General features: G+C 31.3%; 5 protein-coding genes and 1 pseudogene across 6 annotated transcripts; 4 read left to right on the top strand and 2 right to left on the bottom strand.

Annotated features, from left to right (window-relative positions):
• Positions 1 to 4,246: 4,246 nt before the first annotated feature.
• Positions 4,247 to 6,243, bottom strand: LOC118029184 (uncharacterized; annotated as a pseudogene).
• Positions 6,244 to 7,975: 1,732 nt separating this feature from the next.
• LOC118029365 (cold shock protein 1) lies at positions 7,976 to 10,069 on the top strand. Its single transcript, XM_035033246.2, has one exon. The coding sequence runs from the start codon at positions 8,202 to 8,204 to the stop codon at positions 8,760 to 8,762; it is 561 nt and encodes a 186-aa protein (XP_034889137.1). The 5' UTR covers positions 7,976 to 8,201; the 3' UTR covers positions 8,763 to 10,069.
• Positions 10,070 to 30,016: 19,947 nt separating this feature from the next.
• Positions 30,017 to 32,739, bottom strand: LOC118029364 (auxin transporter-like protein 3). Its single transcript, XM_035033245.2, has 8 exons — positions 32,495 to 32,739; positions 32,202 to 32,387; positions 31,927 to 32,039; positions 31,622 to 31,805; positions 31,406 to 31,503; positions 30,947 to 31,154; positions 30,566 to 30,823; positions 30,017 to 30,458 (listed from the first exon to the last, which is right to left on the bottom strand). Exons 1-8 carry the CDS (start codon positions 32,648 to 32,650, stop codon positions 30,264 to 30,266), a joined length of 1,398 nt encoding a protein of 465 aa, XP_034889136.1. The 5' UTR covers positions 32,651 to 32,739; the 3' UTR covers positions 30,017 to 30,263.
• A 9,600-nt stretch (positions 32,740 to 42,339) lies between these two features.
• Positions 42,340 to 44,460, top strand: LOC118029363 (pathogenesis-related thaumatin-like protein 3.5). Its single transcript, XM_035033244.2, has 3 exons — positions 42,340 to 42,470; positions 43,356 to 44,019; positions 44,180 to 44,460. The coding sequence occupies exons 1-3, from the start codon at positions 42,413 to 42,415 to the stop codon at positions 44,301 to 44,303; spliced, it is 846 nt and encodes a 281-aa protein (XP_034889135.1). The 5' UTR covers positions 42,340 to 42,412; the 3' UTR covers positions 44,304 to 44,460.
• A 2,026-nt stretch (positions 44,461 to 46,486) lies between these two features.
• LOC118029362 (ubiquitin-fold modifier 1) lies at positions 46,487 to 50,094 on the top strand. Its single transcript, XM_035033243.2, has 4 exons — positions 46,487 to 46,675; positions 46,790 to 46,887; positions 49,278 to 49,310; positions 49,870 to 50,094. The coding sequence occupies exons 1-4, from the start codon at positions 46,587 to 46,589 to the stop codon at positions 49,965 to 49,967; spliced, it is 318 nt and encodes a 105-aa protein (XP_034889134.1). The 5' UTR covers positions 46,487 to 46,586; the 3' UTR covers positions 49,968 to 50,094.
• Positions 50,095 to 65,025: 14,931 nt separating this feature from the next.
• LOC118029361 (O-fucosyltransferase 10) lies at positions 65,026 to 71,130 on the top strand. Of its 2 annotated transcripts, XM_035033242.2 has the most exons (11): positions 65,026 to 65,536; positions 65,880 to 65,970; positions 66,132 to 66,199; positions 66,354 to 66,442; positions 67,193 to 67,390; positions 67,601 to 67,805; positions 67,930 to 68,097; positions 68,574 to 68,741; positions 69,561 to 69,751; positions 70,247 to 70,478; positions 70,575 to 71,130. In XM_035033242.2, the coding sequence occupies exons 1-10, from the start codon at positions 65,153 to 65,155 to the stop codon at positions 70,443 to 70,445; spliced, it is 1,761 nt and encodes a 586-aa protein (XP_034889133.1). In that variant the 5' UTR covers positions 65,026 to 65,152; the 3' UTR covers positions 70,446 to 70,478; positions 70,575 to 71,130. The 2 variants fall into 2 exon arrangements, with proteins under 2 accessions (XP_034889133.1, XP_034889131.1); XM_035033240.2 differs by having other exon boundaries at positions 70,247 to 71,130.
• Positions 71,131 to 72,089: the final 959 nt, after the last annotated feature.

The raw sequence follows: 72,089 nt of genomic DNA, 5'->3' as shown, positions 1-72,089 counted from the left end.
ATGTTATAACTCTTATTTTCTATAAATAAAAAAAGAATGTGAGAAAAGTACAGTGTGTAAATACCTAAAACATAAAAGAAAAAAAAAAACTAGCTCTTTAAGGCATAAAACTCTCTCTCTTTTAAAAGGGTTTAAGAGATTTTTTACTAGTGGTTCGTGTGAATTACCGTTAAAGATCGAACACTTGGACGACTTATGATTTACGACAACCCAGCCTTGAAGCAAATACTCAAAACCAAAAAAAATATTTGATCTGCAGATAATCTTTACATGAACCCCAAATAACTCTAGATCTATCTAATGAAATCCTTGAGACTCTTGAAAAATTTTAAAATAATTGTTTCCATTGCATATATGTATTTTGGGAAACCCAACAAAAATAACTTAGTGATATAAAATCTAAGGATTACTTATAAAATGTCACATTAGTCTTTCTATAGACATAGATTATTTCTTCATATAGAAATCTTATGGGAGTCAATTCAGTGTAAATGTCATCTAACAAGCATTTATATATATACCTTAGCTTAAAAATCTCATAATTATAATAATTTTATAATTTTTTTTGCAAAATATTTTTGTTCCTAAAACTTCATCTTTATTGTAGACTCATTAATAAAATATTTGATAAATATTAAAGATAAATAAATATTTTATAAATAATTAAATATATTTATATAAACAAAATTTATGCCACATATAACTATTGATTAACCATCTATATGTAAAACCCCAGGCGAGATTTTACAGTGTTATTGTACATTTTTGGCTAGAATTTTTCCAAGTTAATAAAAGAAGAAGTTAATTAATTAATAAGCCAAATAAGTGAAATTAGATGGGAGAAAAGAAATTGAATTAAAAAGGAGAAAAATAGTGTGGAATCAATTGAAGAAAGAAAGGAAATGGGGGGATTAAAATTGAAACAAAAGACATGAAGGACCAAAGTGCAATTTGTCAACAAAATTAGAAAATAAATACCCCATTCTCTCTACAGTGGCTGGTGGGTGATGAGAAAAAGAGGGAGGGGGGGAGGCTAGGTCTTTCATCCTTCTTCAATTCTTGGTGAAAATCCATGAAAATAAAAGGGTTAGTGTGGATAACTTATTTATACAGTGATTGGGAGGAAGATTTTAAGTGTTGAAGCAAAGTAAAACAATAAACTCTTGATTTTTCATTCGTGGAAGGTAAGAAACTTTGTTTTAAGTGATTAGTTTTGTTGGGCTGCAGTGATTGGAAAAGATTGAGATTGTTAGTGAGATGGTGAACTTAGATTTCTATGTTAGGTTGTTGAAATGCGTGTTATCATGATTGAATGATGTTTGTACATATGGAAAAAATGTATGGGTAAGGTTTCAATTTGAATAAATTGACAATAAAACTTATTCCTCCATTTTATTTTATTTTATTTAAAATTTGGTTAATTGTGGGGTTAGGATAATTGTAAAACTTATTCCTCCGACTACATGATTCTTTTTGTAAAACAAGAAAAATGTGATTTTGAGATGTCGTGTGAATGATGTAATTATCTTTTTAACTAGTAGTGAATTGGATAAGCTGGTTAAGTGCTATACTTATAAATTTTTGGAATTTATGGTAAACTAAATGTTTGAATATTATTATTATAGTTTTAATTAATTAATTGCCTTAAAAAAAAAATCCCTAGGTTCTATGAAATGATATGTGTCTTTTTTTTCCTGGAAAATTAGAGACATTACAATATATATATATATAACAAATATATTAAAATGTATAAAAGAATCATTGTGGGTATAATCACTTCACTATTCACTACAATAGTGGATTGATGTCTATGACCTTGGCAAAAAAAAAATAAAAATTGCTCATCTTTAATTAATGGATATTTTAGTATTTTTACATGGGTCATTCATTATTATTGATTTGTGTGAGAGTATTTTTGTTTATACAATATTTTTATGAACAATAAAATAATAAAAATACCCCCAAAAGTAAAAAAAAGTAACAGTAATAGTAATAATAAAGATGAGGAGGATGATAATAGTAACAGTAATAGTAATATAATAATAATAATAATAATAATAATAATAATAATAATAATAATGATGGTAATGAAAATAAAAAAAAAAGTAATGAAAATAATAATATTATTTATGATGATGATTATAATACAAAAAAAATTTAATGATGATGATGATAAAAATAATAATAGTAGTAATGTTAGTTATAATAATAATAGTAGTAATGATGATAATAATAATAATAATAATAATAATAATAATAATAGTGGTAGTGGTGGTGGTGGATTTTACTATGTAAGACTCCATTGTTCATTCTCTCATACATTACTGTGGATTGACTATATAAAATTTTATGTTTTTTTCAATTTGGTTCTTAAATATTTATTTTGCGATTTAGTCCTAATTGAAGACCACTTGATTTTGATTTTTTATGAAAAGATGAGATTGAAATAAGAGAGACCAAAATGAAAAAGATACTAAACATAGGTGGCATGCCGTAAGTTTTGAAAAAAAATACACTCTGGTCCTTGAACTTTAAAAAGCATGCAGATTATATAATTTCAGTTCCTCAATATTTTTTCAATTCAATTTTGGTATAAAAATTTATTTTTGTTATTTTTTAGTCACGGATTGAGAGAGAGGAGAGAAAGAGAGAGAGAGAGAAAGATCACTAAATTTCAATGGTAGAGAGAAAAATATTGCTGACATCAATTTAGACCACAAAAACGAAAGATATTTGTGTCAAATTGTTCCATTGATGATGGATTTCATATTAAGTGTTTTTTTTACATTTAAAGTTTGTGAAAAAAAAAATTTGAATTCGGAATGATTTTTGGATCTAGGTTGATTTTAGTTTTTGAGGCGGTTTTTTGAGGTCATAGATAAGTTTATCATGGTTTGTATGATGTTTTATAGGAGTTTTTTGGGTCAAAATGGATTAAAAAAAGGATTTTTAGGTAAAAAATACTTAAGTCGTGACTTTCCAACAACCACAATGGCCGATATCTAGGCAAATCAGACGACGTGTTGTCTGATTTTTTTTTTTTCAAAAAACTTTATGGTAAACAATAAAAATAAATAAATAAATAAATAAGGGTCCAATTGTATGGGCCCCGACAAAATAGGTCATATAGGCTAACTTGACTTACCAGACCCAACAACACCTGGCTTATGCCTTTTTTTAAAAAAAAAAATAATAATGATTTTTTTATGGTTTTTTTCTCTAAATTTGTTTAATTTAAATTTAAATTAGTACTCATTCTTCTTTTTATTTTGTTTGGAGAGTCTCTTTTAAAATATGATTGTTTTTTTTTTGTTATGCATTTAAATTTGAAGAATTTTTTTTGATTCATCTATAATTTTTTTTATCTTTTATATAAATATTTTTTTTATTTTCAAATAATATTTATAATATGTACAACCTTGCATATGATGTTTTTTTATTCTATCAATTTAATTTTTGTCTCTATTTCAGTTAATACTTATTTAAATTAAAAAAATTATTTTAATAAATAAATTTATCGAACATAACCAGATAAATATCCTGTATTTCAAAATAAAATATCTGGATATACATTTATCTTTTAATTTTTCAAGTTTTGTTTTTAAATATTATTAATAAATTTTTTATTTATATTACACATATTTTTAATATATATTTGATTACATGAATACCACATACCTATTATACACTAAAACATAACTACCACCCAAATTTCTCAGGTAATTAGATACAAGGAAAGCTAGAATACCACGGACAAAAATGAAGCAAAAATCTCTTCATACCATTAAGTAAAAATATGTCGATAAATTCATTAAATGGACTATACTCTAAGTCTACGCCACCTACATAATTAATATATCGATAATATTCCAGCTAGTAAAACAAATTAATAGTTTTTTATGGTTTTTTTCTCAAAATTTGTTTAATTTAAATTTAAATTAGTACTTATTCTCCTTTTATTTTATTTGGATAGTCTCTTTGAAGAGATGATTTTTTTTTGTTATGCATTTAAATTTAAAAGAAGAATTTGATTCTTCTATAATTTTTTTTATCTTTTATATAAATGAATTTTATTTTTTGAAATAAAATTTTTATTTTCAAATAATATTTTTAACATGTGCAACCTTACATATGATGGCTTTTTTTATTTTATCAATTCAATTTGTGTCTCTATTTCTATTAATACATATTTATATAAAACAATTATTTTAATAAATAAATTAAAAAAACTAGATAATCACCATAGATAAGAAATTTGGAAACCATTCAATTTTTTCTACTAGTTGGAATATTATCCACAGTTAACTAGAATTTTTGGGAGCTTTACAAAGGCAAAGATTCAACTGGTAAGACATCAAAATTGTCCATTAAACTTAGTTGCATAATTCATAATTTAAATACATAGAGACCAAACTGTCAATGAACTTAAAACATATAAATCTAGACAAATGTCATGCTTTCAATCAATATACATGGCTTTTAACTCTTAAAGCTCATTGTTCTCAATCCTTTAAACTAATGTACAAACCCGAGTGACAAATTGGAGAAACAAACTAACTAGGCTCTACCTTTGGAATGTCATAATGCTTGTTTAGGTTAGCCATATATTGATTGAATTCCTGAATCCGATCACGGTGAGATTTGCTGGCCATCTTAACCATCCTTTAGGTATCGATTTTCTCCCACTACTGGAGATATCGCTTCTCAGCTGGTGTAAGATGATCATCATACTTTGTAGTCTACTCTTATTCATCATCTTTGTCTATCTTGTTCATATCCCCAACATGTTTTGTTGCTAATGCTGTATTTCCATCTGATAACCTTTAAAATGAAGACATTTTGTTAGCAATAACTAATAATTCATGAATCAAGGCAATATTAACTGAAAACAATGAATGATTTAATAAAGAAACTGTAGAAAGCATTATGACATCATAGACAGTCACTGCATAAAACTAAAGTAAAACCCCCCCTCCCATTTTCTCTCTCCGTCTTTGTTTCCCTTTCTCTCAGCTCCCACGCACTAGCAAAGAAAGCAATATAGCTTTTTTTTTCTCCATCCACACTTTATCATCACTGAATTTTTATGAAGGGCAGGCAACAAATCCAATTATGAACTCTGGATGGATCGGCAAGTGGGGCATCAAATGAAAATTATATATCTCATTATCTACTCATACGAAGGTTAAATGAGCCCTAATGAATTAGTCTGTAAATTACATTGGGGATGTAGTCGGGACTGAACCATTTTCCGATCAGCAAAGATTTTTTATAATTATTTCCCAGCAATTACTCAGATAATACTACAACTCCAAACCAGAGGATGCCTCGAAAGGCTATTCTCTCGACTCCTGTCAATTTTAGAGCTGGCTCAGTCCATCTCAAACATGAACTCAACCCTCTGTTTTTACACCCCAAAATCTTATCCATGAGAGTTTAGAAGAGAAATGTAAAATTATCAATGCTCCCATCATGCCACATTACATTCAAATCCTATAGTATTGTTCTGAATACTAATCCCCGCTGCCCAATGAAATCGAGCAATAGCCATCCCACATCACCTTCAACTATTGAATATATCCTCTTGTTTCAACTCGCTATTCTTTGAACTTTTAAAAATCACACCTGCATTTCTTAAGTCAAAAGTTTAGCGAATTCCAATTTAAAACACATGCATTTTTTCAAGCCTTTTACCAATCAGAAATGCCTTCATAACTAGGAGATAACGCAGTTATTCCGACATTACAAATTGCTAGAAAGACCACCTAATTTAACTCATCATTCATCGTGCATAGTTTACATGAGAGTATCCAATAATAAAAAAATCATAGTTACCAATAAATATCAAGGTAAAGAAGAAGAAGACATGAAACAAAAACCTGTTGTAGATTGATCTTGATAATGATGCTTCTTATAACAGAGATTCTTCTTTTTCTTGATAATGCCACCTGCTTTCACGTCCAGTGCTTTACCCTTCAGCTTCAGCTTCCCCCTATCACGTTCTCATACGCAGACATCACTCCATTGATTAGGATTCACCACCAGCTATGATTCTATATTTATTTGTAATTATTTATTTGTCGAAATACAAAATCAAACAACAATGTTAAACAAGACAGGGGGAGAAGAACATGATTCGATTTTTCAGAGAAGGAGATTGAGATTGGATGAGGAATTCACATTGTGTGGGAGAGGGGTATTAGAAAGAGTGGCAGGTTTTGGACAGAAGTCAAAGTCTCTAGAACACCTCTGATGTTGCCAAGTAGGTGCATTAGATTAGAGGGAACCATCTAACGACATGTTGTTTTTAGCTCCATGGGCCAAAACAATGATTTGACGCCTTTCCCGTTGACAAGAAATCTTAGTTTATTCACGGGTAAACTTTCTTTTTTAACCTTGTAGATTCAATTATGTTCCAACTCCATCCTTGTAGTTTGAACTTCTATACTCTCACCTATGTGGTTGGTTTTAAGAGGTTCATTTAAATAGCTAGCAAAACTCTTTTTCTCTCTCTTTTTTTATTTATTTAAAAAAACTCATTTTATCACATCAATTCCTACATTGTGTGGTGACATCTCCGAAGAATAATGAAGAACCTCAAAAGGAATGGCTAAAAAGATGATCTTAGTATTAGAAAACTTTTTGAAAATTAAAAATATTTTAAACCACATGGATAAAAGTGAAATATTGATATATAAATCTAGGGAAAAAACATATTTTTTCCTCTAACCATTATTGAAATATTCACTTGTGGTATATGCTATTTTTATCGCATTAATTTTTGTAACGTGAAAATATGTATTTAAATTTTGGTATTGTTGTAGCTTTTATTGTTGTGGTTTAAATATAAGTTAGTTTAGAAAAGTTACTATTAGTTGTAGATAGTTGGATAGAATATATTTCTGGTTAAAACTACGGTTGGAATTATTATTGAATAAAAATTAATTCAAAGGTATTTGATTAAAACTGTTTTTGAAAGTGATTTTGATAATAAAATGATTACAAATAATATTTAGTAAGTTTATAGTTTTGAATTATATTATTATGCATTGAGTTATTAATACATTATAAAAAGAATAATTCTTTATTAAGTTCATATTTTTATTGTCACTACTTGCAATTTCATTATGTATATAATCCATTTAAGGCCTTTGGTATCCAAGGTTACTTGAGAATGGAGCGACATCGGCTAAAAAGTCATTGAGAATAAAATTAGAATGGCGATCAAATTCTACACAATTAAATACTTCTTCCTGATTTCTTAGTTACTCTTAATGCTGAAAACATTGCAAGTGATATCTTTCACATTTATATGGATTTAAATATCTATATCCATTTAGATATGTAACATCAACCAAATAATATTTCTTTGCAACAATAAAAGCTTTATAGTTTGCTTCGATTTACTTTTCATGAGGCTATCATTATCTCATGATTCAAGTTGCGAGTTTTGCATGCTAGCTGGGGTTGATTTAGATCAATCTAATATATCATTGTCTTAATATTTTTTTTTAAAAAAATATATCATCTAATATGTCACCAACTCAATAACTAAAAAAGGTTTAATTAAAATACACCGGGTTTTGTGTTTATTATTTTTTTGCTTTATTTATAGAAAACATGTCCTTGATGACCTCATATTTTTAGTTTAAATTTTTTAAAAATAATCTAGCTCCTGGCGTAGCATATGCCAAGGATTTATTGTATGCTATTTATCATTAAATCATTTGATTTTATTTGGGTTTATTTTAAGCAAGATTTAAGGTTTGTTTGGGTGAAAAAGGAGAGATAAGTTGCATTCTACCTTTAAAGGTTTATATGACCAAAAAAGAAAATTTTGGGGTTTACAGAAAGCATTTGCATGAAATATTTTAGAATTTGACCGGTGAAATTATGTATAATGTTACTTTCAAATAAATCTCATAGTTTCAAAACAACAAGAAGAGATATGAGTAGTCAAACATAAATGGGACAAACCGCTAAATCCTTAACAACCGTACGATGCCAATCTAATCCACTCCACACCATCCGATCTCTCATCCACTGGGTCCCCCGCCTAACAAACTCAAAACCTCCCCGAACTCTGACACTCATTAACAAAAGGCACACGCCATACTACACTCACGCAAACACTGCGTTAAGCCATTGATAAACTCAAACCAACTCCAGAACCTTCTAGGTTCTCCTAGAAGCTCATTTCAATGGCTGAGACCAAGAGATCCACTGGCAACGTCAAGTGGTTCAGTGCACAAAAAGGTTTTGGCTTCATAGCTCCCGATGACGGCAGCGAGGATCTGTTTGTCCACCAGACCTCGATCCAGTCCGACGGCTTCCGTACCCTCTCCGACGGACAGCCTGTGGAGTTCTCCGTTGATTCAGGTGAAGACGGCCGCACCAAGGCCGTTGATGTCGTAGGCGTGTCCAGATCTCGCCGTCCTCCTCGTGGAGGCCGCGGTGGCGGGAGGGGTTACTACGTCGGAAGAGGACGAGGCGGTTTTGGCAGAGGCGGCCGTTCAAATGGTGGAGGATATGAAGGCGGAGGATATGGCGGCGGCGGTCGTGCTTGTTTTAATTGCGGACGGTACGGTCATTTAGCGAGGGATTGTTATCAGGGTAGCGGTGGTGGTGGGATATATGGTGGAGGTGGAAGCAGAGGATATTCTGGTGGTGGTGGTGGAGGTGGAGGTAGAGGTGGAGGATGCTACAACTGTGGAGAGGAAGGGCATTTTGCGAGAGACTGTCCTAATACTGATAACAAGTGAGAGAATGTGGGTGGTTTCAGTTAATGATGACACGAGCGCGGTGGTTGTTAATAATTCTTTTGTGGATTGTTGCATTTTCAAGGTTTGGTGATTGCTTCTCTCCTTTTATTTTTTTTTAAGGATGCAAACCAGCATAGAAGATGGAGCAGATTCGCTTTCTGTTCTAATCGGTTTTTTTTTTTTTTTGTATAATTTGGTTATGTTGGCGATTGTTTGCATAAGATATAGCTCCTTTTCTTTTTTCATCGGTTATTGTTTAACATGAAACTGATTACATTTTACCTGTTTTATATGAGATTAATTATTTTTTCTACAGTTACTGAAATTGTTATGATATTAGTAAATTTGGTAATGTTGCTCAGGTCTAAGTAAACTTTAATTTCAAAGCTGAATAGATATATTATCAATATTGGGGCATGAATGTGATAGCCACTATTTGAAAGTGATGGCATGCTTTTTTGTATTTTTCGGTTTCATTCAGTTTTATATGTGGATAAGATAGCAATATTTATCTTAATACCAAGAATTTCATACGTATTTGGTGAATGGGTGTGTGTGTGTGTGTGTGTGTGTATTCCCTTTAATCTATGGCTAGAATTCTTGTAATCTTATCCGAAGTTTGTTAGCCTATGAAAGGTTGAAATTGTATTTGTTAAGATTGGAATCCTTTGGGGCTAGACCAGCCACTCTTTGAAGAGTCTTGTGCGTGGTCTTATCCATCTCCTGTTTGGCTCCATGATATATCCACAGTTCTGTTGTCTGTGGTCTTTATCCTTTCACAAAATTGTATGACTGATTATTGAAAACAAAATGAAAGAATGATTTGATGCAATTATTACAAAAGAAATGCATAATGTTGAGGGGTTTATGTATTCTTTCTGAGCTGTAACATCTTGCAACAGTAATAACTCAAACAGAGAAGGATGGCTTGCTATTTAATGTTGCATGCAAGTTCAAAAGTTTACCAGTTCCTTGAAATTCTCTAAGTGGCAGCTGGTTTCTAACAGTCCTGCCAGTTTGTGAAAGCCGTTTCTCTTTTATTTTGGGCGATTATTTAGAAAGCTCTTCTATTGAGCATGATCTTGTTTATCAGATTCATAAGATTTATATTAGTTGAAAAGTTTAACATCTGAGGCATCGCCTGAGTGTCAAATGAGCTTTTGATGCTTCTGAACTGAGGACAAAAGCTTTTCTCTTTGCCATCTATTGATTTCAATTCCTCTTGTGGGTTGAGTTGGGGGTGGATGTTGGGTAGATGTGCCTTGTATTGCCATAATCTGAATGCATGTTTCATTCTGGCTGTATCATTTAGTTTGTCTTCTGTCTTCTGAATTGCAAATTTCACCTCATGATATTATTCATTCAAATCTATATTGAGTGGAAAATACTGTCCTTCCTGTCTCAAATTATTGCTCTTTCAAAATTCGGAGCTTTTTTATTTTTCAGTCCTAGTTTTGATGCATTCTCAAGTAATTCTCTTAGCTCACAAGCACTTGGATTTTTCTTAATTGCTTGTGGTTTGAGGTTTTTTAAAGATGCAATAATCCTCACCATAAGTGTATCTTTGAATATCTGAAAAATTATGCTTTCATTATTAGCATTGCGGGTGTCATAGCCACAGAACAAAAGGCATCCTTTGAATTCTGCTGTATTAATGGGCATAGCTTGTTGATCAATTTTGCTTAGTGCCATATCTCATGACTAAGGTGATCAGACATGTGTTAGATCTATATTATAAGTTATTTAGTCACCTAGTGTCTTATTAATGAAATCTTCTCCAAAAAAAAAATAAAAAAAAATTGTTACTAATCTTATGTTTCTTTGCCTTCTTGTTTGTTTTTGGTGATTTGTTGTGTTATTGATATGCAAATATCAAGTTCTATGATATCTGAGTGTTTGGACTTCGGATGAAATGTGCATTATGCTTTGTATGAAACACAAGGATGATGTTTCTTTAAATGATGATTCATGCAACGAGTGACATATGAGCAGCATGCTCCAAAGTTTTGATGTTGTTTTATAGATCTGTAACGGGTATGGCAGATCCTAATTTCTCTTGTCCTCTCCTCCAACCTCCCATAATTTTTCTTGGGAGGAACCTTGGTTAATGGATGGCAACTTAGCATGCAGGCCTGTCCTGATTGGTTATCTTTGAAGAAATCCCCAAGCTAGTAGCATGCCTAGCATGTCATCTCCACTCCATTAAAGACACTCCTTGGATGATAGGAGTTCTCTTTTGGGCTCACTGGGTATTTTTGTTGATCGTTGGCTATAATTGTATGGTTCTCGCATTTCATTGATTAAGTTACTCTCTGATGAATCTTCTAGCTCTCACGGATATATGCATCTGATCTTCCTGTCCTGAGTTGATTTTTCAGAAATCCTTCTGGTTATGCCACGTCATGTTGCCAGTTCAGTTCTTCTACATGTCTAACCAGGGGCAATTTGATTTCTATTGTCATAGAAAACCTCAGGATCATATCCAGGTATTCAAGATGCTAAGGTTTTACTTGCCTTTCTCTTCACTTGTTTTGCTCTAGTTTGAGTTATCTGAGCTTTGTAGATTCATTCACATGTACTTTTCCAGCATGTAATTTACATGTAAATGCGCGGATACGTCAATGTTAACTTTAGAATGTTTTAGGAGGATCGCGTAGCCATAGGGCATATTGATATGAGAAAAGAAAAGGATTGGTACTTCTTTTTAGCCTCTTCAATCTGTGTTTTGAGATTGGCCAGCTAGCTACCTGCACGCGGAAAAAGTACATGCCTTATTCATTGCGAATGGCTAATTCACGCCAGAATTCCTTGTTCATTGCGATAGAACGAATGGAAAGTCATTTATCAGATAGTAGATATAATCGTTTTGACTATCAGCTTCATATCATCCAAAACAAAATGAAATGCATATGGGAGGCTTGCTAGTTATAAAAACATAAAACCTATGTTACGTATGCCTTGATTTAATAATGAATTTATAATTTTACGTTTAAAAATAACACAAAGAACTATCTTTAAGGATACAATATGTTTTTCACTTGGTTCATTTTTCATTCTAGAATTGTTTGGGGCATCTTGATCTTTTCATGTTTTTACAGTAAAATCACTTTACTTCTCTTGGAAGAAAAAAAACACATTTAACTATGCTATTGGAGCTTTTTGGTATCGCAACTTTTTTTTTTTTTCTTTTTTTTTTTCTGCAGTGTAATGATCCCTTACCCATGATGTCAAAATTTTAAAAGCTTGACTATAAAGGCTTATTTTTCGATTCACAATGGTATTTTTTGTAATATATATTTTTTTTGTACTAGCAGTAATGTTGTATTTTCATATATAAAAAATAAAAAAATTGTTGACGTGTGAGCATATTTACATTTATTTATTTTAATAACTTTTTTTTTTAGTTGTATAAACAAACACATCAAAATAAAACTATACATGTACAAAATTTTTACCAAAATATAACTAAGACTATAAGGACAATCTTAAATATTGGCAATCCTTTTTCGAGTGTATTCATGCTATTCTCTGTTTATATAAAATTTTCTCCTTTTTTATCCTACCATGGTATTCTCTAGTGGAACCCTTAAATCTTATCCCATCGTGTTAATCTTGTTGATACTTGTATCAACATGAACTCTTTTAAATTTAAGATATAATATATCCTTACTATTCTCCATTATAAGAAACTTTTTTTAAAAAAAACTTCTCATATTTATTCATAATATTTATCTTACTTTTCAAAGCATACAATACCATTCATTTATTTCATCCAATGATCACACTTTATACTAAAATTGATCAATATCACTACCCTATCTTTGTATTTTAACTTATTAATGAGTTTGGATTTATTAATCCAAATAGATACTTATGACTTGTGCTTTAGTTATATTTTTGGACTCATTAAACTCATTATTTATTTATCTCATATTTTAGTCATATTCTTGGGTTCATTTGATTTATTTCCATACTCAAAACTCATATTCTACATCATATATATTCATCAATATATTTTGGTACTCATAGTACATGCTTTATGGCAATTATATTTACTTACTCATTTTCATCTTGACATCTCATACTTTATTTTATTTATGCATTCATGATTTCATTTCAATAGTCTCAAATGCTCATTTAATTAATATAAATAATTGTCTCCCTCGAACCCAATTCTATATCCATAACTCATAATTTAAGTAAATCATATTCAACAATCCATTTCAATATTTGGGGCCTTAATTTGTATTAATCAACCTTCATTAATTAACCCCATATTTATAGCTTATATAGCTTATACTATTCATTATTCATGCACTAATCAACTCATCTCGATAATTCATACTTTTTATTTTGCACCATTCATATTCCTCACTTAATTGAAAATACTTATAACTTAAAGTGCAAGGCATAATAACCCTGCCATTATGATCCACTTAAAATTTTGCATATTATATCTGTTGTTGCAACCAATATAAAGTTTTACACAGATATCCCTTTTTCATGATTGATTTAATTTCCATACATTAATCCTATCGTTGCGTTGTTGCGGTCAATTTGAATTTCACTTATTAATTTCCCCGTTACAGTTAATTCAAATCTTACTTATTGAATTCGCCATTGTGGTCTATTCAAATCTCACACATTACTATTCTTGTCATCAAAACATATTCCTTTCATATTATTTTTCCTTCTTGATGGCAAGTTTTCACTTAATATTATTTTCTTGCCCTATATGCGATATTCATATAATGTATTTTCTCGTTATGAATAGTTTATACACAATGCATATAATTTTCTTCACATTCATTACATGAACAATCAGTTAATTAAAAAAAGATAAGAGAGCTACTTTTACAACAATTCTCATATTTCACCTATTATCCCACCCTAAAAGTAATTTATTTTTGAAATTATATTATTCTACCCCAAAAGCAATCCTTTCTGGAAATTCTATTATCCTGCCCTGGAGGCAATCCATTCTTAGAATTCTAATATCCCGTCATAAAGGCATAATTCATTTGATATCATTCCCTATCTCGAAGGCATAATTCATTCTTTTGTTCCAGAAACACAATCCAATCATTCTTATTCCATTTCATGACTATAACACGATATAAAAATCTCAAAATTATAAATGAAGTTGTACTAAATTTAAAAGGACAAGATGTCGAGCACCTACCGAGTCCTCTTGTCAAATGTGCTTCTCATGTCGAAGGTCCAATTCCCAAACCTATATATATATATATATATATATATATATATATATATATATCATGTCTTTAAAATATCATTGTTTATTAACATCTCATAATTACCAATCTTCCTCATTAACATTACCCACCAAATATTTTTTTGCCACTTCATTTTAGTTATTTTTCACAATCCTTACCATGCCATTATCTTGTTGTTATATAAGGTACCACACATTTATTGATTTTTCTTTATACTAGGCCTTTTTCCATTAATTTTTTCCCAAACTTTTATAATTACAAAGAAATAGCAACACTAACTAAATTTTCTTCTCTTTTTTTGTTCATTCAACCTGTTAACAAAGACCAAAGAACAATAACAAAGAAGGGCTACAAAGAATTGTGTATGTATTATTTGAATAACTCTCTTGTACTAAGATACAACAACTATATATATACACGAGAATATGAGTTAGTTTATGAATAAAATATGACAGATATGCTTGCTTGATATGTTTATGAATAAAATATGACAGATATGCTTGCTTGATATGATTGCTAATATTGTGTAAGACAAATCTCCTATAATCAAGCAAATACCAAAAACCATTGGCAAAAGGAAGAGGAGAAGGACCCCAAATATCAAAATGTATTAAGCTAAAAGGACTGTTTGAAATAGAAAGATTATTAAAAAAAAGACAAGGCAAGTTGTTTTACAAGCTGACAAAGTAAACAATTGAATGACTCAAACTAAGTAGATCTTAATAATCCATGAGAAATTAAAGATTGAATTTTGCTAGCTAAGGCATGTACAAGTCAAAGATGCCATTGGTTAATGGTAGAATTTGTGGTTGTAACAGTAGACATAAATTTCTGAGGTAAATGAAGTGATGCAAGCTCAAATAATTGATAAAATAATTGTGGTGTTCCAAGAATTTGTCCTGTTTATGAATCCTGTACCTGAACACTAGAGGAAAAGAAGATAATTGTTAGTTCTTTCTCACACAACTGACCAACTGAGATAAGATTGAGTGTCAAATTAGCAATATGGTATGTTTCAAGAAGACTAAGATTGCGGGTGGTTATATGACCAGTATGAGTAATGGTCATTTTAGTACCATTTACGGTATGGATAGGTAGTAAGGAAGAAACAGGTGTTTTAGAGGACAAAATATTACTATCAGTGGTCATATGGTTACAACACACAGACTAAAAAAACTAAAGAGAGTTACCTGGAGTAGCAGATATGGTAGTAGAGGAATTGGAAGAGATAACCTATTTAACCAGTGCCTCAAGATCACTCATAGTGATGAAAGTAGAACCTTTAGTAGTAATAGCAACAGTGACAGAGGAAGAGCCAGACTTTGATATAATTTTAGATTTAGAGAACCCACCTTTTTGTCTTGGAGGATGCGTGGGACAATGTTCAAGAATGTGGTCAAAAGCATGACAATATCTGCATTCTAAAGTAGGGCAAAGAAGGGCTGTAGAGAATTGTGTATGTATTATTCGAATAACTCTCTTGTACTGAGATACAACAACTACACACACACACACACACACACGAGAATATGAGTTAGTTCAGGAATGAAATATGATAGATACATAATGAAATATGAAATATAAGTTTGCTTGATATGGTTGCTAATATTGTGCAAGGCAAATCTCCTACAATCAAGCAAATCCTATTTGGATGTCCAGTAATCATGCTAACACAACCAACATTCACAATTTATTTTAAATATTATTCCCAATCATGAATGATAATACAACATACAAACTTAATTAGTCAAATCATATACAATAAATAACCTTTTCTCCCTAAATGTGGTCGGCCCTAACCTTAGCAAATTTCCTATTTTCTTCCTTCATTATGTTCCATTTCTTATATCTCATTCATTTTCCCAAAATCAAACCCATATGTCTATTTGGTTTTTAATATAATTACATAGCAAGTTTCTTACTAAACTTCTATAATTATCATCATCTTCCATCATATGTTACAAATACCTAACTCATTTAACTAAAAACTCATTATATCATAATTTTTCATACATATGACATAACTTCACGAGTTTAAACCAATTTATAATCCTCCTCCTCCTCCTCCTCTTACCCTAAATTTGGCCAGCCCTAAATGCTAAGGTTCTTTTTTTTTTTTGTTATTTTATAATTATGTCTAGTTTACATCTCTCCTAAGCTAACTTAACCCATTTACTTAAAAACAACATTTTTTTCCCATCATTTCTCAAGAATCCTAGAATCAACATATTTAAGGGCTCTTCATTTATTCCTTATAAAAACTATTAGAACTATGAAATAAATAGTAGAGGACATCTTACCAAGTAAGTTTGAGTTCAATTTGTGGTTTTATTAGAAAACTCTTATTCTTCTCCTTTTTTTCCTCCACACTTCTAGCTTCTCTCTCTTCCTCCCTACTCTCAAAACCATCCCTCACCATCTCTATATTTCTAGTATAGATAGATTGATGACATAACAAAAAGTAATTGAAATAGCATTTTGTCTTATTACTTTCAATTCCAACTTCAATTTCAAATACTAACACAAACAGTAATAAGAACAAACAATCTAATCAAATACCTTTCAATTTCAAATACCAACACAAACAATAACAAAAACAATCAATCTAATCAAATACTTTTCATTTTAAACCTCTGCCTCTATGTCCAAATTCTTGTATTCAAGCAAGAGTTGAATTCTCACTAACAGATGTCCACACAATGTCTTTAAGGGCTAGTCTCAGCTTTTTCCTACAGAATTGGTTAAACTACAAAGTGTCTATGTTATCTTTCTTCACCTCCAACACAAAAAATGATGGTGTGACAATAAATATATCAGTTGCAATAGCCAACTTCTCTTTCCTACCCTTTCCTTGCCCTTGCAATCTTACTTTAGAATCAATTTTTTGGAAATTGAAATTATCTTCCTTTCCCACCTCCTCAAGTCTTGAAATGAAACTGCTTATTGGCCTTGTTACAACAAATCCCAATTCCTTTTTTTCCACTACTAGAAATTCACCTAAAACTAACAGAATTACCCATGAAATAATTTTATCTGTAAATTGCAGTGATAATTACCAACGGTCATTCTATCTGTAATTTTGTTGGTATATATATCAACTAAATTATAGACAAAATATATAGAATTAAAAAAAAAAACGGTTCGATAACGTGGAAGTTTTTGCGGGTGATTTTACCGATAAACTTACCGAGGGATTTAAAACAGGATCTCTGTACAGTGACATGACCAATTCACCGTTAGAATGACCGATGAAATCTCTGATAGAAGGAGTCTATCGGTGATTCCATCAGAAAAAGTTAATATATCACCACTCTACCAACCCTCTTCTTTTCTATTTCTTCTTCTTCTTCCCCATCCCAACTCTCCCCTCCCAAACTGCAAACAACCACCCCCCTAAAAATATTCCCCTCTTCTCAACACAAGTCATATTTCTTTACATTTTGTGGTCACAACATTCATGTTCTAATTTATTTTGGATTTTATCATTTTTTGTAAGTAAATCTATCTTTTGTTAATTTTAACATTTAAATGTCAATTTTATTATTTATTTTTTTTAGTATATTTATTTTGTAAAGTAAATAGGCAATACAAAATAATCTTTCATGCACAGTGCATAATCACCGACGTCTCTACAGAGGAAAATCGTCCGTCGGTATTTTACCAAGAGTTGAAAAATATTTACTGGACATTTATACCGACGGAGACAATCCATCGGCATTTGATAGTGCAGTTCACAATTACCGACAGACTCTCTGATGGACTATGCGAATTCCAAAAGGTAGGTATTAAAGCATCTTTGACGTGTGTAATTGTCGATGGACTGTGAAAATTCTGGAGGGTCATTTAAAAATTTTAGTGCTAAAATCAAAATTTAACGATGAACTTTTGAAAATTCATCAATGGAATAATTAAAAATAATATTATTTAAATAGTCCATTGATAAAACTGCAATATAAATCCTAGTGACCGCCCCTTCAGTTCATTTTTCCTCTGCTTCATTTGAGAGTTCTCTCGTTTTTGTTTTTCTCTCTCTCTCATTTGCTTCATAACTTTTATTTTCTTGCTTTTAATCTCTTGTTCAATCTTTAGCAAATTAAAAGATATGTATTTCCATTTAATATGCTTAATGATTTTATTTTTTTTTAGTTTTTCTTTGTTTTAGTTATTGTTATTTTTGTTGTGTTTTTTTTTGGTGTATTTTTATAATGTAGATAAAGTCTTGAAATAAACACATTATTAAGGTAAGCATTTGTTATTCCTAAAGTCTATAGTTTTTTTTTTTTTTTTTAATTTGTTCAATATATTTTATTGTTTGTATTGCCATAATAATTGAATACTTTGTTGAATTTTAATTCTTATTGTTGAATTTGCCTTGTAATTAGTAATTGAATACATAGGAATAAATTTAATTATTTTATCTCAATTTTACACTATTATTGCATGATATGTGTTTAATTATTTCCATTGATTTTATTTGTTATCTATATAGATGTTAGGTTATATATAAGATTTTTGAATGGGGTCAATTGGTTGTGGCTATTGTCAATATTTGAAGGTTTGAAAACTTTGGGTAGTCTTTAGTATATGGGAGGTGCTGCCAATTTTTTTTTAATAATCGAATTTAATTATATAATTATTCGTACAAAATTATGTAGATGCGTAGAACGAAATCAACAGTTCATCGCTCACATATGGTCGTAAATAATTCTTCTAGCAGTGAGGATGACATGTTCTTAGATACTGATCAAGAAGAGGCACATGCGCCAACTCGCGATGCTGCCTCTTCCAACGCAGTTTCTCAGCGCAGAGGCGATGTGCCTTCGCAACAAAATCAATTCACTCATACGAGGCACATTGGAAGGATAACCTTTCAATGTAAGTTTGTTTTGATTCGGTTTTAGTTTTTTTTTTTAAAAAAAATTATAACATAATTTATGAACAGTTAATCAATATTTCATTAATTTATTTTATTTTCAGGTTCACAAACATTGAGGCTGCTCGAGTAATATCATCAGCATTCAAATCATCAATGGAGATTTTATTATTTCAATGGAGTCAAGTTTCCAAACATCCTGAATGTAGACCTTATATCGATGCATGGTTTCAAAGATTTCAGATTGGTATTAATTTCTAATTTCCAGCTTATTTTTAATAAATTATTTATACACAACACAAATTCGAGTGGGATAACACGCATGAAAATGTTGCGAGGAAGGTGTGGGAAAATCATGCGACAACAAGGTAACATCGAAAATAATACAATATGTTTTTAAAAAAATTATGTTTTAAAATCTAATTTGTTACTATGGAAGTAGGTTGTGTGATTTTTGATATGAAGCACAAAAAAAGCCAAAAAAACATGTGAGAGATAATGATCTACAAGACTGGAAAGACATGGCGGTTTGGAGGGATTCCAAACACCATACATCCCGGGGGATATATGGCTGCAATATATTGAGCACTTGACGTCTAAGCGGTTCACATGACGCTCATAGTCTGGTGCTGAAAACCGGTACCAGCAAATTCATAGTTCGATGACCACGCACATTGGTGGCTCCATTTTGTTTTTTGCACATGTGAAACGGATGATAAGATTAATTTAAATGCAATATATCGTTATTTAATTTGTTGTTACTTAATTAATTTTTTTCTTACAGGTTACGTCTCTTGGATGTGAGTCACACTCAATAAAGCTATTTCTAGAGATGCACGTGCAGAGTGAAGACCGCAAAAAGGGGGTGTAACAATTAATTGACAACCGCGCTCAACACTTCATGGTATGTTCGTTCAACCATTTTATTTTGTAAGTTATTATTTTTCTTGAATTCAATATGATGATTTCTTTTTTTCATTTTCAGGAGACCTATAATAGCCAATTGAGGGAGAGATATGAGGACGATCCTTCAACCCGTCCGGATTTCGATCCAGATTTGTGGAGGGAGGTAGGATCATCTAGTGGACCCGATAAAAATCGGGTGTACAGGCTCTCCAACACTATGGCCAAGTACTTGCGAGCGGTCCATAGTGTCTCAACCATTGGGAGCTCCTAATCGGTATCAGACACCTAATTTAAGAAGTTCGTGGCCTTGCAACAATATACGTCTCATCTCACCAAAAAAGACGAGCAACTCTCGACGAATTATAAACAACTCTGCCAAATGGTAATGAAAATTACATCACAAATGGATGATACATGTACACCTTCTTTTTGGTTGTTTCATCCTGAGAATGACCCGCCTCCACCACCTCCTCCTTCTCCTCCTTAAGCTCCATCATTGTTCTAGTTTAATGTTTTTTTTTTGGAAACACATTAAATTTGTAATGAATATTTGGATGAATATTATTTAACTTGATTTTTATATTTTTGATGTTTAATACAATTTTATATGCATAATTGGTTTTTTTACTATTAATTTATATTATTTATTCTAAATAATTTAAAAAAAAACATTTTAAAAAAATCACCGACAGATGTCTAGGCGAAATTTTTTCGTTGGTATTTCATAGAGAGTTGAAAAATATTTACTGAAAATTCCACAATCACTGACATCTTCACAAATGGAATCATTTCGTTGGTATTTTACTTAGAGTTGAAAAATATTTACTACAAATTCTATAATCAACATCATTTATACCGACGGATACACGCCGTTAACATTTCACCGAGAGTTAAAAAATATTTACTTCATATATTATTATCACCAACAAAATATTTCCATTGATATATTTTCAACGGAATTATGTTTTACTGACATAATGTGGAATTACCAAGTGTTGACGGTCTTTGGCATTGATTTATTGAACCAAGTTGAGTCGTTGACATTGGGTATCGATCATGATTCAAGTACTTGGATTTGGATCAAGAAGCTTGGTAATCAGTCGGTGAGCTTCAGAGAACTCAATTAGAGAGAGATTGATGTAAGGTGGTTGAGAGAGAGAAAGGTGTGGGATAGGGTTTTTTTTTTTTTTTGTTTAATTTGGGAGAAAGGGGAGTTAATTAAGGTAATATTTATATTCTATGAAAACTTATAAAATCAATGCAAAATCATGAGTTTGCACAAGTTTACTAAACTTACTCAAGTCAAGTCTGTTTTTTCCGGTTTCATTGTGGGGAAAAAAAAAAGAAAAGAGTTTTGACGGGGACAATTCCTGAAGAACCATTGCATATCAAGTCGTGCTTTAGAAGTGGGCAGCCTTAAAATATCAAGAGAAAATCCCATGGATCCCAATGGTTTTGACCAACAACGCCACCCCATTAGCTCAGCTTTTCTCTGATCTCTTTTACCCCAAGAGTTTCATTAGAGAAAGAGAGAGAATGCAGAAATGCCATGTTTGTGGCTTTGAAGATCTGCTGTTTTCAGTCTTCAGGGAATTTGAAAGAGATATTGTGTGTTAGGTCACTTCCTTATACGTGGTCAGATAGTGATTTATGCCAACGCAAAGGCACATAAAAGTATCAAAATGAATGATTCTACACCCTCCTCGCTAAAAAATCACCGTATAAGATCCCCCAAAACAGGCATAAAAGTAGAATTCACCCTTCATGGTGTCTTGGGTATCCTTGTGCCAACGATCTGATATGGAAAAAAAATGCTTTCCGCGGTTGTAGCATCCAATATTGTCTTCTTGCCTAGATAATTTTAGGTTGAATTCTAGATTTCACTTAATTTTGAAAATAGGAACACTTTAAGAGGCGAAGTGATATACTTGTAGCAATGTGGCTGCGTGTTCGGGACAATCAAAAGAGTCCAACTCCAAGGCGATACAAGTCGATTCACAACACATGAGGTGTGCCAGACTGTTTGAAGTGACTATGAGGACCCACACACGTGCACCTTATCTACACTGTTAAGAGTACATAGACTTGATTTGGACGAGCCCTAATCGAGATTTGATTCTTGTTCCGCAACCTTACAATACGCATGCATACAACAAATTAAGGTTAATTTATACTTGATATTAATTAAGGTCCCTATGGCTATGGCTGTATTGTTGCTGTCTTGTAGATGATGTTGTTTTCTCTGTTCATCTCTGCTTCACGTAACAATCATCGCATTAAGCTTGTCAAAGCTGGCAAGTTCTACTTATCCAACGTTGGGATTTATATGTTTTCATTGTTGATCATTATAACAGTGATAGGTTCGTCTATCCTTTCTCCTGTGGATTGAATTAACTCAGATTCTCAGAGCTTCTGTCTTCTTTTACTTCAAAATCACAGAAAACGTGATTTGTATATTTATATTGCAGTGGCCTAATCTTATATTTTCTGAATCTTCTAGAAAAACATATCAATGCAAACCAATTAAAGATTAACTAAAACGTGTTGCGATGTTTCTTTATAATTAAGATAGTGCTTCAGATTTGTACATAGAAGCTACGGTTGCCTCTCATTGATTTGAATTTTGAAGGGAAAAAGAAAAAAGAAAAGGAGCACTGATCTCCGCAGGACCGCGACCACCCCATGAAGATTAGGGTCCCCGCTGATCTAGGAAAGTCCCAGTTGCTGGTCAAAAGCAGTTCTTTGTAGATAGCCAGGTTCAATGATCTTGGAGAAAGAAAAAAAAGAAGAAAAATAATTTAAACATTCCATGACAGTGACCAGACAGTCCTTGTCTTGGAAAGTTCTTAACAAAATTTGAAGGTCCCCCCTCAAGCACTGATCATGTGTAATAACCCCACCCCTCACTTGCCACTTGATGATCTGACCAGACATATCTTTTGGTCAAGAACTAACCTCCAACTGGTAGTTTTGAGTTCATTTTCGATCGAATGACAGTTCCCATATCCAATTACTTGCTTTCTTGTTTGTGCAGTGCAGTGCAGTACTCCCTCTCTTTCACTTTCTCTCACCACACCATCACTTTTGCAGAACTAGTTGATTTTCCACGGCTTGGTTTTGGGTTAGGTCTGGGAAGTGGGACATTTGCTTTTGAGTTGCATGGCTTTAGTAGATGTCGAGTAGTTATCAATATTGATTGCTTTTTGGAGCTTTTTTTCTCCATGCCGTGACCGTCTTCTATTTGTCAGATTCAAAGTCACTTTAGCCATGATGGTCGTCATAAGCCCACCAAGACCACAGGGCTGTACTCTTTTCACAATACATGTGACCCACAAAACAGCAAGTCCTTCACTTGGGCAGCGGCATCGCCCAGAAATCCACACAATCACATGGATCTACTTGCTTGTGTTTTCAGTCTCCCTCGCTTCCTTGCTGTTGCCAATAATTTGTGTTCCATTCAGCTGCTCCAAACAATCACTAAGTGGATGATGAATTTCCAAATCGTTTTGCTCATTTCATTTGTCCTCGAGGAAGTGTACAAACAGACCACATCGGATTATGCATACTTCCAATTTTAGCTGTGTGAAAGCACCGTAGGAACATCAAATGATAGAACTGATTAAGCACGTCATGAAAAATTAAGCCCTTCCGTGCACAGTTGGGTCGATGAACATAGTCATCCAGACTTTACGGCCGGTGCTTCTTGCAGCTGTCTATTGTACCACAACACCTTGTAATGGTCCTCACCATACGGTGCTCTTGACAATTCAAGGATCATCCAATAGCACGTCAAGCTTTTTCACTAAACAGACGACGACTACTACTTCTACTGCTGAAAAGAAATAGACCTAACCAACCATGCAATTTGTGCAAGAGTGATCTTGTGATCTTGCTAAGTAACGCCTTCACATCACTAGCCATTCTCTATGGCACTTTTCATTTGGTCTTTGTGGACCAAATCTTTATCAACATCTCACCCTAACCATCCTTTGAAAATGACTTGGATATATAATTGCTTGGAAGATTAGTACACGCGCCATTTCTTTTGATATTTTGGTACAATTAGTGGGGGGTATATTTATCTGAATTGATAGTCTACTAACTATCATAGCTTTCGTTAGCACTTGAGCGATGTGAATAATCACAACTTGCAAGTTCTTAAACGTCTACAGAATATTCTAACTGCATTTATACTTGACATTTATCGGTATTTTAATTATTGATAGAATTACTAATTGAAATTCTTGTTGAGGGTTTCATATCCATTGATGATTTTATGTAATTTATTATACTAAAAGAATTGCTAATAGACTTTTCACGCCAAAAAATGACGATGTGCTTTAATGTCCTTTAAAAAAATTCATCGGTAATTATTAAATTGACAAATTATTTTGTTGGTAATACCATCGGCCATGAGCAAAATATCATTAATAGCATCACCAATGAAATTACCAATATAGTGTCTATCGGTAATTGCATTTTTATAAAAAATCTAAAATCACAACAACAAATTTGAACAACAAAGTTTTATAATATTAATTTAATAATTGATATAAATATCTTAATTACAATAATAATATAAAAAAGGTTCCTAACAAAATGAAGCTAGAGATGGAAGGGGAAGGGGATAAAAAAATCATAAACCGAGAGGCCTAAGAGTGGAAGGATAAGATGTTGAAAGGTATGCTTGTATTTGCTTCCCTTGCTTCCTACTTTGTTCTTTGTATTTTGCCTTCATATCAGTCTTCAGAAAAAACAATTGTTCATTAACTTATTCTCAGACCATCTCCTAAACGACCGATGATGGCTGGCTAGGACTGAATTATAGTGCCTAAAATAAAATAAAATAAAAACAACAATCCACCCTCATGTCTTGGGTTGTAATCATAGATATATCATATACTATATTCTTATCAGGTTCTCCAACAGCTCCAGCCTCCAACCAAAACTGAGGATCTTATTTTGGATAGGTTGAAGTGTCCTCTTTGTATTTCATACGTATGTCAGTGTTATATACTTCCATTAAAAAAAAAAAAAGTTAAATTCCATGATCCAAGTTAAAAATCTAAAAAAAAAAGGTCAAGCCTATTATAAATTTTCAAAAATTACTTCCAACAACGTTCTAACTCTATTGTTGATAAATTAAAAGATTTCAAATCAAATAAAGTATAAATTTGACAAGTTACAACTTACCGAATTGCAGTGTGATTTTAGTAACCCCCATGTTTTTTGCATCCGAGTAAAATTTTTCTTTATAATCAATTTTGTAAACTAATTAGTTTCCAAGATTTACAAAACTATATATTAACTAAAAGTATGAATTATTTATCTTCTAATCTTATATTTTCTCAACCATACCCATCCATTCAATATGATCCTGGAGTTGATTCTATTAAAACAACGGTTCTTTCATTGAATATCTCATCGTCAATGTAATCATTCAATAAATTTCACTATTTGTAAACCTGGAAATCAATTCATCAAAGATATTTTCATTTTCATTAATGAAAAAAATTAAATAACTTAATACAAATCTTTAATAACAAAAAAAAGAGAGACTTACATGTTGAGGTCAGCCTTCCATTCAATAATAATCTTGACATACATAAAGTCTTTTGAAAGATGAGATTCTAGCTCTGTGATTTGTATTGGTTAAACATGGGTCAATAACAGGCTCAATAGGTTTCTCTTCATGATTAATACCTAAATATAGAGTAGCTTTATTGACAACACCGTCTGATGAAGTAGTAGCGATCCTTTTTAACTTGGAAGCTTTTCTACCATCTTAACAATATAACTAACCAATTCAACAAGAGTATAAATTATGGATATCCATCATATGAGAGATTTATTTTTATTTAAGTAATAAAATTTTGACAGAGTTTCTCTTGCACATGGACTCTACCTAAAATTTCATCATGCTTTAAATTACTTGTAAATAACAACAAAAATCCAAACGCAATAACTCATACAATCCAACATCACATGTTGCCTCAAGCATACCACTGAAACCACAATCATCAACTATTTATCACCTAACGTATGTTTACACCAATTAACAATACTAAAATATTAAATAAAAACATGTTTCTAAAGCATAAAATTCAAACAAGTCGTCAAATACTAGATCAATATCATATTATTTTATTTGTGATGTTAAAAAACATTATGCTAATAGTAATTTTAATGTCTTTTATAAATTGAAAATAATTATCTCCTTTTATTTTGATTATTTTTAAGAGATTGAGGTTGTGTTCATCTATCCAAATCATTTAATTCTTGCAAGGCACTATTACTATATGTTTTTGGCAAGAAATCATGTGTGGAAACTTAATTTTCATATTTAGTAAAATCAACACATTTTCTTTAAATTAGATCAAACTAACTCCTTTACTAGTTTGCTTTCATTTAGTAAAAAGCATTTATGCGGATTAATTACTTCTGACATCTCTGTCTCTATTATTGAAATTTGATTAGTTGAATCTCTTTATTACTAATAATTATTAAAATCTTTCAGTTATATATTTCAATAAGATTTAGTACTTTAGTTCATAACTATATTAATAACAATGTGTTGTTATTATAATAATAATATAACATGTGTTTATTTAGTAAGGAAAAAAAACCTTTAAAAATAAAATCAATTTTTTTAGCAATTTTCTATGAATTAAGAAATTATAAAATACAAATAAATAATCATAAAATAAGTGAAAGACAAATATAACTTTATATAAATACTAACCCTATATGCTCTTTCTTCTCCCTTCTCTCATCCCGCTAAACCTAACCACAAAAAACATAGAGACCAACAAAATACCACAAAGCACCACAACAAAATGCTGCTCATATATTGCACAAACAACATACCTTAAGATCATCGCTACACTACCATCACTTATTCCCACCAAAAACCAAAAAATAAAACTAAAAAAAACTATTATTGAATAAGAAAGCCTTAAAAAAACAACCCTAAAATCTAGTAATGTATCAATATGACATGCATAACTTCTCTTTCTAAAGGGAAAAAAAAAAATATGTATAATACATTTGTTTGAATTATTTGGAAAAAACAAAAACATCATTGATGTAATAAAGTCTATCTCTTTTATTTATTTTGATCATACCATTATAAGGATTTACTCTAATTTCTCTATCAATATCATACCAATAACATTTGAATAGAACCAATGTATCTTACAAACTTTGATATTATAATTAAATAACCTTTTATAACTTGTTATAATAATAAACTTTAAACTTATTGAAAGTTGAACCATTTACACAAACCCCACTATTATATGTCTTTCTACTCTTTTTATACTCTTCAATATGAAAGACATTTATTAACGAAAGATTTATTGATGAAATACTTATTATACTACTCGAGCTTTCTTTCAGGACCTAAAAATAGGAATTTGGATCCACCAAATTACCTCCTGTGTTGAAAGCTTGGTTCAAGTTAACAACTATTAACGATCAAAGAAAAAACCTAAGTAAATCTATTCTTAAGAGTTATGAATTATTAAATATTTATACATGTTTTAAACCACGTGGTAAATTGTTCATACTGTAATCGAAAAATTTAAGTTTCATTAGCATTTGGATTTTGGGATAACAATAATTAATGATATTGCCTATAAAAAAGTTACCAAATCGAGTCTATATTAGAATATAAGATAAAATGGTTTAAAATTGACTTACCAAACAAAAGATCTTAATTCATTATAGTTAAATAGAACATAATTATATACTTATCTGAATTAGATGTCTATCAAAAATCTTCTCCTAACTACATTCTTCAATAATGGTCATATAAAATGGAAAAATATTAATAAATCCTCACTCAAAGGTAGTTCATTATCATCATCATGTCTTGAAATACAGTTGATTTTTGTTCTTAAATAAGGCTAAAAATAATATGAGATAAATGTTGAAATCTTTTTATTAATATAAGCCTCACATATAAAAGCCTCAACAAGCTCTTTCTTTTAAATCTTTTTCTTAATGTTGAACAAGTATTTGTATGCAAATAATTAGAGATGAATAACTAAATGTTTTATAAAAGGCAATGGACAATTATTTAGCATGTAAGTGATCTCTAACCTCTCAAATAGATACATATATTTGTATTGTACATGACCTTTGACTTTTGCCTCATATGTTAAATGAATAAATAGATGCTCCATTGAGTTGAAGAAAGAAGGAGGGAAATCATTTCAAGTTTGTAAATTGTCTTTATGATGTTCATTTTAAGTTGCTCCATATGTTGAGTATGCAACTTGATTGAACAAATATCTCCAAAAAGTTATTAATCTATATTAATGCATCCCCTTATAAGCAATTGCATCCCATATCCTTTGATACATTAATCTTTTAATAAGGAAGCTCCTAAAAAATACTTTGTTTTATTGAATTATAGATAACACCAGAACCAGAAAAATCATGCTTTTCAAAACTAAAATCAAACATAATGCCCTCATACTTAGAAATTAAATCATGCAATTCTTCACCTAATAATAACAAAGGTGTAAGATCCCTTTCAATAAGTCCTTTTTGTTGTTTTTGTATCAATAATGACTTGGCAAGAATCTCTGGTGGCAATTAAAAAAAGAATTATCATTATTCATTAAGGTAAATACCTTATTGTTTTTCATATAATATGGACAAGTTAATTTTTCATTTGTAGTCTACATTAAAGTTGTTTTCATTTAAAAAAATCTATTTCCTTACAACATCATATGTCAAAGCCCTAAATGACCATAACTGACTCAACTCATTAATCAACGGTTGAAGATAAACATCCATATCCCTACCTAGACTATAACGATAAGGTATAATCGTAGATAAGAACATGAATTTCAGCCTTATACACATCATAATGGCAAGTTGTAAGCTGTTGGTATGATCAGCCAACAAAAGTATAATGAAACAAAGGACCCAAATGGATTGAATTTGTTTGTGCACAACCCAACAAACTACTTTTAGGCTTCACCAACGAAAAGGTACACCATGACTTCATTCACCTCATCATGTAAATAATGTTATGTCATGTAATTAGTAGTTTTTGAAGACATAAGTAACCTTTACAGTTTGGAAGTGATTTAAAAATATATCACAGTTTTTTATATGCGATAAGAATCCTTCCTCTATCAGTATTGGTTTCTACTGAACATGCTGACAAGTTTTTCACCCGATAAAATTTATATATTTATTATAGTATAAAATACAAAAGTTTAGACATGTATTAATTTTTTGGTATCCTAGACCATGAAATTTCATCATGGATTTTGCAGCATAGATGTTATTTTTCAGATAACATGTTTTTTTCTCATTCAATGATGTTATCATAATTGTCCTTACTCGATCCATAATTTGATTTGATGGTAAACACTTATGCAATGATCAAAAAATTGTTGTGAATTATGCACCTATCCCTTAATGGTTCATCAAAATCTTTTAAAAATTTAAAAAACCTAGTTGTATTTACATATGGTTCTTCATCTAAAGAGATGTTACATAAACCTTCACCTAAAAAACCCTGATTCATTCTCATTGCATCCATCATTATACTCGTATAGGGATTACTATTATCTTCCACAAACTCATGAATGTTGCAAGAACTAAAAGTCGAGGCAACCATCCTTTTTAACATAGTCATAGGGTTCTTTCTGTGTATACCACCAATACAAGGATTTTTCTACAAATATTTTTTTTAAAAAAAAGATGCATCATCATTATATCTTTATGGTGGTACTTTTTTATTTTTATACTTCACACATATACATCTAATTTATCCTCCACTATCTTCTTCAAATTATAAAGTATAAAATTAATAAAACCCTCAACTCTTTGAAGATAATCTTGCTTATATAACCCTTTGGATGAATCTCGATACATTAAAAAACAATTCATTACTTAAAAAGTCTATATAGAATATTAATGACAATATTTATTAATAATATAACCATCAATTCAAAATCCAAGTTTTTTTTGTTACAAATAAATTCACAATTCAACAACTAATTATCATTTCTACACAAAATCAATGTTGCAGCAAAATATAAACTAAAAAATCATATTAACTTAGAACATGTAAAATCTCACCAGCAAAACTCAATCTGGTAGCTTTTTATTTGGAATATTCTCAAACCTAAATTAGTTATGCTTCTTGTATTAATGCACTCAGATTTAATTAATTTTCAAATGATAACTAGCTAACATGTATAGAAATGGAGATAGTGTATCCCACAAAAACCAAGGGAGCTTGCATTCATAAAAAAAGGCAAAGATTAATAACACACAAGTTACATCTGTATAAGGGGGGTGGCCATGATTGCCATCACACCTTTTCAAGAACCAACAACCATATATAGCCCTTACAAAGAAAGGGGGTGGAAAAGTTACAAATGGCAATCTCTCTTTACACACTTGCGTAAGTATCTTAATATTTCGTCAACTTTCTTTTCTGAAAGTAGGGGAATCTAATAATCAAGCCTTGTGAGGAGGACACTGGTAGCACTTGGTGAAGAGGCCGAATGAATCAATCTGACGTATAAAGTTGAGCATGCTTGCCCATCCTCCAAATCCAAATCCCACAACAAAAACCCATACCACCACAAAAAAGTTCACGCAATACGAGCCCACCCACCCTCCAAGAAACGGCGGTGGTCTCTCCACGGCATTCTGTGGAAAAAACAAACAAAAAAATTATCAGTAACCTGATTTATCTAAAGAGAATAAAAATGCACTGCGTAATGTGAATGAATTGAGAGATTTTTAAGATGTCTAACCTCTCGAGCCGAAGCAGAAGAGAAAGTGACCATGTGTGCTAATGAGGGAATTATGTAAACAGTGAAGCTGACAAGAAGAGAGCCAACAGTAGAGTTGATAGGTCCAAAGAAAGGGAAGATGATAGCCAGGAACCAAATTGGTATCACCACAGGAAGTCTAGCCAGAGCTCGCTTGAACACGCTCTTTGTGTAATGAATCCCAATGAATTTCTCCCAGACAAAGTACAGTGGGGTGCATGCAAACCCAAATGTTATGAACTGCCAAAAAAATAAAATCAAAACCTTGAAGGAATTGAATATATGGTAACTTAATTGTTTTTTATATAAAAAAAAAAAAAACTTTTTAGGCCCGTGGAATTAAGGAAGTGGCAATTAGTTAACCTGATGAATGAGCATGAGTACGACAGCAGTATCTCTATATCCATTCCTTGGTAGCAAAGAGAGAGCATTAGAATGAGTTAGCAGCATGTCCCCAAATGCCCAGTAAACAGCAGAAGCTGATGGCAGCGTCAAGGTTAACACATAAAGTGTTGCTATCAAGTATATTAGCTTGAACTTTTGTGGCTTCCACATTGCATGCATAATTTCCCTACATCAACAATCCAAATTTAATTTTTTGATACAATTGTGCATATGCCACACACATGCGTGCGCGCAGACATATGGAGCATGTATTATGTATAAAAGTGATCTAGCTAGATGGCCAACTTACATTCCAAAATGATGGTGTTATGGTTATAATTACAGGAAACCAAATGGTGAGTAAGTAATCAGAAAGTTGTTTATATATATATATATATATATATATATATATATATATATTGAGTGATCATCACTCACACTGTGACAGCATGCCCGCCAAAGGTATAAAGAATGTTGGTAGCCCCAGTAAAGTACAGAACCATTGTGGTTGGACCCGAGTGTTTCACTCCTTCAATCTTCAAAAAAAAGAGGAGAGAAGTCAATGTTAAATGGATTATGGAAAGGATATTACGCCAAAATGGACTTTTCAGCTGAATTATATGCCACTTATCTAAGATAAAACATGCAGTCTACCTGTCCATGGATTAGGGAAGCAATTGTCAGATACCATGCCGTATAAGAAGTCATCATAAGGCCTAGGAACGACCAAATTCTATAGTTGTGGAATGAAGGAATAAAGACAGTTGTCGCGCAGCATGCACCAAAGATGTAGGTCCATGTTCTCTTGTCTAGGCTGTCGTTTATGTAGTAGATATTGCTGCGATTTAGCGAAGAAATTAGAGCAGGAGTGAAGGTTAGTTATGACGAAATCACTCCAACCAAATAGGAAAGGAGAAAAAGGTTAACATCATGATTGATGAATAAATATGTAATGATACCTCGCACAGGCAATTAACTGAATGACAGACCCAAATAAAAGAAAAGTGCAGTTGAAAAAGAGGCCAACATTCCTCCAGTGTTTTCCCAGCAGCCCATCAAGAACTTCAAACCACTGCAAAAATAATACAATTAAGTTACAGAAGAAGAAGAAGAAGACGAAGACGAAGACGAATACTTAAAGGTTCTCCAACAAGACTTTTGAGCTAGCATCTTTCCAAGGCTAATTAAGATACTAATTTGTAATTAATCATATATAGGGTATAAAATATATTACCTGAATTACATGATTCCTGAAATCAACCTTTTCCCTCTCTTTTCTAGTTCTATACTCAACATAAAGAACACTTATAAGGTAAGCAGTCCAGCTTCCCAACAAGCCATAAAACAGTTGAAAGAGAATTCCAGATAACAAGCCAAGTTGTGAGAAAGAGTAAGGCAATGTGAGAAGCACTTGTGCAACCTACAATCCATTAAAAGACATATATCAGCATATGTATATTGATGGGTTTATTTATACATATCTTGCATGATGACAACGAAACCAGAGAGCATTCTTGAACATATTGCCTGATTCGAAGCACAGCTGAACCAAGCATCACATACTGAACCGCCATGCCAAAAGAACTTTGAGAATTTGCTCTTAGTAGACTTGGAATCCCCTTCGTCTCTCTCCATTTCCACGTAGTTTCCAGCAATAACAGTCTCGACTTTCTCGGAAGCCATTGCTGTAGCTTACTGGTGCTCTTGTTGCGGAAGCAATGGACTAATCAAGAGTGTCTATAAATAGATAAAGGGGTGCTTCCTTTCTCTATGTTCTGTCATGCTTCCTCTTCTTTCATCTTTATAAAAAAAATTAAAAAATATTGAAGCAATTATTGAGTCACCCGCGTGGGCACCTAACTGTTGATGTCACCCTTGAAAATGTGATTTTCACATCACATAGTTCGACGAATCTCATGCGCATTTTCATAGGGTCTAGCTTTAAATCTCATTGGTGGGTGACACAGCAATGTTCCCCGCATGTGAGAAGCTAATTTCACTGTGCTGCTTTTTCTCTTCCTATGGGCTTGAAAGTGGAATGGTGGGCCGGGCCTCTCATGCATTCCACGAGCGGGGTGGCCCACCACAGGCTTTTTTCTAAACCAAACGGAAGACACTCACTCAAGATCATCGGTGAGATGCCTAATCAAATGGGCCAAAGGGAAGAGACACTCACATAAGAAAATGAAGGGTCTAATCAGTTTTCCTTCTTTAGTTTAGTCCTAAAAATCAAAGATTTATAAAGCCAGTTGGCACACGTGTGGTGTTAATCATGTTTAGCACCAACACCACTTCTCACAGCAATCATTCACTCCATCTTAGCCTCCACGAATTCACATTCCCATCTTTCTGTAATCCCTCTTTTAATTATTTAAAACCTCCCCCCACCCCTCTCTCTCTCTCTCTCTCTCTCTCTCTCTCTCTCTCTATATATATATATATATATATATATATATATATATATATTGTGTGTGTGTGTGTTCAAGATCAATCCATATACTTATTTATAAACATGGGTGGAATTATTAGTCACAAAAGGGAAGGCAAATTTGGAATTGGTTGCCATGTTTTAATAGCAGAGTTGTAAAATCATCCATTATTGCTATTGATCCGTTGAGTCTAACGGAAGGTTTAACTAAGTTCACCGAAAATTACATCACAAACATATTCCTGTTTGGAGAAAGTTTGCCAAAATTGGACCTGTTATTTCATAATTGAAATGAGATGGGCCACATATGGACATTTAGCTTGAATTATTTCAAACTATTTTTTAAAAAATATATATATTAAAATAATATTTTTTTATTTTTTAAAATTAATTTTTTATTGCTGCATTAAAATGATATGAAATCATCAAAAACAATTAATTTAAAGGAAAGAAAAATATAAAAATAAAAATTTGTTTTCTAAAGTGTTTTTTAAATGAAAAAACAAACGGATTTTGGTCTGGACTACCAGCACGTGCTTAACTTTAATTGAGCTTAGCCTTGTTTGGGAGTGCGGCCAAGATGAAGGTTTGCGAAGATTAAATTTTTTTGTTTAAAAATAAATTTTTTATATATTTTTATATTGTTTTGATGTGCTGATATTAAGGCCTTGTTTGTTTCCCGGAAAGTAGTTTCCGGGAAACCATTTTCCAAACTTTCATGTGTTTGTTTGTCATTAGGAAAGTTGGTCAACGGAAAACAATTTCCGGTCAGCGGAAAACACTTTCTAGTCAACGGAAAACACTTTCCAGTCAATTTTAGTCAAAAAAAAAATTGACTTGGTTTTCAGGAAAGTGTTTTCCTTTTAGCTGTGTTTGTTTTCCGGAAAGTGGTTTCCGAGAAAGCACTTTCCAAACTTTCTTGTGTTTGTTTGCCAGTAGGAAAGTTGGTCAATGGAAAACACTTTCCAGTAAAAGAAAAATTTGGCTTGGTTTTCAGGAAAGTGTTTTCCTGAAAAATTTAAGGGGAAAACACTTTCCGGAAGTTGTGAAAAATTTAGAAATGTCATTATTTGCTGATTATATCAAATTTGATTCTCAAACTTTTGATTGCTATATATATTTTGTTTTGAATATTTATTTTTCAATTTCATCTCTTAAAATTTTATTTTTATATTAACTTTGGTCCTTATTTTATAATTGTTATTTGCTTTTTTCTTATCATTTTTTTATTGAAATTTTTTATTTATCAAATTTGATCCTCATTCTTTTGATTGTTACTTATTTTATTTGAAATAATTTATGAAATGTTGATTATTATTATTTTAATTTCTTCATTTTTCATTTTTTTTTAATTTTTTAGATTTGATCCCTATTATTTTGATTATTATTTGTTTTATTTGAGATAATTTATGAAATTATATATTTTTTTTTCAATTTCATTTTCATTCAACTTTTTAATTTGTAAAATTTGTTTCTCATTATTTTAATAAACTTGAGAAAAATAAAAATATTAATAAGTTATTTTACAGCTCATTTTCCATGACATAACCAAACACTGGAAAGTGTTTTCCAGTTCATTTTCCATAACACTACCAAACATCGGAAAATACTTTTCCGGAATTCACTTTCCAGGAATTCACTTTCCTCGGAATTCACTTTCCTGCAAACAAACGGAGCCTAAAAGTAAATTTAAAAAAATATTATTTTTATAAATTTTGAGTGAAAAACACTTTAAAAAACAATAACGAACACATTCTCAGACACCCCTAATAAAACATGAGTTATGTTCGGATCAATCTCTTACCATCCTCCTTCAATCCTTTCACATTCCCTAGATTGAAGAAATTTCGTCTTAAATACCTTGGAAAGCTCTTAAAAACATAAATTTCTTAATGGAACTTTTCATTTAAATAGTTGGGAAGAAAAAGGGTTAGGGAAAGTAAAGCAAGTCTTTTGGGAATTTCAATTAAAAAATAAAAATTTGGCAATGAGTAATCAAACAACTTGTAAATGATGATTGTTGTCTTAAATTTATTGCCTTTTACCAAATATAATAATTCAAAATAACAGCGGAATTAGTTCTTCTTTTACAGCCTATGCTAATTGTCTAAGCTCTAATTAGCCTAATGATTGAACTTGTTGTCCCTACAAACTTCCCGTTAATTATAATTTTCTCCTTTTTTGGGACTAAAATCATTAAAGTATATATAGCCATAGGCCATAGCTATAGCTATATGTTGGATCCTGGTTAGCTAAAATCAATAATGAGGAAATTAATTTCTTGACGACATTACATATGATCATGAATTAGATGATTACCAGCTGCTGAAACGTGATATGCCACGGCCTGATTTTTATATATATATATATATATATATATATATGTATAAAATATAATGCTCGAGTGCTATATACATGTTTTAAAAAAATTTACTATTCAGGTTACAGAACTGATTACATTAAATAAATTGATTTTATTTTAATTAGACGATATAAAATAAAAGTAATGATAATAAATGGATTAAATTTTTTTTAAAAAATACTCATGATAACTTAGGGGAAAAAATATATTTTTAAAAAGGAATAATGATGCAACTTAATTCTTAACTTATTAAATACAAAATAACAAAATTGGATAAAAAAAGGACCTAAAAAACTTGTAACCCGATAATCAGGGTCGAGCTAACCTAGATTATCTCTCTAAACTTGTAGATTAAGTCATGAGATTGGAATAACCTAATAAAAAAAAAATCCAAAGGCTCATTTAAAAAAAAAAAAACCTTTTATGTACTACTCTTAACCTCATCGACAGAATTGTTATGCAAGAATTGCATAACTATTATTGACAAGATTTGATGTATGATTTATTATCAATTGAAATGGTGAAAATCACGTATAATATGCATACACACACACTAGCTAACTTACACGTAACTTATTTTAGATATATATAATGAGAATTCTAAATTAACTTATGTGTAAGGTAGTTGTTAACAGATATTGTTGTGAAAAAAATGATTAACATCTTGATACTTTATTTAAGCAATTCACTATGCCAAGTAATGGCAAGTACATTAAATGTGGTATGTTTTGTATTTTCATATTAATATGTGTGGAATTAGTTACCCTAATTAATAGGACTAATGTTCTAGTTAATGGGCTATCGGAGAAACTACTTGTCCTGATTAATGGGACTCGTGCCCTGGTTAATGGGTAATTAAAAAAACTAGTTACCCTGATTAATGGGACTAATACCCTGGTAAATGGGCAATTAGAAACCAGTTAATTTAGTAATAGAACAAATTTCTGATTTGGGTTATAAAAGACATTGGTATATCCTTAAATTGTGATAATTGTATTAAATTGTAAAGCTAAGTGTAAAAATAAGAGATTAATTGTTTAGTAATTTATGTGGTAAATATATAAAGAGATAATAGGAAATATTTATTGTGTATAAAGCTTATTGTATTTAGTGTTAAATAAATTTTCAGATACCTAACAATATCGTGTCGAGTAGTAAATCATGTAATTGGTATTTATAATAACATGTAATGGAGTAAAGTGTATAAGAGTTTGGTTGTATTGACAAGTTAATAATTGGGTATTTAATTATCCCTATCGACAAATTTTAAAGGAAAAGAAAGATGATTTGAGTATGTCATGCAACTTTAAAAGTAATGGAAGGTTATGTGATAAATTATAAATAATAGGAATAGATATAAAATAAGTGCAATGAATAATGAATCAAGAAAATTTCTCAATATAACAAAGGCCTGATATAATTGAAGTACAATGTATTATAGATGAAATAAATATTAGGTCAATAAAAAAGACCACGTGAATTAAATATGTTGTGAATTAAATAATAGTGTAAATCAAATATGCTAATGCAATAAGTTACGATATGTATTAAAGGTGGTTGAAAGATCATATGATTTAGAACAAATTGGAGGTAAAATCTATGAGTTGTGAAATAATAATAATAATAATAATAATAATAATAATATAAATTTAATATATTCATGAAGTGGAAAGAGTTATAGAATAACTTCGAAGTGAAAAGAAACAATGCATGAAAGTGTTTGAATGATACCAATCAATTTTAAAGTTGTAAGAAATAAGTCGAATAGTAACGAATTAAACTAGATTATGAAAGAAACGGTTATCATGATGTAAGATGATAAGGTGATTAATAAAATGATGTGAAGAAAATTTATCTGGGAACAATAAAGAATGTAAAATGTTGAAAATTGATATAAGATCAATGTTCTTAAAGAAAAAAATTTATGAAATTAGCTTTGATCATATAATTATTATACGTTATTAATTGGGATGATGCAAATGTTTAATATGATTTATTTTGTGATTTTGTGTATGTCACATGTAAATTCCTTTAAGGACATCTATTTTTTAGGATCACTAAGTTACTCAGTATTATATAGAAAGAATATTTGTATTTTCTTTAAAAAAAAAAACTTATAAATAGTTAATGTGGATGAAAATTTTAACAAGAGTTGTAATAAATTGTGTATATTTATAAATGTGTGTGTGTGTGTGTGTATAATCACCTGAATTTTTGCGTACTCAATCATTAAAATTAAGTAAAATTGCACGAGAAAATGTGTGGCGTTACACTTAAAGTACGAGGTGTTATGATTGGATCTGACTGGATTTTTATAGGAGTCTTTAGACATGATGTTCTATATTAGGTTAAAATTTTAGGTCATTTGGAGTTCAAGAAAGGATTATTTCAAATGGTCAAAGTTAGTGAAGAAATCTTGTCAAATATGTCTATATGGACCTTCGTGCGTTACACATGTTACCTTCATGTGTGTTCGTGCTTACACTTAATGTTTAGACTATATCTAGAGATACAGAAAGAATCTTGTTTATATTTCAATTGGTTTGAAAAGTAGACATTCATGCATTTATGGAGATATATGGTAGGCTTGCTAATTCCTCAAAATAAGAGAAAATGACGAGTTTGAAGTTATAACTGAAATCTATAAGGAATATGCGAAAATTAACAAAACATTGTTTCTTTGTATATTATGAATTCTAGTCAATACAAGGATTCTTTAATATTATTGAAAGCATGTTTGGAAGCTATTAGCTTACCTATTATATAAGGATTTCATATTAAACAATGAGATATTTATAGTAGCAATTATTATCCATAATTTGCAAGGATTCCATATCCATTATAGAATGTAAGTAGTGGCAAAAAGGCTTCAGATTCTTTTGTTGTTTTTTTTATTATTATTTTACAAGATTTCCTAGCACATTAAGGAGACTAAAGGGATGTGATTTTAAGGGATAAAACTCCAACAATTAAAAACAAAGTTTCCTAGTCAAATTAGAGCATAAAGTTTCGGCAAAGCCTCAAAAGAAAGAAAAGGGAAAGATTCGGCCATGCATTGGGGGTTTCAAGCAAGAAGAATTTGTTTTAAGGTGTTTTATTTATTTATTTTAGTGTTGAATATTATTAGCTTTGGACTTTATTGTAAATTGAGTTTGTTTTGGTTCATTAGACATTATTTTTTGGTTTATTTTGGTGTTAAACTTGTGTTAGTTGATTACTAAATAGAGCTTATTGGCTTGCAGTCCAAAATGGGTCCATTAGGGTTATTTAGAGGGGGTTGTATATTTCTCTTATGATTGTAAGTTTCAGTAGCTACAATAATTTGAATAAACATGATTTTTCATTTATTTTGCATATTGTAAACAATCTTTCATTGCAGGGAAAAAGATCATATATCAACTTATCGAAGATTAATTAGTTTCGTGAAGTCATTCATATACTTCAAGTTCTTAGGTACAAGGTGATCTCTGGGTCTAAGTTTTTTTTTCTAATATCTTTGGTTTTTAGGTACAAAGTTACCTTTGGATCGAGGTTTCAAGACTGATATTTAGCTTTATTGGTTTGGTTTTTAATTTTATTATAGATTGCATGACCCATGATCATGACAATCGTATAACTAAGAGGCTCCTTCTCTTTTCTGTTTGGACTCATCTTACCTAGAACCTTTACCACTAAGCCCTACTCTACTTAAAATCTTTCTTAAACCAACCTAAAATTATACAAATATAAAGACACAAATAAAGTTGACTAAGTGATTAGAAGGGTTTCTAACCTTGATGAGGAGTGGGCAGATAGAAGGAAATACGAAGAAAAAATTGGTAGCACCAATAGGTATTGTTTCCATCAACATTTCCTAATTGGAAAGAAAAAATGCACCAAGTAAACCATTAAATCTCTCTCTCTCTCTCTCTCTCTCTCTCTCTCTCTCTCTCTCTCTCTCTCTACGTGTTTTTGTGAAAGTTATCTAAATATGAAAATTTGATAATGGCATGAGAAAGAGTTAGCTTTTCCACCTCTATAAAAGACAACTAAGTAAGCATCCCCACTTGTAAAACTTCATTGTCTCCTTTTACTTGATTAATCGGGTCAAGCATGTCACCTTATATTATCTCATTATATTAAATGACCATACCATGTAATTATATATATATATATATATATATATATATATATATATATATATATATATCTAGTAAATGTGATTGATAACACTATTCTGTAAAAGTTATTTGTTTCCTTCTTCCACTTGCGTTTAAACATGCCTTCTAAAATGCAGTTTTGAAAAAGTTATTTGTCTTCTCCTTCCACTTGCGTTCAAAGCATGTCTTCTATAATGCAACTTTGAAAAAGTTCTATGTCATCTCCTTCCATCTCCATTCCTTTATTGTCCCGTTATATTAAAATGACTCGATTATATTGCTCTATAAAAGTTATTTGTCTTTTGTTTTTTTATCAACATGCCTCTAACATTGCATGACTACATTATACAAGTTTATGAAAACTGTGTCTCCTATTTTCATTTCTAACCAAGCATGTCTCCTTTATAGCTACACCTTATATATTTTTATTTTTCTACTTCACAATCATCAAAGTAAGGCAAATTTAAGTCTTTGAAATGCATATAATTTCAAAGACTAAAAAGGGCAACTAATAAGGCTATTAAAACAAAAAAGGAAAACTTGAGCTCAAAACTAAGCCTAAGAAAAAGATATTGAGCTTAAAATAGAGTATAAAAAAATAAGGTTATTTGAAATTGAGGAGGAAAATCTTTGGCTAAAAACTAAGTGTATAGAGGAAATTTTGGGTTCAAAATAGAGCCCAATAGAGAGAGAGAGAGAGAGAGAGAGAGAGAGAGAGAGAGAGAGAGAGAGAGAGAGAGAGAGAGAGAGCAATGGTATCCAAACTAAAGTAGGAAAATCTTGGGCTTAAAAATGATCCCAACAATAAATAAATAAAAAAAAGGATGCCTAAAAATTAAATAAGTAAAGCAAAATCAAGAAAGAGAAGAAAAATAAAAAGCAAACTGAAGAGGAGAAGGGATAATCAAGGAGGATAGCCTTAAGCTCAAAACTAGGCCTTGCAAACGTCAAAATCAATGAGAAGAAAACTTAGGCTCAAAACCGAGCCTAGAAAAAATAAGTTAGTTTCATATCCAAACCCAACAAACAAAGAAAATAATAGCTACAAACTAAATAATAAAGGGGAAGATAGGTCTAAAATCAATCCTTTTGAGCTCGCATCGAGGTTATTTTATTTTTCTCTTGTTTTGAGCAATCTCCATGTTAGGCACATTAAACAATGTTAGGTAAACTCATGCCACAACAACCACCACCTAAATCTCTTGTTTTATGCAAGTACCTACTTGAATGTCTTGTTTCACAAGTTAACAATATAATTGCCTATATGAATTATTATTTCTATAGTTTAACTACAAGGTTTCACGTGTTTTATAATAAAAATAATTTTTTTTATATGATCACTTCAAGGAGTAGGATGAAAAACATGTCTACAACCCTATCCTATATAGTGCAAATTCATATGATCGAGTAAGTACAAATACTCAAAATCACTAGGTATCTAACATAACATAATTGATCATGAAACATACCCTTACACACAATTATCAAAACATAACACTCTTGCATTTTTTATTTATTTATTTATTTTAGTTAAATGTTACATCCCCTGTAATTTGCTAACTTAAGCATAAAAAGATCCTATGAACCTCTAACCTAAACCCAACTTTAAAAAAATTCCCAAAGCCCATTCGAGTTTTGTCTTCCAAATCCCAGTATTTTTCTTTTCTTTTTTTCCCTTGTAAGAGTCACGGGAAAATCCTAATTTAGCAAAGGAAGGAAATTCTGAGGTACTCACTAGTTTTGGAAAGGTTTTCTGTGCCAAGTGTAAAACAACATGAATACTTGCCTCTAATTTGGCACCGTTGACTTTCCGTGAAGGTGTCCAAATCTTTAGGAGGAGGGACTGAAAAAAGTCATGAAGGAAAGGATCTGCACCAGCCGGCCCATTATAATTGCTCCTTTGCAGCCACATGTCCACGTGGACAATCAACTGTAGCAAAGCCCAAAGCATACGAGGAATAAAGCAAGCAGATGCAATCGAATCACGCACGTGCAGGCCCGGCTTACAAGCAACTCCCTATTCATTTCCTAATGTTCAGAAAAATTGTTGATTGGTTCGGAAGATGGGTTCGAGAACTTCTGTATCATAGGGAAATCTGGAATTCTGAAAAGTGCATAATGGTAGGATTCGAAGTACTAATACGATGGCAACGTATAAATCATAAAGGCAAATGATGAATACATGTGCGGAGAAGCTGGTTTCAGATCAGTTTTTCCGACGTGGCAGATTCCGGTGATCCACCGGTGACTTCTTTTTGGGGTTACAGATCCACTGATCACTTTGATGCACGCCTGAAAAGTAAAAGTGAAGAAAAAGGAATGAATGGAACCTTGATTAAACTTGCATGAAAGATTAGGGAAAGAATCAAACCGGCTTTGCTCTAAATCATTCCTACAATGGGACTAATATATTGATTTTACTGTCCCTCCGTCCTCACGTATTCTTCACCACCCTGCTTTATATGCTGCGTCCATTTTCACTCTTTACCTCCACAGAGAGAAACTAGCAAAGAGGCATGGCACGTCTTAATCTGCATCTACTGCTGTTGCTGATTCTACTCGTGGTTTCTTCAGGTAAACGTTTTCTAAATCATTATCAGTTTTTTCTCTTTGTTTTATTAATAATTAGCTAACTCTCTTGATTTATATTGTTATGCCATGCTTGGTTTGGTACAACCTCTCTAATGTTATACACACTTGGTTTGGTATACAATCAAACTACTTTTGCTTTTGATGTTTGTCTGCTCTTTTATTTTTACTTTTTATTTATTTATTTTTAGTTTTAATGCGATATCCACCACTAAAAACAAAAATAAAATCATAGAAAAACACTAGTAATAATTTGATAATATAGCAAACTAAGGGTTTATGGTGGATCCACCATTACAAACAAAAATGAAACCCTAGAAAAGCACTAGTAGTAATTTGATAGTGTAGCAACCAAGGGTTTATGATACGGTCCACCACTAAAACTCAAAAAACACAACAGTAAAAATATAATTTTGTTCTTGTGTCTTGTGTTATGGAAGATTACCCCACAACAAATATAAATACAGAAGCTTAGATAAACATGCTACATGGATGTAAATCTACAAAAAAAAAAAAACATCTTATTCTGTTTAGAATAAAGTTTTTTTATGTGTTATAACTTATATAAATTAATTTAGGCTATTTTTAATCTTTTAGTTCAGAGAAAAACGATAAATAAGTTTGGTTAATATAACTTTCAGTTTAATTAAAAAGTTGTTACAAAGATTGAATCAAGATTTTTCTTTAATGGAAATTTAAGATTTTTAATTAACTTCTAACTTATTGATTTTTTTGAATTATGATTCAAAATTACAGTCGTTTCTCTATAATACTTTAAATCACTAGCCAGCATTTAATTTCTTACAACCTTTTGAATCTATTTCATCATAATATTTTCCTGTTCTTAACTCAATTTCCCCGGATGGACAGGGCCAAGAATGATGGAGAGTCTGAGAGTCTTCACCATAACTAATTATTGCAAAGAAACGGTATGGCCGGGTATCTTCCCAGGTGAGAACTTCAATGGTGGTGGATTTGAGTTGAAACCAGGCCAATCTAGTGTTTTAAATGCTCCGGTTGGCTGGAGTGGCCGGATATGGGGTAGAACAGGCTGTAGTTTTGACAAGAACGGGAACGGTACATGCAAGACTGGGACCTGTGGTTCATTCCTGAAATGCAGGGCCTCAGGTGAAACCCCAGCCTCACTTGCTGAATTTACCCTAACAACACTCGACTTTTACGATGTCAGCCTTGTCGACGGGTTTAACTTGCCGATAGCTGTTACGCCGATCAACGGTAAGGGAAATTGCAGTGTTGCTGGCTGTGATGCAGATTTGAGGGATACTTGCCCTTCAGAGCTGGCTGTTAAGTCCAAGGGAAAGGTCATCGCTTGTCGAAGCGCTTGTGATGTGTTCAACACGGATGAATATTGTTGCAGGGGACTTTATGGAAACCCTAGGGTGTGCCAACCTACATTTTATTCAAAGAAGTTCAAAGAAGCTTGCCCCACTGCTTATAGCTATGCATATGATGATCCTACCAGTATTTGTACGTGCGCAGGAACAGATTATGTCATCACCTTTTGCTCATCCAGGTTAGTAAACAGGACGACCATATATATATATTAAGATTTTCAGCTTCTTTCCTATATATATATATAAGCAGAAGAATCCCTATAAGAATAAGAGAAATTCTGTCTTATTAAAGTTTTTGGATTCGGTATAAACATGTATACTTTTTGGTTTTGATTTCAGGAAGCGAGCGGTTTGCACCTACCATAATAACAAGCTTGTTTGCAGTGGATCAAGAGGCTTAAAATCACTGATTGAGAGATGGTGGGCTCTCGTTTTCGTATTGCCACTGTTACTTGCCTTCTGATAATGGATTTTAAGCAAGAACACGTTTTCTGTTTCTGAAGCCTCATTTTTTATGAGCTTCACCTTTGTACAATTTTAATACCGATTTAATCTTCTCTTCGCGAGAGGAAGTATTTCCGAATTGAATGTAAATACAGATTTGCTCATTATTCTATTTATTTCAGCTTAATTTGTTATTTCTCCAAAAAGATAAAAAGAATGGCGTCTGGTTTATCCTTTATACATCGCCCCCAGCAGAGGGATAGAAGGAGGCTAGGGAATTTTATTTAATTAGCGTACGTCACTACTCTACGGCAAAATCGGCAAGCATTACTATTGAAAACTTTTTACCCGCTCTTATTTGGATTGAAATATTTTAAATTAAAACTTTTTTTAATGTTAAATATTTTAAATTTTAAAATTATATTTAGACATTTTTTATTATCTTTATATTATATAATTTAAAGTTAATTTATATTTATATTTATATTTATATTTATATTTATATTGAAATCATGTTATATATGTATATATAAAGGACGGAATATTGGTAAAATGCTCTTAAACACGCCAACCAGAATATAATTAACAAACTTGGTCCTACTAGCATTTCAACTCGCCTAAACATTCGTATTAGAAAATTAACATAAATCCAGTAACCTAAACAAATATATATATATATATATATATATATATATATATATAAAACATAGTGAATTCCAATACTCTTTTTTTATTTTTTTAATATATTTTTTCTATTATAGTCATAATTTTTTTTTTAATTTATCCTTTCACATTATGTTAGATTTAAATATGACTTCATGATTTTCTTTGAATGTGTTTTTATTATAAAGTTGTTATAGTATCAAAAGAATATCACAGTATTGAATTAATACTAGATTTTGTATTAAAAAATATAAAAATCAATTTTGTTGCTTATATTGGACCAAATTTGACAAGGTGGCAAGAATGTATTTTTTTTTTTAATTATTGTTTTAAGTCACGCTTTTTTAAAGAATTTTTACACTTTCTTTTTTATTTCTATAATTTTTAGAATTTTAGTTTTATTCTAAAAGTTTATATTATTTATTTTTCCTTTAAAAAAAAAAGTCATTGAAAAATGGTGACTCTGCAGAGAAAAATATTAGTTTATCACATTTTAATAATAAAAAGGTTGATTTTGATGTTAATAATTCTATTTAACAAGAAAAAATTATAATTGGATGTTTTTCAGTTTTTGTTCTGTCAAAAAACAGTTGATAATAGCTTAGAAAAGCTTTTGAATTATGTTGAATTATTATATTTTTAACCGATTCAATGGTCATGTAAGATGAGTTTATTAATGTTTTTAGAGTATTTTTTAGGTATTTTCAATTCAAATAAATATTGAAAATAAAATTTTTTGGATATAAAAGTTCAATGCCAACTTTTTGGATATTTTAAACGGATAGAGTTCAACTAGTGATGCATTGTAATTTGATATTTAACAAAACAACCCCCTAAAAAAAAAAAAAAAAAAAAAAAAAGCTTTTTCTAGACCATAAACTGGCCCAATATGCTAAGGTTACTGAGGCTATTTTTACGAGCCTTACTTAAAAAAGAAAACGAATTTAATTTTTTTAAAAATAAAATAAATAAATTTATTTATTTTTAGGATCTTATTTTATTAAATACCATTTAATTTTAAATTTATTTTCAAATCATATTATAATATTTTTTTTATTATATTAGCAAGCACTCTTTTTTATAGCCCTTTATTTTTTTTTTCTTATAATTAAATAAATAGGATTATATTTAAGATGTCATTTCCATAGATTTCAATCAATTTGATATTTATTTTTTAATAAGATTCGTGCTTTTTTATATAATGTTAGCCATTATATTGTTGATTGTTCTGTGTACCTGCTACACAGTTCTCTGTAATCTTAAACTACACAGAGAAATGTAAAAAAATTAATTGTCCTTGGAGTTTAAATTTGATATACTGTTCATTACACATATGTGTTTAGTAATATGATGTATTATTTTTAAAAATTTATTTGTTAATTAAAAATATATTAAAATAATATTTTTCAACTTTTTTTTAATAACATTACATTCAAATCATAAAAATAACATTAAAAATTCAATAATTATAATTAAACATAAAAAATAAAACAAAACAAATACCCTCGTACGCAGGACCCATCCTATACAAGCAGTGCGTGTATAAAACGCGGTAAGATCTCTCACCCAGCCCCTCCGAACGGAGAAGAAAAACATCAACAGTAAAGTTGGAAAAAAAGAAGAAGAAGAAGAATAAAAAATGACGAGTGGCGGTGCTGCTGCTGGTGGTGGTGGAAAAGTGTCGTTCAAAGTTACGCTCACCTCCGATCCAAAACTCCCTTTCAAAGTGTGCGTTAATTCGTTTCAGTTTCTTTAATTTTCTTTTTTCCTTTTTGATTCTCTGTTGAGTTTCTTAATTGTGGTTTATCTTTTAATTCAATGTGCTAATTTTTGAAATTCCAGATTTAGCGTACCGGAAGCAGCCCCGTTCACGGCCGTTTTGAAATTCGCTGCCGAGGAATTCAAAGTTCCTCCCCAAACCAGCGCTATCATCACCAACGGTACTTCTCTTCTTTTGTGTTTCTTCTTATAATTTGTTTTTACATATTATTATTAATAAAAAAAATGCATCGGTTTATAGTTATTTTATTGCGTGCAATGAGAAAATGCGTGTAAAAATATGAGAGCAGCAAAAAATAAGAGGACATAAGAGTTTGAAATAATTTGATAAGAGCCTCGTGAGATTATGTTGGAAACAAAAGCATTGAGTATAAGATAATTATGACATATGTTAACTGTATGCATGTACAAGGTAACGAAATGTCACTCTAATGATGCATATTCAAGAGCACAGGTTTATAGTTTTTTTAAAAGTATTTTAAAAAAAAACAATATATTAAAATAATTTTTTTTATTTCTTTTAAAATTTATTTTTGAAATTAGGATATCAAAATGATTTAAAAATAAAAAAATTTATTTAAAACAAAGAAAAAATAAAATTCAAATTCAAATTTTTTCGAAAGGCTTTTTGAAACACACAAGGAAATAGGCTTTTAACTGAGATGGTTGAACCAATGTTAAATCGTAGATCACTTGTGGTTTCTCTAAACACCAATTTGACCTTTCAAAATTATCTTACTATTTTTATTTTTTTTAGTTTTGCTGTTACTCCCTGCTAAATTGTTGTTTTGTTTTCCGCCCTTTTTAGAGATTATTATTTACATGGTTTGGAGATTAGTTTTTCTTGATTTTGTCGTTGTTTCTACTCCATGGCAAAATCTATGTGATGTAATACTTGTTCTGATGGAATTCTAGATTATACTGGTTTCCCTGAAAACCAATTTGAGTTGGAAAGTAATCTCATCCCAATTTTTTTTTCTTTCTATTTTCTCCCTGTTAATCTGGCCTTTCACTCTTTTCCTAAAAAGATCATTCTTTAAACAGTGGGAAAGTTGTTTCTTGAGCTTGCATTGCCCTTAGACCTTGAGTGATTAGTTTTTGTGACGTAATAGTTGTTCTGCTGGAATCTCATTTTCTGGGACATTTTTCCTGCATTTGGATTTGGCATTGCACAATGGAGTGAATTCCTTTTAAGTAGTTTTAATTCCTGATTTTTTCAAATGGAAAACTTGGTTTTTATCTTAGTTTACAAAAGCTCCCTTGACAGTTTTCATTTTGATGAGCTCTTTGCCTATATCCGATATTTGTTTACTGCTGCTACACCTCAGGGATGGACCTCCTTGGTCCTTTGAAGAGGAACATATTTGAAAACTAAAAGTTCCCTCATTTTAAGCTATTTAGCCCAGAAAACTTTTCCTTTTTTGATGATTGCCTCCTCATCTCATTTTGTTTGTCACTTGTACCCTCTTTTATTCTGAAATTTGGAGGTAGTAAACAGCTAGCATGAGCTGTTTCAGGACTCTTAAGGCACTGTTTGGTTCTTGTATTCAAAAAGTGATCTTTGTTTTGTAAAATAAAAGGCTGTTTCGTGGGACTAGAAAACTCATCTTACTTAGAGTGTTTTATCTGTTTAATGAATCTTGTACCAGAAAGTGCATTCTATTTTTGGAATAGAAAGGAAGTTGAATTCAGGCTAACATGTTCTGAAAATACACGTGAAAGACACGGGAACCAAAAATAGAGGGTTTCAGTTGGGTTAAAATATTTTGTTTTAACCATCATATAGTTTTGGAGAAAAGTTCTGAAATTCTATGCAACTATGAAATGTTTAAACCTATGCTGTTTTCCTTTTTCAAAGTTGAAGGCTGCTCTCTTGATGCTTTTGTGCTCAACTGAGATGCTTGAACAAGTGTCTCATTGTAGATCACATGTTTTTGAATATCGATTTTAAGATTGGAAAATAATTTTTCTTGAACTTTTTGTTCAGTCCCTGCTAGACTGTTTTTTTCACAAACAACTCCCTTAAAAGATTGTCTTATTTACATGGTTGAAAAGTCAAACATTTTTGCATTGTTTCTAGACCCTGAGGACTATTCTATGTGATGCTGTACTTCTGCTGGAATTCTATTTTGGTCTGTATTTGCCTTGGACTTTGATCTGGCATAGTGCCATGAAGTAAAATTATGATTCATTGTCTGCATTTCTCTTTTCCATGTGTAAGACCAGAATTTTTTTGTTGTGATGGTCCTTGATGATTTTCAACTGAGTTAGAGGCAAGCAAACTTTTAAGAGTTCCTTAACAAAGTGCTCCTTATTTATGGTTGCCTTGTCACTGGGATTTGGGATTACATAACTGAAATTGCATTGGCATTATGAAGAGATTAGACAAGTCAAATTGACAGTATGGGAAAATCCAATTTGGTTTTGTAAATGAATTGGCTGCATTGATCTTTATTATTTCTATGAACATACGGTCTCAGTCATTACTTGTCTCCTTCGCATTTTTCACTGTTTCTTACATCAAACCTTTTGTTTTGACTTCCCTCTCCAGATGGAGTGGGAATCAATCCTCAACAAAGTGCAGGTATGCCATGCTCTCTTTATATTTTTAGATTTGTGTTTTCAGTTAATTCACCGTTGTCTTTTTATGGTGTCTCCCCATGGATGGTGATTGATCATAATATTATGAAGTTGCATGCATGCCTCATGTCCCATCTTCACATTCTAGTTTTTCCATTTTCAGCATCCCATAATATGAAGGAAATGTCTGCCAGTAACCCCTAGGATTATGAGTAAGGCACAAATCACTTATTGTTCATGCCTTGTCTGTCTTCAACAGATAACACAGTAGTTTTTATTATCATCCCCATAGCAAGTGATCAGATTTCTGTTAAGGTATTATCACTTTAGCTTTAGAAGTGCATTGACAGTACATTAATGTGCTTTTGCGATCGCATTGAGTTACTTCTCAATTTGTTTAGAAAAAAACTAAATCATAACACGTCAACCCTAGGCCTTGCTCATTTGGTAGCTCCGTATGTTAGGAAGTATCTTTTCATGATGATATAATTTTAGTAGTGATTTGTGCATTACACTGTTGCCAAGGATCTTGATTTTTATTCCACTTGATTTTGACTGGCTAGGCAATGTCTTCCTTAAACATGGTACTGAACTGCGCTTGATCCCCCGTGATAGAGTTGGAGCTTTTGAATGTTCGAAACAGGATCATCATCAGACATAGGAAGCGGTTTATCTTTTTGCTGATTCTTTGTCTTGTTTTCTTTTGTGCCAATTCTATAAGTTGGGTTGATATGATGATCAATATGAATTGAGATGAAAGGTAGCAGCTTAGCTTGCCCTTTTTCTTAGTCCTTTCTCTTACATTTTGTCCATCCATAACTCCATCACAGATTTGAGCTAGGGTTGAATGATTATAGGTCAAAGGCGTGGTTACTTCTAAGTAGGGGGCTAATACAGATGCAGTGGTTTTAGTACGTTTTTTACCTTGACTTATTGGATGATGGATCTAGATTATAGACTAAAACCAAGGCCCATTATGGAAGTTAATGTGCCTCGTTGATGGGTTCCCCGCACTGCTACGACATGAAAGGGTTGCTCCCGGAGAACGTAATTTCTATTTCAGCATTATCCTTTGTCTGAACCCCAGTCATTAGTCGAACATTTTCAGTAGCCAGGACCCTTTGCAAAGGTGGAGCAGTGAACTGACTTTCTTGCACTTTTCGGACCAAAGTGCGCGTGCCCTCTACCCACGTTGAAGATGGTGTGAGCTTGCCGACCAGACTGTACAAGAGAATGTGTAGCAGGTCTACTCCCAAATGAGGCCGTGTTCCTATTCAATCACCCCGGCAGCACGTGGGCGGTTGTGTGTCTCCATATTTGATTTGACATGTTATTTGCTTTCTAGCAAGTCGGTAAAAGAGGAGAAATGGCGAGGAATACGGGGTGCCCCCAGAGAGGCGAGGCCCACAACGGTGATATCGTCATAGCAGTGGTCAGTTCATTGGGAGGTTGCGAGAGTGAGGACAAGTACATTTAGAGTCGCTTCAATTTTTTGGCTCTAAAAAATTGACAATTGAATCTGATCACTAACTCCATCACGTTCACTATCGTATTCATGTCTTCTAGTAGGGCCAACAACGGGGAGTCCGGCCAGTATTTCCGGGCACTTTCGTCTCGGTGACAGTTGTTTTTGCACAGTTCTTAGTTGCCTTTTGGAGGTTGAGTTGATGCTGCAGAGCAGTAGCAGCCATAAAAATAAAAATACCATTTTTGTTGACTGAATACTAAGGCAATACCATTTTTGTATAATTATACTCGAGGAAATACCTCTTTCATCTTTGCCGCTACCAAAATAAAAATAAAAAATCATCTTCTCTTCAAAAACTAAACAAGCCTCTTCAGCTTGAAATCCTGCAACTCTGGGGCCTTCACTTCCATTATTATCAATAGCTGTTCAAGCCTTATTTCTCTCTTATTTTCTTTTTCCTTAGCCCCTGCCTGAGGAGCACGCACGATATGACAACTTGTCAAGTAAGCTGTGAGCGAGTTCATCGATATAAGAGAAATCTAGTCCAGTCTGGCTAAAGTACCCTTTAAAGTTTTTTTTAAAAAAGAATTCTTATACTGGAGGGTAGTTTAGTAAATGAAGATACCTACAAGTCCAAATTGCTGCTTGGGATCCCGCGAAAGTGGATAAAGCGCATGTCTCGGAGAGATTGAGGCTCTTCGTGATTCATTCCCTTGCGTGATCTTCGGATAAACTGGGCACCCAAGTTGAAAATTCAGTAAAATAACATATTTTAAAGATATTATAATTTTAAAAATGTGATATATCATTAATATCACGATTTAAAAATATAATATTTGATTTCACGATATATATATATTTCAAAACTGTAGTAATTGATATTGTACTTCATAACCGCAATATTATTAAAATATCATGTTTTTGAATCGTCATATTATTGAAATATCATTGTTCGCATTTATTTTGAGAAATGGCTCAATGTTTGATAAAATAGTAGGACTGAAACCAAACCGGTTGGATCATTATGGTTATTGTAAGGTTTTAGGTCATTTTCGCATTTTAAACTTGAAAAAATTTATAAAATCATAGTTTTTATTAATTTGAAATTTTATTTACTATATGATTTTAGAAAGTTAAAATATTTACAATTTTATCAAAATCTGGATAGAGTTTCCTTTATGTAAGAACTATACCCAAGATTTTGTCTCGCTTAAAAAAACCACAATAACTACAATCAATATATTCTCATATTCCATAATTACAAGTAGCCTTGAGAATATATATATATATAATTCAATAATATAAAATTCAAGTAATCCCAAAATATATAAATATAACTCATTTATTTATCTACACATACATCGTCTACTGGATGATCCAAGTTCATTAGTAGCATGACTGGATTTAGTTCATGCTCCTGCCTAAATGCTCTCGTCCTCTTCCACGACATCATCAAGAGTTAGCCTCTCTCCAAAGGTTTCAAGTTTAATGCGGCAAACATTTAACCACCTGAACGCTACGATGTGAAGTTTGTTTTCTTTATTGGTATTATGAAGATAAAATCTGACCTCTCAACCCTTTCATAGCAAGAAGCCGATATAATATTAATAATAATGTTCAATTAAAAGATAAATACATAAAACTCAATGGTTAACATGTATTAATCATAAAATAAAATAAAAAACATTATTACTTATGTTATGTTGAATTCGCTAGGCATGTTGCTCGGATTACATATATCCAAGTAAAGGAACCTGCTTAGAATTTGGAGTAATGATCCGTCTTGTTATACTCATGTACCAAATAAGATATTCATTGTCAATAAACACTATGTCGACCTAATCAGTTATAATCATCATTTTTACCCCTACAAGTAATGTCGTGCAAAGCATAACTTATATTAATATCGATTGGAATGTATTGACTATAGCTAAACTATCACATTACTCGATTCGAGCAATATAGCTCGACAATTAAAACATATTAGTGGGACCATTGTTGTTTATATATCCATCTCGCTAGTGCAGACAACTGGAGCAGCGACCAATATTTCTTCTAAGTAAGACATCCAAATAACCAACAGATTGTAAGTTAAATAAATATCAAACAACAATACTTCAGTGCAGTAAATTATTTTATTTAACAAATAGTTCCAAAAATACATGGATAGCATGTTACTTATCAAGCTCACTATGATAAAATGCTAACACATGTGCTGGATTATTTTAAAAAACTAGTCCAACACACTATATAGCATTAAAAATATGTTAGTTTAATTGCATTTTTTAAAGTTTCTAGAACACTATAAATGTATATAATTGCAAAAATAATATCGCAATACCTGCATCCTAGTGGGAGATGAAATGTAACCCCTATAGTTCATATTGTCATATCCGACAATCTTGGTATATAGGGTTTGCCCACATGGAGATGTTCTCATAACCATAACTGATATTAAATAAAAACTTTTTGTTAATTTTGTTATGCATAAAAATTTTCAAATCTAAATAGTTATTTAGATTTTTTTCGATTCATTCCTGTAGAAGTAGCAAACATCCCCTAATATGTTTGGCTCCTTTCATGCATTCAAGACATAATTATTTGTACAAGGATGTCAATACAGTAGATCTCTAGCTATATGTGAGGATAGCATTGAAAGTTTTCAAAAGTGTTAAATAAAGCAAAAGAAAATATCTCCCTATAAGGTTAGTGAATAATACACTACCAAACAGATAAAGTATATAGACTCTGATATACCTGCAAAAAAATTAAAATCATCACAATAATCAATGCAATCATAACAAATAATCAACACTTTTAAAGCATAATTGATTTTCTACCTCCGCAAGACCTCCTTGTCTCCATCATTTGCTGGTGTCAAAAATATCTCCTCAATCCACTTAAGACGTATGCTACCCACCTTCAATTTAGAAGGAGGGGTGTTAATCCAAATGATCGCTTGTATAACACAATCATATTATGAAGACCAGTATATCTGATTACTCGTCCATTAATAAACAATCCAAGCAAAACTATCACGTTCTATAGTGTCGATGTCATCTCTCCATGCCTAAGATGGAACGTGTGTATCTTACGTATCAATTGCTTAATCAGTGCATGGATCAAGGTATGGTCAAGCTTGATGTGTTACTAACATATAAAAAACTAGCTTGGACCATGTATAGCTAGACTTGCTCATATAGTTGCTTCGCCTATGTATGCGATAATAAATATTGGTCTCTTCCTACATAACAATTTAAATTATAATTGCACCAAAATATAACATTTAATGATAATTAAATTAAATATACTTACAATGCCAATAAATAAGTCCTCTGATCGATGTCGATCTTGTCACTGTAGTACAGTAATGTTGGCAGGTTTGGTAGGCATGTACTGTGACTCATGCTCATACTTATGCTTATGCTCTACATGAATATCATAGGCATGCTCTTCATGCTCATAGTAATGCTCACCCTGATCATCATCCAAATATAGACATTTAATATGAACAAATGATCTATCACCTTGAGTGTGTGGCATCCTATGTAATAGTACATATGATTGATGTAAAATTATATAAGTTTTATATTCTTAAAAAAATATCATAATGTATCATAACATAACCTAAAAAATTGGTATACATACATTGTCTATTAGGACATATTTTTCTATCATGCTCTATGTCATTGCATATGTCACACCTATAATGTGTATAATCTTCTCGTGCATCCATCTCGTTGTACAAACAAGTAGAAATTCATCGACCATGTCCTAATTTCCATCTAGATGTGCCTGCTTCAACTAGAGATCCAGTGTAATCAATCCATTTGAACTCGTCTGGTAATGGACGGAATAACATTCCATATGCTTACTTGTAGCTCTAAACCGTGTAATAACAATCAATAAATTGTGTGATGTGTGAGTGATTCTTGGCACAACATTCAAGAACATGTGAACATAGATGATGAAATGTCTATCATTTACCACATGCATGTTCTATCACTCAATTTGATTGTTTGTATGACTTTTTTCACAACACTCGGTTTAATAGGGATGTTGACTTAGAAAACATGTTCCTCAGAGTCAAATAACATTACAGTATGATTTCTTGATCTATCATTGCTCATTATCAATTTAAGTTGAATTGTTAAAGGCCATAGTACTCCATTTTGAATGGCATCACTAGCTTTAGATCTCCGTTTGACCTAATAACCATTACATCTATAAAATGTTAATTGCACCAAAATAGAAATAGGCATTGCACAATTATTTTTCAGAACATGACTAAGTTATTCTGAAAAATTAGTTGTCATATTACCATACCAGTGACAACCATCATAACATAAAGCCCTTTTTTTTTTTTTTTTGCTTCCTTTCAAGTCATTCTTTATATGTTGGGTTCATGTTACACATTCTTTGATACCATAAATCAAATTTGCACTTGGAAGATTCATAACACATCTTTATTTAAAAAAAAAAAAATCAGTATCTAGGTCTTTGAATTTATGATTGAAGTTGATAACAAAATGTCTAGCACAATACTGATGGTATCCTAAAGATTGACACCAAATTTCTTCTACTTTATCTTAATGTTTACATGTCTATCTGATATTATACATATATTGATTCTACCACTCATAATATATATTTGCAAGTAAAGCAAAAATCATCTCTGATTATCATTATTTTCTTCATCAATAATTGTAAAAGCTAATGGGAATATCCCATTATTTGCATTAAAAGCAACTGTAATCAATAATTTTTCATCATATCGCCCATATAAATATGTCTCATCAACATTAATAAGTGGCCTACAGTACTTGAAACCTTCAATATAAGGTCCAAATGACCAAAAAAACTCTCCTAAAAACCATTATACTATCACCAAGATATCTTTTGTGTGTTCAATCCAACAAATGTTCTAGGATTTGATTTCTTTATTACTAACAATAACCTATGTAATTTCTCAAACGACTCCTCATAATAGCATTATCGAAACACCAATTAATATAAGTGTACATCTATCAAAAAATAAAGGTAAGTGAATAGACTAATTGGAATGTTCTCGAATAATTAAGGATTTTAAAGTATGTTATGAACTGCACAAGACCTGGTATAACATAGTCAATTAATAAACTGGGTTGATTTACCAGTATTCCAAGACTGGATTATTAAAAAGCAATAAATAGACTATTCAAATATTTAAAATACACCTTGAATTATGAGTTACACTATACTGGTTACCCAGTAATACTCAAATGGTATAATGATCTAATTGAATATCTAACACTAGTGATTCAAAATTTATTAGTGGATATGATTTCACATTTAGTGGAGCAATTGTGTTATGAAAATTTTATAAATAAATATATATATCGCAAGATCTTTAATGAAATCAAAGTTTATTGCTTTTGATAAAGTTGGAGAAGAAATTGAGTCTCTTTGTGATTTCTTGGAAGATATTTCATGTTAGCCAAAATCAATGCCAACAATTTGTATCTATTGCGAAAGTTATTATACAGTTGGAAGGGCATAAAGTAGTATGTGTAATGATAAATCTAGAGGCATATACATCATTGACATAATACCATTAAACATTTACTCTTAAATGATAATATTTTCATTGATTATGTAAAGTCAAAGGAAAGTATTTTGAATTCATTAACTAAAAGCTTGTCGAGAGAGCTTGTATATAATTTTTAAAGGGGGTAGGCTTAATGATGGTAATCATATCTAGTTAATTGAAGATTCCAAAATCAAGGTTCAAATAAAAAAACTAAGTCACATAATATTTTCAATCAACACTTGAAAATTATTATTTCCTACATATTCTTGTGATGAAAGTAGTTCTAGCTATAACATGATAAGGGTAAGCTGTGCTTTTAATGATTTTCATATTTTGGTATATCAAGTGAAACATAGCAAAATACTTTTAATGATTAATCACCTATATGAGTGGAAATATGGTTATTTCTTTTAGACTCTCTAAAAAAAGCTTAATTCTCTAAAGCACTCATGAATCTAAGAGTTATTTAGGAATAAAATGAACAAAACCATAGAAACCAAAGGAGATTTCTAGGTAGAGAACTATATGAATATCATTGTCTTGATTTACACACACAAAAAAAAAAAAAAGTTAAATGGTTCAAGACATCACGTTCATTATTTAGCCAAGTAAATTTGATAATATTTCATTAAGAAAAGTTTAAAGCCTAAACTTACATATTCTAATGTAGTGATTCATCAAATCATTATCTCTACAATTCTTTAAGTCTTTATATTAGTTAGACAATTTCTGTTTTATGTGAGGGATTGTTGGAATTTGTTTTATAAAACATGGTTATTGGACACATGTGAGGCCAAATTTACAGTATAATATACTCATTTTTAAGATTAAAATTTATTGAAAATTGTTCCCAATAAAAGTTCTTTAACATGGAATGTTAATATTATTAAAATAATTTATGAGTAAATGAGAAATTGATCTTAAAGATCCTTAGGTTGGCATGTTTTGTGAAACTCAAAACCTTATATCACATGTAGAAAAAAAATGATATGTTCTTATAGTTTATATAGTGCAAAGTTAAAGGGTCATAAATAAGCATAGGTAAAATAGTATGGATTTAACTCATGCGCGTGTGCTCAACTTGACTTGAACTCAAACACAAGCCTTGGGTTCTAGGTCCTGGGTTTGGTTTTTATTTTTATTTTTTTTGCTAATTTATTCTGAACTTGGATTTGGGTTTGTTATAAACTAATTATTTGGTCCATAAAAAATATTTTTTTTCGAGTCCATTTATGAATATTCATCTAATAAATAAAAGGTCTGAACAATTAATTTTTTTTTTATCTTCTAGAATAAATTTTTCAAAGGAAAAACTTCTCGATTTAAAGCTAAGAATTGATAGGTTTTTTTTCTTTTTATGACCGGTAATTGAGGTAAAATGATGAAAATTAATTTTAATTTTAATTCATTGGATTGGTTTAAAAAATTAGTACAAATAGGAGTAGAATGAAAGATGTTATAAACATCTTTTTTTTCATATGCATATTTATAACTGTCTTTTTGTTTTTAGGTTTCTTTTATAAATTCTTTCGTCTTTTAGGTTTTTAGTTTACATATAATATCTGTTTTATATTACTGGAATGCATGCTAATTTTTTCATTTAAAGTTTGCAGGTTTAACTATATATATATATATATATATATAAAACAATTGTAATCTTTTTTTATTGGATCTTTGCTAGTAAAAAATCTTGATTTGTCTCATCCCTCTAAGAAAAGGCTGAGATGTATTTATTATCTTACGTCAATTGTTACTGATATGTGGTGTGGCCATAGAAAGCTAGATGATGTTGACTTTTCAAACCCATCAAATCAAACGTATTCTCCACTGCCGAACTTGTCGTCCCTTTTTGCTCTATCTCAGGGGTTGACCTGTCGTCTTGCAAGGGTTGCTTTATTTCGACCTCATCTCCATGCTTACACTTACACATACATCTCGTGTTAAGGCAGTCGACTTTCCATGCCTTCTGGGAAATCTAAAGCACACCATGTGACCTTCTTCACTACCAGCTCTGAGCATTTATGGCGTCGTTTTGCATTGTTATCGTTTTCACTGACCATGCTAAGCTTTATCATGTTTTTTTTTCTCTTTCTTTCATGTTTTTTTTTAACATGTTTTCTTAGACCACACTTTAATTGATACCACTAAAGATTTTGATTTATGTGATTAATTAAATCATTATTAATCCATGATTCAAATCATAGTTTTTAAACCCGGTCCGGCGGGTCAACTTGGAATCCGGCCAATCCGGGACCAAAACTGGGTCTAGTTGAAGAAAAAAATAGAAAAAGTCATGACTTGGTATGACCCGGCTAACTCGGCAAAACTCAATTGCAACCTGTTGATTTTTTTTTTAATAAAATAACGTCGTTTTGATTTTTATTTTAAATAGGAATTAACCTGGATGATCTCGTTAAAATCTGGTGATTCGTTTAAAATTCAGAACCTGGATCTTGAACCGACCAGATTTAAAACCTATGATTTAAATATTAACGAGAATGGAAATCAAGTTGTTACATTTATATCAATTAAAGTCTACAGTATGTACACATTAAAAAAAAAAAACAATCAAACAGACAGACAGAGAGTTAATTATAACTTTCCTTGTAATTTATCAAGACTAATCCATTAGTCCTTATGGTTTCATAAATTATATATTTAATTATTTTAATGTATTTTAATATATAAGAAAAGGATAACTTCCCTTGCAATTTATCAAAACAAGTCACTCGATGACCGGCTGTAGCCGGTTATCCTCTCTCCGAATTGCAATAATGTGAGAGAAAGGGCACTCCATTTATTTAACGTGAAACAACTGCGTGGATTAATCAGTTAAAAAACCGTGAATATAATCGGCTTGCCCTGGAGTTTCAATTATTAGACTACTGCAGTCTGTCGGCTTGGCTATCTCCCTTTGTCGAATTCATTAAATAGCCGTATAAATAGGTTCCACATTAATTAATTAATTAATTAATATATATATATATATATATATATATATATATATATATGTAGATTAGAAGGTGTTAGTGCTGTGATTTGACGTGGTTGATTTATTATGTTTGTGTTGTTTTATGAGATAAAAATAATATTTTATAAATGGATCTTGATTAAAATAACTAATAAGAATTAAGTTTAAAATATTTAAATAAATACATTTTATTTATATTAAATTTATTTTTTTTATGAAAGTAATTCTTAGATTCAGAAGAAAAAAGATTAATTGGGTAATAATATATAGACAAATCATTTCGATCACATATAAAAAACATTTTGAAATATAATTATGCAAAACACAAACATATTTAATATATGTAATTCTTTAAGAAAAATAATAAATTGAAACAAACAGCTGTGTATTTACTCTTTGGTTAAAAAAGGGGTTATCATTCCAAAAGTAAAGTATTTTTTTTTTTTAATGACACTTATTTTGGTTTAAAAACAAAAAAAGTATTAATCAAACACAGCTTCAAAGTAAAAAATAAATAGATAAAAAGCACCAACCAAACAAATAATATACATCAGTCTAGATATTGATGATTTTTGTTTCTCCCTGTCGGTCCATATTTAGAACGAGAAATTAGTAGATAACAAGGACGCTTGCGGGGGTCAATTCTTTAATTTTAAAATTGATAGCTGCTTGGAAGATAAAAGAAATTATGTTAAAGTGATATGGATAGGCGTCACCTTTTGAAAATATGGTGTAAATCATGTTTCATAAAAAAATAATTTTTTTTATAAAAATTTAATTTTTTTATATATTTTGAATCATTTTGATATGCTAATGTTAATAATAATTTTTTAAAAAAAATATATTATTTTAATATATTTCAACATAAAAATATTTTAAAAAATAATTATAACCACATTCTCAAACAACTATACTCGAAACTTAAAGCTGTTCATGTCAAGATTTTTAAGGTCCCTTTCCATTTTGTTGCCAAACTTAACTCCATTCAGATTCTTTTCATTTAATTATTGGGATGGTCTCCGTTGTGTACGAAAAGTATTTTTGCGTGATCTTAAAAAAATATTTACTTGAAAAAATTTTCAAAACTAAAAAAAAAACTAATTCTACTTTGAAAAATTATAAGATTGGCTTGGCAAGTAAAAATTGGATCCATAGAGCGCTAGAGTTTTTGAAAGGGAGAGGCCTTGGTTAATTTTAAAAATAATTTTTTAGCTTAAAAATTATTTTTTTCCAGTACATTAACAATATTTATTAAAATTCATTGAATCTCTTGTTAGTTTAAATCTTATTTTATACTTAGTCTAAACATTTTTTTTACATTTAAAAACTTCAACTATTTAAATAAAAAAAATTATATATTTATAGGCAAAATAATTGGAGTTAATGGATTAAAAATGATAGAAATTAATTCTATTCAGCATAATTAATTCCTTCACCAATTATCCTAGGTTCCTTATATAAAGGGGATATATGGGCTAATTCGAAACAATAACTTGAGCAAGTTCTCTACTTATTATTATTATTATTATTATTGTATATTCACATTGCACAATACCAAATGATTAATTTTTAACCACGATTAATTTTTTTTAATTGTATTTAATGGAATTATCCAATTGAGAAAAAGAATTTTGATGTTACAATCAACACAAAAAAAAAAACTTTAAGTGTATAGTTGAGACTAGATGTCTAGCACGCATTGCGCTGCTGGTCCAACTAAAAGTTTTTTAAATGCAAGAAAAAAAATTTCAGTTCATAGGCAATTCTTTAACAACATTATTAAGTTTGGTTTAACGAGTCAACCTTAAAACTTTCTAAACCAACTTCGAGCTTAGCTTGAGTTTCAAGTCAAATGGTGTGGGAGTTGTCTTGGCATGACCCAACCAACTTGACAGGTCTAAAAGTGGATGACTAGACAAAATGGGGCTTAGTGTTAACAAAAATTCAAGATAACATCTTTTTTTGTTAAAGTTGAGATGACAACATATTGTTTGTGAAATTCCGATATGTTTGTTTAAGATTGTAATAGCCTTATAGAAAGCAAACCAAAACAAATTATGAAGTTAAATTCCTAATCAACCTAGGTTAACCTAGCAAACCTAAGACTTGGGTCACAGGCTCCATTATGTTTATTAACTTTATTTTTTATGAAACTATTTTTTAACTAATTTCATGACAATAAAAATAAATGCTTGTAAAATTAAGCACAAACAAAATTTTAGGATGTTTGTTTTATAACATAATAGGAAAAAAAAAAAAAAAAAGGCAAGTCAGAACAAATTATGAATCCTAGTTCAAAAAAAAAATAAAATTGAAGGATGCAATTAAGAAAAATATCAATGTAAGAAAAACAAAAGTTAGAGGATGAGTTCGGAAAAAAAAAAAATAGCAAAGAAAAAAAAGACAGGCCTCGCATATATGGGCCCATTGTTTACCTTTGTTGAGGGGCGGACAATATGTCATCCATCCCATTTGTTTTTAAAGAATAATCGATGTAGATGATGTGTTATATGTGTCTTCAAAGTCCAACCACTAGCAAGGCGGCCAAAAAAATTAAGGTTGTGTATTTCCATCCAAAAAACCTAAATTTTCAACTCATCCTGACCCAAAAACACTCTTGAAATGTTAATAAGGCACTTTAGCAACCCAAAAACCTCCAATCATGATTTATATTTTTCTAGTAAGATGAATGACAAGAAACACCACAGTGGAGCTTTCTTTGTATGGAACTCATTGAGACAAAAAAAATATGATTTTTTGTTCCCAAAATGTGAACAATCAAGGACTCTCTCGCCTCAATTGTTTTTCAATAACTTTCTTTCTTCTCTATAATGTTGAAGGACATCATCGTGATAAAGATAAATTTTGGGATCAAAAGAAACAATTGGACAACTAAGAGGACAACCTCGTACCAAATTAATCAAATCGAAATGCGAAGCCTAACATCAAAACAACTTAAAATAGAATAATCAAATTGAACTAAGAAAAAATTATATGATTGAAAAAAAAAAGATGAAAAAATAAATAAATAATGAGTCCATCGTAATTAATTGATTGGACTAAACTAGACTGAACAAATAATTGTTTTATCTTGTGTTTAGTGTGCTTTGGATTAGACTGAATAATTTGTTTTATTTTGTGTTTGATAGATACTAGACTGGACTTAGCCAAAACAAGATTTGGACTCGTCCGAGTTCAAGAAAAAAAAAAAGGATTGATCTGATCTCACTCGGTCAAAAACTCAAGTCAACCTGCTACTTGATCAACCCGATATAAAATATAGGTAAAAAATCCATTGACTTTTTCATAATCCATTGACTTTTTCATATATATATTGTCAAAGCAAGGTTGCTTTGATTTTTTTTAGATCAACCCAAGTTAACCCCCTTGATCTATGACTAGAGCTTTACCCCGAGTTGACCCCTGAGTTGAATTTTAAAATTATGATAATAACGATTTTTATTCTTATGCTACTTTGGCTAAACCTGAGTTAACTATCTCAACCTATGACTTGAGTCTTACCTTGAGTTGACCCCTTATTTATGTTTAAAAACTATAATAATAATCATTTTTATCCTTACATTGACCTAGGTAAATGATTAACTTGACTCGTGACCCAAGCATGGTTGATTAGGCCTAGCCTCGCGTCGACTCCCAAGTCAAGTTTTAAAATTATGATAATAATAATTTTTTATCATAAAGATAACCCAGGTCAATGATCAACTCGATCCGTGACCTATGTCTGGTCTTGAGTTGACTTTTAAGTTTTAAAATTATGATAATAATAATTTTTATTCTTATATTAACCCAGATCAATGATCAACTCAACTTGTAACTCGAGCTTTAAAATGTTTATTGATACCAATTTTAAATTTTTTACTTCTAAAAGTATTTTGATCGTATTTCTGTGAAATTAAAATAAAAAAAAATATTTATTTGTTCCTGTTTAAATAAAAAAAATCCATCTTCAGTTAGCTTTAGTTAATTGCAATGGTAATTGTACTTATAATTGTAATGATTATAAGAATGTTTGGATTCTTTGTTAAAAGATGTTTTCAAGAATCTAAGACGATGAATTTTCTTTTCTTATAACTTGGAGATGGCTGCGTCTTTCTTTTGTCAAGGTCGCAGCAGATTTAAATGTCTTTCACATGACACCATGTTTTTTTAGTGATAATTTTAGGCAACAATTCCTTCTTTAGAGTTGCTAAATCCACTAACGATTTTGTTATTCCCGCCATTTAATTTCTTATAAATTGTTTAATGTACATTTTTTTATTAGTGTTTATTATATTTCAATTTGACATATGCTGTTCATCAATGTTGACAGGAAGAGATTACAATAATCAATTTAAAAATTAAGTGGGGGAAATAATAAATCTTGCCGTACATTTTCGATTTTTTTAATTGTAAATTGGGTTACTATAGAATAATTTTTTTTTTAATCTTTTACTATAAATTGGATATCATCACCATTCACAGTATTTTATTTGAAATGAAGGGGTATAACTGCATGTTTACTTGAAAGTAAGGATCCATTTTGAAGAATCAAAACCCAAAAGAATAATTTTGTTTATGAGATGGATTACAAAACTTAGGGGTGTTTGAAGTGTATTATTTGTTAATTTTAAAATGTTTTTTTTGAAATGTATTAAAATAATATATATTTTTTTTAAAATTATTTTTGATATTAATACATCAATATAATTTGAAAACATAATAAAAAACATTTAAAGCAAAAAAAAATAAAAAAAATTATCAATTCTTTTTAAAACATTTTTAAAATATAAAAAAAGCATGTTCTTAAAGAGTGTTTATATGATGACAATGTTAGCTTTTTAAAATATTTTTTATTTTAAAATGAAATACATTAATATTTGTTTAGTGATTTTTGGATACCAACATATTAAAATAATAAAAAACCCAAAAAAATAATAATCAAAATTTCATGAAACTTTAATTGCTATGATTCTCAAGATGGTCACTTAATTTGTTTGTTTGTTTTTTTTCCCCGCGGGGAATCACACTCCATATGTACACCAATTATAATTTAAAACTTTATACATACATAATTACCCGCCCTTCTACACACTCAGTCACTCACCATTATTGGCTCCAAGCCAAGCCACCTTCTTGGCCTTTCCCTTTCCACCGCTCCCTCTCCCTCCCTCCAGCTCTCTTCTGCGAACAAAAACAATTGGAGAAACCTTAATTTAGTCCCAAATATAATTACCTATTGTCAGTTGTGTCCTAAGCCTACAGATTTCATCAATTTAATCCCAAATATTCAGAAATTTCTCAAATAATCCTTTCTGTTAATGTTCACCAACACTTTTATCATATTCTCTTCAAATTACAACATTAGACTGAAAATGCTAATGTGTATTCACTTTTTCATCTAATTTTATTGAAATCAACATCCTTTGAGTCCATTTGCATATTTGACGTTTGATAAAGGATGCAATAGAGAAACTCTAGAACAAATCAGAATGAAATTGATATAATGTGTAGATTTGGGATGCAACTGAGAATATACATACATACAAACATATATATATATATATATATATATATATATATATATATATATATATATATATATATAGAGAGAGAGAGAGAGAGAGAGAGAGAGAGAGAGAGATTTTCTCAAAATAATAATGTTAAAAAAACTCCTGGAAACAGAACAAACATAAAACATCTTTTTCATCATTTCTCGCACACAAAAAACAAAGGAACAACAGCTCTCTCTCTCTCTCTCACTGGCCTTTTCTTCTTCTTTTGAAATGCTCTCTCTCACACTCTAGAACATAAACATTCTTTCTTTGTTTCTTTATTTGCATGGCTATAAACACTATAATGAAAAATAAACCTTACAATGTTGTCAGTAGCGAGGGAAGCGGTGGAGACGGAAATCCTCCTAGTTCACCACCATCGCCATGGCGCCAGACAAACGGTTTCTCTCAATGTCGTCGGCGGCTCCGCTCGAAGGTTCCCTTACAGTATTTCCGCAAAGACAGCTTAGCTGCCGGGATTTTTGGCCGGCGGAACATACAGTTCCTGCTGCTTCTGTTCTTTCTCTACTTTTCTGGCTTGATGATGTGCGTGGGCCGGTTCTCCAATTTCTTGCGTCACTCTCGTGAGCCTATTGCGATCTATAAAAGCCATCTATTGTTAGAGAAGTTTTGGCATGATATCGAGACTGACAATTCTACTGCTCTTGAGGTTTTCAGCCTTCTCAAATCACATTATCATTATTATTTTGTAATTTTTTTTTTCTGTTTTAGTTTTATTTCCTGTTTGGTTGTTGCGGAGATGTGGAACAAGAAAAAGGAAGGGAAGAAACAAAAAAGAGAAATGAAGTTTGAAACCACCGAATTACTATTGTGGGGCCGAAAGAGAAAATTTTATGGAAAAAAAAAAAATAACTCAAATGACAAAAATGATTCGAGGCGTTAGTCATTTTGATAGGCTTTTGGTTTCTAGTAAAGTGAATTAATGTACTAAGTCCTAATTAAGGAGTTTTGGCATTATCCATTTTTTGCCAACAATGTCCCCCTTTTTCCAGTTATCTTCTGTTTGGCAATTCAAAAGGAGAATGAGAGTGCAGAAACCTTGTCCCGTGTCAACTGATAGACGGCATTTGGGCTCAGTTGGAGGTAAGTGTAATTGTTACTGATGATTTTCAGTCCAATGCACATCCCTTTGCATCAGTCCCTTCTGTTTAAGGTTAATGTCGGCATGCTAATCAACGCCATAGGGAAAAATAGCTGAGTTTTAGGAAGTAAGAGTGTAAAGATATTTGTATTTTCAAATGCAGTGTCATCTGACCCAACCGGTTACTTAATCGTGGAGGCAAATGGCGGTCTGAACCAACAACGCTCTGCGGTATGTTTTCTATTTACTGCTATCATTATAGGTTATAGCCAGAGCATTATGGGCTGCCAGATATGCAGGGTCTTGATGCATTGATGTTGATGTAAATTTATCTAATAATCTGCTCATAAGCTTGTCCTCATGTATCCGTTATGGCTTGTTGTAGATCTGCAATGCAGTTGCCGTAGCTGGAATTTTGAATGCAGTGCTGGTCATCCCTAGTTTTGGTTACAACAGTGTCTGGAAGGATCCAAGGTGAGCTGTTAAATTATTTCCTCATTTTCTTTTTTAATTTCTTGACCAGGTTTTTAATTTCAAAACTGGCGAGTTGATATTAAGGTCATCTTTGGCTACTGTAATGCACATTTAATTATCTAAATACACATGAATTTAAAGACGTTATGTTAGTGTAACCTGGAAGTACTTCAGAGATGGCAGAACTTTAACTGGGACTGAGACACGTGATTGTATTCAAATTAGCTGGGAGTGCTGCGTCCATTTTTCAGGGCTGTATCTCTAAGACTAACAATTAATGCCTAGCATGACATCTTAAAGACATGATCAAACACTGATTTTGTCATATTTATTTTCTTTTAAATTTGAGATGGTGGTGGTGGGTGCTTGCATTAGCAGTTCACGTGCTGCATTAAAATATCACTCCATCAACCCTCCATGCTGCTGTAACTTTTCAGGCAATACTTTTTTTGGTATTTTATTTCTTTTAGTTTGTGGATGAACCCCCTATTGGCATGCGTGTGTAATCAAAACTACCCCTTTTTTTGGAAGTAAATTTAGGTTCTTGATTCAAATGGTGCACCCAACAGTGGTGAGTGCCCCCACTGTTTGTATTCGGAAACTTGCCAAAATTACACTTGCTATAAGTGCAAGCTTATAGGTGAAACAATGACATCCACCTCTGCATTCCATTGCTTTCTATGATTTTCTTTTGAAACTGAATCTTTCCTCACTAAATCAGTTATAGCTAAAGATTCATTTGTTTTACAGCGAGTTCAGAGACATTTATGATGAAGATCATTTTATAGCCACTCTTGAGGGTTATGTGAAAGTGGTTAAAGAGTTGCCTAATGAATTGATATCAAGATATGACCACAATATTACTAATATTCCACACCTCCGTGTTGAAGCATGGGCTCCTGCTAAACATTATTTAGGAAAAGTTTATCCTGTCCTGCAGGAGCATGGGTATGTTATGAAGCATTCTTTCTTCTTCTGTTGTTCTTATCATTTTATCTATTTGCTCAATTAGAATGTATCTGTTTGTAAGAAAATGATCCATTTGTTAGTTGCTAATTTGTCCCAGCTATCATATTTTCTGTGTTTACTACTGTCTAACCTGATATCTGTTGAAACATACTTCTAGCTCGTTTTTTACTATTTGCTTGTTCAAAGCAGGGTCATCCGCATTGCACCCTTTGCCAATAGATTGGCGATGAATGTCCCATCTCATATTCAATTGCTCAGGTGCATAACAAATTATAGAGCATTGAGGTTCTCTTCTCCTATAACAACACTAGCACAGAAATTACTAAACCGAATGATTGAGAGGAGCGCAATGACTGGTGGAAAATATGTTTCTGTTCACCTTCGATTCGAGGAGGTACTAAAACTCATTTATTATTCTATTCTAAACAAGTTTTCTGTTTTTTGTTTTAATATTTTATGATGAAATGTTGAGGATCAGATTTCACATAACTACGAAGATATCCCTGTTCATCTTTTAGGACATGGTGGCCTTCTCATGCTGTTTGTATGATGGAGGAGATGCTGAAAAGTTTGAAATGGATTCATTTCGTGAAAAAGGGTGGAAAGGGAAGTTTAAAAAAAGAGATCTTGACTTTGTAGCTGGTCGTAATCGTATTGATGGAAAATGCCCTCTGACCCCATTGGAGGTATCTCTTTTATGTACCTCTTTTCTTGCTATTCTCTGGCATTTTCATTTGAGCTCATCCTATCATAAAATGGCTGCTATTGTGATTTACTTCCAGCCTTAAGAAAAATTTTCATGACCTTCTATTCGCTCTTATAGCATCTTAAATTAAAGAGAATGGCCTTGAAGAGTGCACGACAGCTTTTCTCTAAGTTCATTGTGCTTCTACGTTCTCTGGGTTTGTTTTGTGCCATGCAAGATGTTCATTACTATTTTAAAACTGAAAATAAAGATTTTGTTGCATTGGCTATAAAACAAAACAAAACAAAATTCCAACAGTTTCAATTATGGCAACGCAAACTAATTGCAAATAACTCTTGATTCAATTTAGTATGGTTGGTGCACTATCTTTTAAATCACCTTATTGGTTTTCATCCCTGCTGATCTAATTTGCCAGTAATAACTCTTTTGTACACAATGTTTTTGCTGTCAGCATAGGTAGGGATGATGCTGCGTGGCATGGGATTTGATAACAACACTTCAATTTATTTAGCCTCAGGGAAACTTTACAAAGCAGAACAAAATTTAGCTCCTTTGTTGAAGATGTTTCCCCTTCTTTACACCAAGGAATCTCTTGCAACCTCTGACGAACTTGCTCCATTTCAGGTAAATCCAAATACTCACTATTCCTCTCTTGCATTGTATGCTTAAAGGAATTTGTTGGATCAGAATCCAGGATGTTTTTTCAAATTTACTAATATACTTTAAAGTTTAACCAAACCATACAAGTCTAAAACAGGTGCCACTTTACTGCTCCTGCTTCACTTACAGCTCATGTTTTACCTGAGCTTGTGACAGAAAATTTGAAAGGCATATTTGTTTGACTGTGGATTTTGAGCAAGACCTGTTAACTCTGTTCCAAATGTTATGTTTCCTTAATTATAATTTCTCAAGTATTTCATCAATCGCTAATTCTTTTCCAATTCATTTTGTTCTTTTATTTTCTTAACAAAAGAGAAAAAAGATAAGCAGGTAAGATGAGAAATTTTGATTTGGAAAGAAAGCATTTTTGGAACAAGAAACTATTAAATTGAGAATGGTTGATGCTGGGTAAGGGACTTTTCAATTATATCTGATACTTCATGGACTAGTTAATTAGTTTTGATAAACTACAGGGATCCAGTTATAATTAACTCTATTTTTAAAGTTTCTACTAGTTCAATAGGATTTTGCAATGTCTATGGATTAATTGAATTGAATGAACTACTGGATGTCTAGATTGCTATATTGGTTTTGTGTTTGTGAGTTTATCTTTTTGAGCTACTTGACTTGAATATAAACAGCATACAAATGATTCTGAATATGGAAACAAACCCATGCATAAAGCTGAAAAAGTCTTGACTGCTATGCTTGTGCTTATTTTCCACTTTGACCCAAAAGCTTATTCTACTAACTTGCTCAAATTACTGTTTTCTCTAATTGAAGGGCTATTCTTCAAGGCTAGCAGCTTTGGACTACACTGTATGTTTGTTCAGTGAGGTTTTCGTGACAACTCAAGGAGGAAACTTCCCACATTTTCTGATGGGTCACCGTAGATTCCTTTTTAACGGGCATGCGAAGACCATTAAACCCGATAAACGCATGCTTGTTGGCCTGCTAGAAAACTTGACAATCAGGTATTTTTTCCGTCAACTGCGTCGTTCCTCTTTGTTAATATACTTGTGCTACTTGGAACTACAATGTTGAGAATTTTGGACTTGCAATCTGCTTCTATCTTTGATTATCTGTTGATGACTTGATAGATAGCAGTTAAAGTGGAAAACACTGACTTAATAAAATGTGTTGCGTGCCACTTAGAAGTTTGGCATGTTCTATCAAATGGTAGTCAGTATATTTTGAACTTTGGAAAATTCTCCTGAGTTCGTATTTCTCCAGTATTTTATCACAAACATAGTGAACAATTCTTAAACCGTTTTAGAAAAGAGGATATGTTGTTTGGTTTTTCTTTCATTAACCAGGGAAGACTGCAGGTAAAGTGGTTTTGCTTTATGTATAGTTAAAAACTAGAGTGGAAGATACTACTGAGCTTTAGGATTTGACAAAGGCCCAATACAGAAAAAAAACATGCTGTCTGTAGTTGATGATGAAATGTTTACTCATTGGATTTGCAGCTGGAAGGACTTCAAGGATGATATGGATGCAATGCTCCTTGAAAGCGATCGCAAGGGAATGATGATTCCAAGAGTAAGAAAATTCAACAGAAAAAATTCAATCTACACATTCCCCTTGCCAGAATGTGACTGTCTCCAATCACACGACTCCTCACGTGAGCTAAACCATACTCTTAATGCTCTTGAACCCCCAAGATGAACAGATTCCAGACTCGATTAGTGTTCCTATCATGTACAGTAATCAATCAATACTTTTATTGGGGTGTTTTCTTCAGCGGTTCTTTCAGCAATTCAGCCTCTTCTCATGGATTGTTATGTTCAAAAGCAGGTAGCACTTACAGTTGCCATGGGGAGATGTGTGGATTCCGATTTTGATCATTTGAGGAATTCTGATATTATACATTTTGTGCAAGACTCCATCCAAGCATTCTTTACATTGGTTGAAGTTTTTTCAGTATCCAGTTTCTTTTTGGCTGCAACAAGTGAATGTTTGGTTTTTGGCTGCCTTCGATCTTCATCATGCAAAGTGTGAGCATAGCATTTTGGGGGTATGATCGCAAGAAATGGTACAGAAACATTCGTATAGCCGATCCCAAAAATGTGGAATTGGGGCTTGGTTGCTGTTATAACATAGAGATTGACTTGCTAGCTCTATTCAACAGGTTGCCTCTAGTTGAGCTCCCCCTTCTTGGATTCTAAATATCGTCTCAGTTTTAGATTATTTTTATTGTTTTAAATAAATTAGGCGTCAACTATCATAAATTTTATATTTGTTATTGGCTATTTATTTTCTTCTATTGGTAAAATGCATTTGTCAACGTCTTTGATATTGGAAAATTTCAAAGAAAAAGTAAAGGATTTGAATGAATTCTTCTTCGGCGAAATTCAAATTTATGAGATGTTTAGAACAGTGGACAAGAGCTTTCTTTTCTTTCGTCTTTTCTCTATTCAGCATAGTAATTGCGGTAGATTCTGCAATGTTTCACTTGGACAATCCTATAAAACAAACTAGATTTTTGTCTCGTGTTGTGTTTTGCGGCGGGTATGTAAAAAGAATTCTGTGTCCATAACATGGTCTAATTATATATATAAAAAGAAACTTAATCAAATATGATGTATATTAGATGCTATATATTTTTAAAAAAATATTAAGACTTAAATATATTGAATCGATTTAGATTTACATGTTAAATTCAAGATTCAAGTCATAAGACCATGAAAATCTAATAGAAAACAAATTAAAATAAAGTATGAATGTCAATTTATAATCAACCTAAAATTGAGAGAAGAAATTTTAAAAAAACTAAATTAAAAAAAATGACAAAAACATTACTCAAGTCAATTCAGGTTAACATGTCAAAATCATAACTCGGATCATGAGATCGGGATAACTCCATAGAAAGTATATAAAAAAAAAATTATGAAGTTCAATTTCTAACCACCCTTAAAGGATAAAATAAAAAAATCAATTAAAAAAAGGAAAAAAAAAAAACCCAACTCAACGCCAGGTAATCTGTTAAACCCACGACTTAGATCACAAGATCGAGATAGTTTCATAAAAAAATAAAACTTCATTTCTAACAAATTTAATATTTGATGTTGGTGAATCACAAAACGAAACATCAATTTGTTAATCGTTAATTAATGTCAGTGACAAGATAGAGTCTTAGTAAACATGTTAATAATTTAAAACTCAATTGGAATATAAGGGAGAGTAATAACATGTTGATCAAATGCTTCACAAATAGAATGAAAATCTATTTTAATGTGTTTTGATCACTCATGAAAGACTAGATTAACATAAATTTGAATAACACTAGTGTTATTAGCATGAATGAGAGTA

The sequence above is a fragment of the Populus alba genome, chromosome 5 (assembly GCF_005239225.2).
Source record: "Populus alba chromosome 5, ASM523922v2, whole genome shotgun sequence".
NCBI lineage: Eukaryota > Viridiplantae > Streptophyta > Magnoliopsida > Malpighiales > Salicaceae > Populus > Populus alba.
Note: the sequence above shows the minus strand (reverse complement) of the source record. Positions and strands in the feature narration are given on the sequence as shown.

Bases quoted from the DNA above. Each gene is read 5' to 3' on its own strand.
- LOC118029365 (XM_035033246.2), top strand. From the start codon at position 8,202: ATGGCTGAGACCAAGAGATCCACTGGCAACGTCAAGTGGTTCAGTGCA.
- LOC118029364 (XM_035033245.2), bottom strand. From the start codon at position 32,650: ATGGCTTCCGAGAAAGTCGAGACTGTTATTGCTGGAAACTACGTGGAA. The intron at 32,040-32,201 runs GTAATATATTTT...TTATTTTTGCAG, and splicing joins TCAGGAATCATGTAATTCAG to TGGTTTGAAGTTCTTGATGG. The intron at 30,459-30,565 runs GTTAGACATCTT...TTTTTTCCACAG, and splicing joins CTTCTGCTTCGGCTCGAGAG to AATGCCGTGGAGAGACCACC.
- LOC118029363 (XM_035033244.2), top strand. From the start codon at position 42,413: ATGGCACGTCTTAATCTGCATCTACTGCTGTTGCTGATTCTACTCGTG. The intron at 42,471-43,355 runs GTAAACGTTTTC...CCGGATGGACAG, and splicing joins TCTACTCGTGGTTTCTTCAG to GGCCAAGAATGATGGAGAGT. The intron at 44,020-44,179 runs GTTAGTAAACAG...TTTTGATTTCAG, and splicing joins ATCACCTTTTGCTCATCCAG to GAAGCGAGCGGTTTGCACCT.
- LOC118029362 (XM_035033243.2), top strand. From the start codon at position 46,587: ATGACGAGTGGCGGTGCTGCTGCTGGTGGTGGTGGAAAAGTGTCGTTC. The intron at 46,676-46,789 runs GTGCGTTAATTC...TTGAAATTCCAG, and splicing joins CCAAAACTCCCTTTCAAAGT to ATTTAGCGTACCGGAAGCAG. The intron at 46,888-49,277 runs GTACTTCTCTTC...TTCCCTCTCCAG, and splicing joins CAGCGCTATCATCACCAACG to ATGGAGTGGGAATCAATCCT.
- LOC118029361 (XM_035033242.2), top strand. From the start codon at position 65,153: ATGGCTATAAACACTATAATGAAAAATAAACCTTACAATGTTGTCAGT. The intron at 67,806-67,929 runs GTACTAAAACTC...TTCATCTTTTAG, and splicing joins TTCACCTTCGATTCGAGGAG to GACATGGTGGCCTTCTCATG. The intron at 69,752-70,246 runs GTATTTTTTCCG...TTGGATTTGCAG, and splicing joins CTAGAAAACTTGACAATCAG to CTGGAAGGACTTCAAGGATG.